General features: G+C 45.8%; 1 protein-coding gene across 1 annotated transcript; it reads right to left on the reverse strand.

Annotated features, from left to right (window-relative positions):
• Positions 1-33,105: 33,105 nt before the first annotated feature.
• Positions 33,106-34,335, reverse strand: LOC119385868 (protein GVQW3-like). Its single transcript, XM_037653240.2, has one exon. It carries the CDS (start codon positions 34,202-34,204, stop codon positions 33,392-33,394), a length of 813 nt encoding a protein of 270 aa, XP_037509168.2. The 5' UTR covers positions 34,205-34,335; the 3' UTR covers positions 33,106-33,391.
• Positions 34,336-72,089: the final 37,754 nt, after the last annotated feature.

Genomic DNA, 72,089 nt, shown 5'->3' on the forward strand with positions numbered 1-72,089 from the left:
CAGAAGCGCCGTCGAAGTCCATCTTTTGGTAGTGCTTTTCACAGTGCTCTGCAAGAGCGCTGCGTTGCATTTCCATCTTCCTGACGTCGTTCTTATGTTGGCGAATTCTTTCTGGGAAGCACTTGCTCTCGCCTATGTAGCTAGCTGGGCATTGTGAACACGGCACCCTGTAAACTACGCCCTGGTGTTGTTCCCTCGGGGGTCGATCCTCTCTCTCGTCGATCCTATCTCTCTCTCACGTCGGGCTCTGTTAAATTTGGCTGGAGCCATATTAACCTCATAAAGCGCTATAGTGTGAAAATGAAGCCTCAATATGGGTCAAAACGCTATTTTTCCTAACTTTGTCACGATATTGTGGCAACGTTTCTTCTTCTTTCGATCCAGGAGTATTTTTATCGCTTACTATAGGAACCTACAAAGCCCTGAATGTGAATGTATTACTCGAGGAAATATCGGTGCTTTTTCTAAGAAACGCTAAACAAGCAGCACCTTGCGACTTTTCGTCAAGGCCAAATATAATGAAAGTTGATACAAAAATGAATAAACTATCAAAATCATGAAGGAGCAGCGCCTTGAAATTAAGAAAAAAATGTTTCGTAGTAGTGGCTCAAACCAGTAATTTGATACTATAAAGGCGATTTATTGAGTGTGTAGCTGGTCGCTGGTCGCGCAATGCACCGAGAACAGTTCGCTAGCTCGAGCCTCTGCTGCACACTCGATGATGCTGCCTTTGCGCCGGAGTACTTCCTCTTCGTTACAATACAAATTGTTATGTGCGACACAGTTTCACTTCCGTGCCCGTAAAGTCACTAGAACGGGAAAAGTACCCTAGTCCTTTTCGCTTCACCGCAGCGCGCTGTCGGCGGCTTCGCCGCAAAAACGGTCCAACTCGCTCGCCGCGCTGGTGTCTCCCGGCCGCCGCTGCTCTTTTGGATGCAGCAACCGGCGGGAATCGGGCAAAGCTCTGCCAGTTTAAACCTATCTATCTATCTATCTATCTATCTATCTATCTATCTATCTATCTATCTATCTATCTATCTATCTATCTATCTATCTATCTATCTATCTATCTATCTATCTATCTATCTATCTATCTATCTATCTATCTATCTATCTATCTATCTATCTATCTATCTATCTATCTATCTATCTATCTATCTATCTATCTATCTATCTATCTAGCCGCCTACCACTGTGGGCTCTCCTACCAATTTCGTTAATGGCATGTATACCCAAATTGATATGGCATAAGATGACTGTATGCCGCATATAAATGACAGGTCGTAACATGAAAATCATAACATGAACGTCATGAATCGCATGATTTACACGCCACTGTCTTGGTGCTTTTGCGGCCACTTCGTTAACTTCATATATACTACAATTGGTATGGCGGGACAAGAGTGTACGACGAACATAAGTGACTGGTCTTAACCTGTAAATCATAACACGCCTGTCGTGTATAACATAATTTACGTGACATGGTCTGGGGCGCTCGCGGCCGTTTAATTGAATGGCTATATAACAAAATTTCTATGACGAGACATTTCTTGATATACACCAAAACTTGTATTGTGTCGCGTGACTGTATGCCGAACGTAAATGACACGTGGTAACATGGGAACCGGCCGCGAGTACACCATGAGCGTGATAAGCAAGTCATGCCATAAATGACATTTGAGTCATGATTTTCATATCACCACCTGTCATTTACGTTAATTTACGTTCTTCATAGAGCAATGATTTGTCATATCAATTTTGGTACATATATATTTAATTAAATGGCCGCGAGCGCCCCGAGACCATGTCATGTAAATTATGTTGTACATAACATGCGTGTCATGATTTACCGGTTAGGACCAGTCACTTATTTTCGTCGTACACTCTTGCCACGCCATGCCAATTCTAGTATATATGAAGTTAACGAAGCGGCCGCAAGAGCACCAAGACAGTGGCGTGTAAATCATGCGGTTAATGATATTCATGTTACGACCTGTCATTCATATTCTTCATACAGTCGTGTTATGCCATGTCACTTTTGGTATATATCCCATAACCAAACGGGCAGGAGAGCACACAGTCGTAGGCGGATAGATAGATAGATAGATAGATAGATAGATAGATAGATAGATAGATAGATAGATAGATAGATAGATAGATAGATAGATAGATAGATAGATAGATAGATAGATAGATAGATAGATAGATAGATAGATAATGTTCAGAGTCGTAGAAGTTCTCTTAGAAAGGCTTCGCATTTATTAAATGCCGACAGCCGTGCGCGTAAATGGCACGCAATTTGCATTTCTTTATCGCATTGGTACGCCCACGTGCACGTGTAGGCAAGTGAAAACTGCCGCTGTTTCTTTCCTAATAAATTAGAGGACATTGGTATGCTTCATTCGGGGCGGTGAAAGCGCAAGCAATGCGTACATGCGTTTCTCCGCGTAAAATCAACACTGCGCCACCGAAGCTTCAGCCGCGCTGGACCAAATATGGCGGCGGGCCGAACGGTCGCGGTATTTTTCCCCTTCCAGTGACTTTACGTGCCCCAAGTTCGAAGCCCCCTCTAGGAACACAAATTTTTACCCGAAATATAACGTCTCAACAACTCCTGCTGACATTGACACAAACCAGCTCAATTTTTTTCAGCATGATCGGGGATGGTCGAAAATTTACCTGGTACACTTGATATGGAATGACCCATATATATATGTGTGTGTGTGTGTGTGTGTGTGTGTGTTTGTGTGTGTGGACTGCTTAGCGGTTCTCTGAATTTGATATTCCAGCGGTTTATATACTGGTGGTGGGCTGGTCCGGTCATGGTAAAGCCTTGACGAAGACGTAGGCCGACCGGTAGAAACCGCTGGCAAATAAAGATAAAGAGTTGTCTGTCTTTTCTTCCCAAGTACATTTTGGCCCATTGTAAGGATCCCTTCATTAGATGCGCACCTTAGAGCGGGAAATGCGTGGGGTAGGCTTGAGAAGATAACGGCGCTTCAGACCCGCGGTGCCTTGTTACGAAAGAATTGCTGGAGGAGGAAGACAGGCTCTCAGACTGCTTTTCAGAAACATGCTACGAAAGAGTTCCATCTTCGCGCACGTGGCTTCAAACGTAGTCAGGATCAGGATAGCCTAACCGCTTTTTGTACGCGACATTTGCATGCAAAGGCCAGGTGCATATTCCCAGGGTGCAAAACCGTCCATCTGCAATGCGCTGTATCCTGCCTTTCCCCATCCATCTATATTTATTCATCGACTTTCCAAGTTTGTTAACTTTTGCGGTGATTCGAAGCAATCAGGCATTCGTTCAGATTTAAGTTGGGGTACCTACTTTCGCAAGAAATGCAAACTGTGTTGGCATTCATCTCATCTCCGGTTTTCCGCGGCGTTCTTATAGAAATCTAGATCAGTCGTCGTCTGTTTACCGTTTTATGCGCTTTCGCGTCTTGGATAGCAGGGCTGCCTCAATAGCGACAGCGCTTTGAGAATGGATTATGCGCACTGATTGCGAGCGTACTAGGCTCATGGATTTCATATTTTGCATTTATATAGCTTTCCTTTCGTCGGTGCAGAGAGTGTGTGTTTTTTGTATTTAGTAAGAAATTGCGTCGTTCAAACCATTGAAACGATACTTGTAGATCTTTATAAGCAAGTAATGCTGCTTCCTGAAGATAGGGGTGTTCTATAAGCAACGCACTGTCATCTGCATGTACTTACAGCTGCTTGCATGTTTCTCAAGGATAGAGGGTAGTCACTGATGAAGAGGGAGAGGAAAATCGGTCTAAGTACTGAAGATGTTTTTTTTTTTCTTTTTGTGGATGGTCCACCCGTCGTTTGTAAGGCCTGGTGTTGTCCCCACTGCGGGCTCTGCGTGACGCTTTTGTGTGTTCTCTCGTTCCCACGACAGCAGATTCTTCAGGGGCACACGTTGGGATTCTTCAGGAGCATATGGGGCACGCGTTGGCTTATACCTGAAATATCATAAAAACAACTTAAGCAAGCTATACCTTACTTATGCTATTAATTATTACGTAAGGCCATGCATCTTAATTATCAGAAGCCAAACACGACGCCCTAGAACAGCTCTGCAGGCCATTGACTACATTATAATTCTGCTTTTTTTGGATGATGAAGCGGTTCAATATTATTTGCCCTTTGATAGTCCAAGGGGGTCGTGCCCTTCTATAATTTTAGCACTATTGCCATTTTTGACGTTATATACAGCAGTATACTAAGAAAAGGGGCAAGCACTTTTATGACTTGCGCTATTTGCTGCGTAAACGCCCCCGCTAGAATACTGCGCCGACGTGCTATGCAGTGAAGGCAAGGAAAAAGAATACTTTGTATGGCCTTGTGGTTGTACAGTTAGAAAACGTTTTTTCTCGCTTAAAACAAAAACTACACTTTCAAACTTCCTGTACGTCATACCCACAAAGCATACTACACAACGATGCAAAAGCAATATTTTTACTTGGACCGCTACATTGTGAAAATGAAGCCGTAATGTGGGTCAAAACGCCATTTTTCCTAACTTTGTCACAGTATTGTGGCAACGTTTATTCTTCTTTCGATCCAGCAGTGTTTTTATCACTTACTATAGGAACCTACAAAGCCTTATGTGTGAATAGATTACTCGCGGAAAAATCGGTGCTCTTTCTAAGAAATGCTAAACGAGCAGCACCTTGCGACTTTTCGTCAAGGCCAAATATAATGTAAGTTGATACAAAAATGAATAAACTATCGCAATCATGAAATAAGAGCGCCTTGAAATTATGAAAATATTGCTTCGTAGTAGTGGTTCAAATCAGTAATTTTATATAAATTGTTATGTACGACATAATTTCACTTCTGTGTCCCAAGTTCGGAGCGCCCTCTAGGCAACACCAATTTTTTTCCCCGAAACATAACGCCTCAAAAACTCCTTCTGACACTGACACATGCCAGCTCAAATTTTTCAGCATGATCGGGGATGGTCGAAAATTTACCTGGTACACTTGATATGGAATGACCCATATATATATATATATATATATATATATATATATATATATATATATATATATAAATGGCCGGTCCGGTCTTCGTCAAGCCCTGACAATGGCGTAGGCCCACCGGTAGAATCCGCTGGCAAATAACATTAACAGGAGCGCTGAGTTCTCTCTTCTCTTCCCAAGTACGTTTGGCCCATTGTAAGGATCCCTTCATTAGATATGGATATGTATAGTGCGCACCTTGGAGCGTGAAATGCGTGGGGTAGGCTTGAGAAGATACCGGCGCTTCGTACCCGCGGTGCCTTGTACGAAAAGAGGTTCATCTGTGGGCACTTGGTTCTTGAATTTGAGCGCGAACTTAAAATGCGATACGCTTCAAGCGCACTTTCTTTTCTACGCTGCAATGAAATCCATACGATCACAAATTCAAAGAGATTTCTCGCTTCTTGCTCAAGATAATCTACGTTCACAAAGTGAAATGCATCACAGATCTCAGCAACCGGAAAAAGTGAACGCAAATAAGAGGAGCTTGGGGAAAGTGTCCCAGGTATTATTGAGGAATAAGTGAATGTTGCGAAAGAATGGCTGGAGGAGGAAGAATGGCTGTCAGACTGCTTTTCAGAACCATGCTACGAAAGAATTCCATCTTCGTGAACGTGGTTTCAAGCGTAGCCAGGATCAGGATAGTCTAACCGCTTTTTGTATGCGACATTTGCATGCAAAGACCAGGTGCACATTCACAGGGTGCAAGGCCGTCCATCTACAATGCGCTGTATCCTGCCTTTTCCCATCCGTCTATATTTATTCATCGACTTTCCAAGTTTGTTAACTTTTGCGCTGATTCGAAGCAATCAGGCATTCGTTCAGATTTAAGTTGGGGTACCTACTTGCGCAAGAAATGCAAACTGTGTTGGCATTCATCTCATCTCCGGTTATCCGCGGCGTTGTTATAGAAATCTAGATCAGTCGTCTGTTTATTGTTTTTTGCTCTTTCGCGTCTTGGATAGCAGGGCTGCCTCAATAGCGACAGCGCTTTGAGAATGGATTATGCGCACTGATTGCGAGCGTACTAGGCTCATGGATTTCATAGTTTGCATTTATATAGCTTTCCTTTCGTCGGTGCAAAGAGATACTGCTTTTATTTTGCTCGCGTGCAATTGAAAAACTCATTTTGTTCGTAACGATGAGGAAATCTAAAAGCATAGCATGTGGGGAAAATGAGTGCAGGTGGATGCAGTTGAGAGGAGTTATGAAGCTATTTATGCTTGATCGTCATAAAAGATAACGTGTCGATTCATTTTTTGATGAAGTTGCATGTTTAGCTGAAATGCGACCAAGAGGAGTAGACTGCTACAACTTAGAAGTAATCTATTCCAAGTTCGCCGTTTCTCCTCCTTCATTGCTAAATCTTTCAGGCCATGCGCATGTAACCTGTGTGACATACAACGAAATCATCGTATGTATTGTCCTAGATGAATAAAAAAAATTCGTTTCAGTGAAAGAAAAGAAAGAGTAGAGAAGGAAAGGCAGGGAGTTTAAGCAGTTTAGGAAGACCGGTTTGTTACCCTACACATGGGGACAGGCTGGGGGAGTTTTAAAGATGGAGAGGAAAGAGAGAGAGAATGATAGCACATGACACAGCACACACAGACTCAGTCGGTCCCTCTTGCGTGGTACGGGACATTTTTGTCACAGCCGCTTGTCCAAGTTCTTCTCTCTCAAAAACCTCAGCAGTGCCTTTGTCGCCTTCAGCTGCGATGTCTTCTGTTGACGACATGCAAGAATTGTTTCAACAGACATTTGTCTACTGTCAACGTGCGCTAGAACGGACGCCAGTGACTGTCTCTGAACATGATATACCGGACAGCCGCACAGGACGTGGTGTAGCGTCTCCTCGCAACGACAGGCATCGCGAAGAGCGTTGTCGGCCATTCCAATCCGAAAGGATCTCTGTATGCCAACTGGACTCCGCCGAAGAGAGGCCACACTGCTTTATCGCTTATGGCTAGGGGTGGCATTTAAGTTTCAGTGGAGCGTAGTATTCTGCAAAACGAACTTGAACGCAATGGTTTTAGAGGAATATCTTCAAAGTTTTTTTGACACAACGGACTCGGTATGTAGAAATCTTCGGTAACGAATCGCACAGGAAACTCGTGGAAACAGGAGTACCACAATGTCCCGTACTTAGACCGATTTTCTTCTCCCTCATCATCAGTGATTACCCTCTTTCCTTGACGAATATGCAAGCAGCTGTAAGTACATGCAGATGACACTGCGTTGCTTATAGAGCGCCACTATCTTCAGCAAGCAGCATTACTTGCTAATAAAGAACTACAAGCATAGTTTCAATCGTTTGACCGTAATAACTTCTTACAAAATAAAAAAGTCACAGTTTCACCGCAAGGGCGAAGCAACGAATGCAATAGCAACAAATTCGAGTGCTCCACGAAGTGAGGCTGAGAGCTAACTGTATTGTATCCGATTTCGCGTAACTACAAAACGCTGGTGTAAGAGAGTACGGCCACTCCAGGGAGCGATGCTCTCCGCATAGTCACTTTGCGTTGAGAGCGCAGCACGTAGAAGGGTATACGAGCCGTCCGCTGTGATGGCCTTCGAGATAGCGCGCGCGCCAGCGATCGCGACCGCGGCCTTAGATGTAACGTTCAAAGTTGCTCCTCGCGCGCCGCTACCCCCCCCCCCCCCCCCACGCGTCTTCGCATCTTTTAAGGCTCGGTAAAGACGGGCGGGGCGTTTCCTGTCTGCTTGACGGCAGGCCTCCCGAGCGGGGTGATGTTATCGCATGCAGCATCCGAGCGACGGAAATGGGCTGGCTCGTTTGAACTCTGCTTTGGCCGCGTTCGCCGGCTCCGCTCGCGCGCTTTCAACCGCGGTAGAGCATACGATGCGCGGGGGGATCTTATCAATTTGGACTTCATACCGGAAGGACATGACGGCGATGGCAACGGCGACGGCAAAAACTCGTCGAGGCTGTCCATATAATTGCTATCGTAATAAAAAAAAAGTATGTTGTGATCGCATCTAACCGATAACTGATGCGTGAAACACCTAGTCTGTACATTGGACAAACTCGCATTGGTAACGCGTATACCTACTTTGACGTGATTCTAGCCTCTTCATTCTTCTGGACTTGTCATAGTGACCATTCGTGCAGAAAACTAAGCTTTCGATGCTTCACGTTGTTTACGGCTCGAAAATATTTTAACTTACACAGACTCCGTATGTTATGTTGTAGTGTGTATTTCACACTCCCCCTAACATATTGCATCGAGTGGTGGAGCTATAAGTACGCTTCATATTGTTCGCTGGTTAGCATTTCGCGAAAAGCACCGAAGACTGCATCACCCGCTGAACTTTTCAGAAATCTCAACCCAAGGCCAGTTAATATCGTCAGGCGGTATAACAGTGAATTATTACTACTGCACAAAATAATTCATAAGAACGTACCCTTTCACTCATCAGTTTTATTAAAGACCAGATGTCACGCTGCATAGTTGAAGCACTTAAAGCTTTACCTGCCGAGAGTCCACAATGTTTACGGCCGTCGACCGAAATCCTTTGTTGGCGCAAAAATCTGAGACAGTGTCCCCACACTGTCTCAGATACCAAATATTGCACGAATATCTGCCAAATATCGCACCATTGCTCAAGAAACTCTTCCTTTCGGCGAGCTCGCCGGTCAACATAGTAATAACGTATTTGTCAAATACTACTAAGTGTGTATACATATCACATTCATTCTGTATTGTAGTATTCTTGTAGTAAGAACCTTGAGGGCGCCAATAATTGTATCGTTATATGCGATATGTCGCCAATAACTGTATGTTTACACGTGGTTTGTTTTTACATGACCATAATGAGAAAATTGAGAAAGCTGAAGAATTTGAACATTATAAGAGATGTATAGTTATACCAGGCCCGTAGCCAGGCATTTTTTTCGGGGGGGGGGGCACTTGCTGAAAACCTTGACTTTTTGACAAAAACACCTGTTTTCATTATTTATTTTTCGTAAAAACACCTACTTCACCAAAATTTCGGGGGGGGGGGGGCGGCCCCTAGGTTCCCCGCCCCCTGGCTACGGGCCTGAGTTATACCTAGTATTGTTATAAGTGGATTACTCTGTAGGCCTACTTGGCTACTTGAAGCTGCGGGCGAGAATGTATTCATTTGCCTGTAGTACATATGCTGAGTTGCGATACTTCGCGAGTCATTTCGTTAGGTATACGACATCGCTACGCAAACAGCATTTCGCTGAAGTCTCGTTTTATTTTACGCCTCGGTACAAGCTTCTGCGATCATCAACGAGCCAGCACAAGATAATCACGTACAGTCAAGCGTAATTTGAAGCGCCAGCTTCCACCGGCCCAGCGTACCAGGGTCCTATCGGCACATTTCGAAAGAGTGAAAATCGAGACTACGCAATCTCCTCTCCCTCGTTGGCTGTTCCATGATACAACAGCCACCCCTACGACACACTGTGCGCCCTTTCTCTCTATTTGAAGTTTTCCATTCGTTGCGATCAAGCGTACACATCGTTGTATCTAATCGCCGAGGAGGATAACGAAATTCATGAGAAAGATATGGGGAAGCTGGCGTTTGGCATTGCCTCATTTGAACGACTTGCTAATTTGCACAAAATATCTGGCATTGTGATAAAAAAAAATCAAAATGCGCCTTCTTCAGACATGAATGGTCGCAGCCTAAGAAACAGCAAAAATAGTGAGGGAGGCTTGCGTGATATCTCCCTCTCATCGAAAGAGGATTCTGCGCCGTCGCGCCGTTCTTGGTCGACGCTCACGCGATTACCTTCATATAGCGCTCGACTGTGCATGCACACTAATCCGGGACGCCAGTGCAACTAGACGCCCCCGCTGATCCGGTGTCGCTTCGCTAGCTCCGTTAAACTAAGAACCTCTGAACTTCTTTCGTTTGCATCTAGCGAACCATTTGTTTACTTTTGGGAGCGAGTGAGATAAACAAAACATGCAAGAGCAACGCAGTTCATTTTGAAACAAAATAAACAGTTCAGTAAAGAATGAACAGAGCTAGTTGGTGCATGTTCATGAGGAAAAACAACTAAACTAATGCCAGTTGCACACCTGTGACATCTGAAGAAACAGCGCAGCTTATCCGTCCTACGCTGGCGTTGAGCCTCCGAGTGATTCTTCCGCACTTGCGGGTTTGCTGCTCTCAACTGGCGTTGAGCCTGCACGCGTTTGATTCGTCAGCTGAGCAGGATTGCCTGTCTCCGCTTCCTTCTTTCGAAGCTCGGTGTTTGCTGCTCTTCGCTGGCGTACTACCTCTTGTTCTTCTGCAGCGCACAACGTACGATTATTAGCTCTGCGCCGGCGCTGACGTTCAAGAGCGCGCCCGCGCTGGTGTTCGAGTCGTTCTGCGGCGGATGTTTTGCGGAACGGACGTAGGCTGCGCGGCACCGGCGAGCGCATGCGCATCTCCTGTCGGAGCGCATTGCGTGGCGGGAAAGACCCTCTGTTGACCCAGCGGGGAACCTGCAGGGGTACCAGCTGTGCGCGTGACAACGGGACTCGTCCCATCCACAGACATGGCTACCCCTAAATAGCTCCACTGTTAAAAGTCGGTGGACGTGGCGCAAGCTACCAACTCATTTAAGACTGTTACAGAACACTTCTGTATAAATAGTCGTGTTGGAAGGAGAGAGGGGGCGGGGAGGTCTAACATATCACGAGGGCTGCGTTCCAATTTTTAACGGCATCTACCCATTCTGCGCTGAGAGCTCAGAAGACAGCCTCGAGCCCGAGTCCGTTGAGCAACTTCTTACTAGCTGGGGTTCTACGTACCGAAGCCTCCCATGACCAAGAGGCACGCTGTAGTGGAGGGCTCCGGAAATTTCGACAACCCTGGGTTTCTCAACGTATTCCTAAATCCTGCATCGTATTTGTCTCCGTTGCCGCCTTCGCGAAGCTGTCCATTTCTCCAGCTACGTGAGAACTGGAATGAGGCTTCGGATGACCGCTGTCCGCTTAACTCTCTATTCAGCCGTTTACAGCGAGTATTGAAACACAGCCAAGGCCATGTGATGGTGCTGTACGCTAGAAGAGCGGCGTTCACTTGCACCCATTTTCTTCGGTAAACTCGACCTCAGCTTCGATGAACGAGACCCGCGGAGTGCTTACACACTCCCCTTTCTTCTACGGTAATCGCTAGTGGTTCCTGTACTTCGTGCTCTCCTTTCAGCTTTGCTGTGCCGATGATATTGGTTCCATGTAGTTGTGGAGAACATTTAAACTGGTTGTAGTCTGCTGCCATGCTGCTAGCCGCTGTCTACACTCTAAGATTAAAGGGTGTGTGGTTCGTCCCTTTGGGGACTAGTGGGGCTGCCACAACCATTAATCTCTTTAAGGACTAACGGCACCAGGTCTAACAGTTAATCCCCTCAGATCACCTCAACCGACTAACATTTGGTCCTCAAATTTACACCTTACTGGCCAACCGTTAGTCCTCGCAGTTGCACCTCGCCGGACGAATGGTCGGTCCACTCAAATACTCCATTCGGATGAACTTTTTATCCCCAGGGACGATTTTCTACAGTTACTCTCCGCAAGGCTTAATACTTTTTTCAGGTGTTTCTTTCCGCGCTGAGCAACAAATGCGGCGGAAAAGAACACGCAAAAAAGTATTTAGCCATGCATGTGTCACTGCTTTTGCAGTTATTGCGACAACGCAAGACACTAGTGAGACAATGAAACGTTTTCGTTTTCTCTCTATATATGGAGTTTTTGTTTCCTTTCATTGAGTTCACTGCAAAATGCCCAATACAGGTCCAGCCACGTTGTCGTATCTCGTACAGTCTTTTTTGTGAAGCTGCTCTAACGGAAGCGATAGATGACAGGCATTGTACCGCCAGCGCACACAGCATTCTGCTCGTTGTGGACAACGGCTGCATCCTGCAAATCACAAAAATATTGCAAATAGTCAGCGACACGTCACAGAGAGGATGAAGACGCACGCACATGGCAAATACGTGCAAGGTGAAGTAAAAACACACGTATAAAATATGGCATGTAAATAATTTCACCTTGATGTCGTACATCATAAAAGACGCATTTGAAGCAAAATAGCGCAACAGTTCAAATGCGGCAGCCGCAGCCATCACGCCGAGGTGCCGACAACCACCGTGCCGCAAACGAACCGGCGAGTTTTCTTGAGCGGCGTCGTACAGCATGAGCAAGCCCGTCAGCCGCCGCAGCCGCCAGCGAATCTCGAGCAGAAGGGCAAGTGAAAGCGAAGCCGCCGCCACGAACGGCACCGAGCTGCTTGCGAGCAAGCGTAAGGAAGCAGACAGCAATGGCGACCAATTTGCACAAAGTTTCTCGAGCGAGCAGCACTACGGCGAACGAAAGCGGGGCCGCCGCCACGAACGGCGGCTAACAGCTTGCGAGCGAGCGTTGAGGAAGCCGACAGTAATGGCGACCAATTTACGCAAAGTTCCGAAGCGCAGCTAAAGTCGGCTAGCTAAAGCTCCCGCCAACCCATCCCGGTGCATTTCAAGCCCGCTGCGTACAATCGAGCTCGTTGCCAGCGACCGCACAGCGTTTTGGACGAGCCGCAAAACAGCAGCGAGGCCTCTGCCTAATATTGCGAGCGCGCAATTCATCACCACGTGGAATCATCGATGAGCGACCGTCAGGGCGGCGGGCGACAATAATGGCAGCCAATATCCAGGCCGTTGCAAAGCACAAGTGAGCTGAGGCCCAAGCCGGCCCTCGCGGTACATTTCGTGCGCGTGATATACAACACGATCGAGTCCGTTACCGCCAATCGCGATCAGTTTCGCACACGCTATAGGTACAGCAGAATAAAGAGCGATCACTTATTTGTTAAATAATCCAGCGCCGATTTGTGCCCAGAGTCACATTGGAATTATGGATCCGATAGGCTTACTTTCTTTTCGGCCGCCATTCCCAGCCGGTGGCGACGCAGCGCCGTGACTACGCCGGAGATGTACAGCGCGGCGTCGCGTCGTGTCGAGACCGGCTCCAGACATCATGGGCGCGGCGAAACGTAAAAGCAGTTCGACAGGCTCATACACTCATACTTGTATATCAAAGGCACGAAGGCGTAGTTCCTAGATCGGCGAACTCTCCGAGCGCGACGCAACCGCCAACACGACAGCCCGAACACATGTGGGAAGACTGACCCCAGAAATCCTTCTGCTGACCCTAGCGATGAGGACGGTTAGTTAGGTTAGTTCCCTTGACAACGGTTTGCACACGGAACGTATCTCTGCACACGGCCTGCATCTCCCGCGTGGTTCATCCCTTTGGAGACTAACTGGTTTGCACACGGCACGTGGGTGTGTCCAGATAAGATCGAACACGAGGTCCCGGTCACCATTCCCGATTGCGGTGAAATTTACTGTAGGTCTAGGCATCACACCCAGAACAATGGTCTCGCAGTTAGTATTGCGAAAAATTTTTGTTTGCCTGAAAAAAATATACAAATTTTGGCCGCAAAAAACGCTTTTCCGGCAATTTCGCGATTTTTGAATTTTGAGCGCACCTTGGGAAAAAACGGTGCACTTCTTCGTCACAATATGTATTTCCTTAAAGAACAAGTGAAATACAATTTTATGAGTCTATTATTTCGCTTGCTTGTCGAAGCACTTTTGAAGAAAAAAATCACAAACTTGGCAAATCGCACGAAATACCTGTATTTCAGGAATTTATTGCTGCAAGCAAGTTAAAGTGAGGATAATAAAAATCAGTACATATTAACTTTCATACTTTCGCTCTCTTTTAAAATAATTTGCGTGGTATTATCGCGCTCCGTTCCACTTGATAATTGGGCTGAAACGTAAGTGATTTACCAAAAACGCCGAACTTTGAAAATGATTTTCTCAAAAAAGCCATTTTTAATTTTTTTAAAAATCCCTCTGATTGAAGTCAAGTACGTCATCTACGATTGTGCAGAAAAAAACGTTGCATTAATTTGGTTGTTAACAAGTTATAGTGCGTCAAATGTCACTATGCCAGCCTAGCGGCCGCGTCGTTCCTTATGGGCTGAAACTCGGATATAAGTTGCTAAAAATACTTGTACGTGACATAATCACAAATCAGCAGCTCCACACCAACAAATGCGCAGCCCGGTGTCATGATTCAGCAAGCTTTGTCTTGGGATCAGCCGCTTGTCAAACCCGCAGCAGCGGCCGCTCGATGCTGCGGGCACTCACATTACATGAGTGCCGCTTCGACTGCGGATGAGCTTCTTGAGCGCCAAACTACGCTCAGGGTATGAACGAGAGAAGGAAAGCATCAGTGTGATTTATAAAGGCCGTTTTCGCGCTTTCTGCGCTTTCTCCTCAATGGTCTATCCGTAACACCAGAGCACGCCTGTCTTGCACCCATGCTACTGGCGAGCCGAGCGGATACTCTCGCACCAAGACGCCGGGCTGTCCGGGCTGGGAAAGCGCGCATGGGTTGCGCTAAGTAAATAGGGCAAGCTGCAGTTCTGAGGCCTTAAAGTGCGAAAAAGTACCCGTTCACGCCGCTTCCGCGTACAAGAGCTCGTCTTGGCACTACTGCGTCGTCTTTGGATGCCAAAGGAAGCAGCGCAGCAGGAGGATATTACTTAGCGCTATCTGCTACTATCACGACCCTCCGCGGGAAGAGAGCCGGTGCGATGTTTTCAGCTTCGCTGCGAGTGGATAATTGTAAATCAAGCCGAAAAACTAGCAGCCCAGTGAAAATGCGCGAGTAAGTAAACTAACTGCGTCCATTCTAGTGTGATGACCCCATATTTCATTTTACGAACTTAATTTACGTGCCACGCAGCTGAGTTGAAGGCAGACGCAAGCTTTGTGTGGGTGTGCACTTAATACGTTTCAGCGTTTCCTTTGACGAAAATGTAGTGCAAGGTTGTGGTTTCAAGCCGAAGCGAGCAGCGTGATTTGCCACTTTCAGCATAGTATTCAGCTTTAGTGCTTTTGATGACATGCATGCATTCGTGATTACAAGCTTTCGTCTTCAAAAGGCAGCATATGGAACGGTGTTCATTATCAGCTGGCCAGAACTTCGTGGCTTCATTCCAGTGCTTGATGTCCCCAAATTTACGTTGACACAAGGCATCCAGCTGCCCAGAATATATTGTATTGGCACCGAAATAAACATATTCGCGCTAATGTCCTTTACGTCGCAGGCGCTGGCGTAGCGCTAGCTTAACCACCGCAATTTTTAGCATATGGTTGCACAACACACAGTTAATAAGAGGCAGCAGCATTTCGCCCATTTCAATATCGGCTAACTAAGAGTAGCACAATTTCGCTTGTATAAGACATCCTCACAGGATTAGGATCACGCTGATAGCTTCCAAAAGGAATCGATGAACACCACTGCAGGTGATACTCTCTGGTAGCACGCTTTTGTGAGCAAGAACAAGTATTGTAAGAGCGCTCGTGTAACAAAAATTACGTTCCGCGAAACTACTTGAAAAACATACACTAATTATTGCGCGATGCACGTTGAAATGATCAGTTTTCCCAAAACTTTGTGCGCCACTTTCAATATGCGGCAACGAAACATGGTTTAAATCTTTCGCAAGCTGCATGCCAATTACGACTCACGCGTGCTACAACGAAGACTTTTCATACAAATGCAACAGCGACCGTACCTGACGACGTTGCTTCGCAGCCTGCACAGTACGTACTGTATACACTGTGGACTTGTATGAGCAAGGTGTTCTCGATGTTCCAATAAAACAGCGAAAATGTCTAGGCTAGAAAAAAAACGCGAAACACGCTCTCCGACAGATTGAGTTTAGGAACTTTCGCGTTTGCTTTATGTAGCGTCTGCTTTATGTAGCGCCCGGGCATGGCCTCCGAGATTGCGCGCCGGCGGGTTTCTCTCCGGCCGTTCCAATCGCCATGCTCCCCAGCAAAGAAATGTTCAGAGCCTCGCGCGCCCGAATACCGCGAGAGGGCGCGTATCGTGAGGTTTCCGGCGGCAGCGGAAACCGTGGCAGAAAGCAGAGCGCACGGCGTACCAGCGAGCACGTTGGCAGCTTTTCGCCTGCAAGGGAGGGTGAGCGGCCGGATGTTCTGAATGCACTGCATGTAAGTATTTTATTTTGTTACTCTATTTAGTTTGGCCCAATTAACGGACGAAGGCACGGGAACTGCTCAATTTTCCTGATATAGATCATTCTCAGGACGTATCAATTCGTCTCATGGTAGTATTACTTTTCTTTTATTACAGTCAGGTTCTTCTCGGCGCGAAACACTTCGATTTGAGAAATATAATGGTGTTCTAGCATCCTTCCTTTCTCGAGACGTGTGTGGGTGGAAACTGGGCGAATTTTCGTCGGTGAATTATATTGTCCTCCTATCGTGACACATCGTTTTACTATTTGATCGCGTACAGATATTTATTAGGTGGTCAACCCATGCATGGTTACGCTCTAGGGAGAAACCCTCAAGATAACTGACTGCCCTGGTCATGTCATTGAAGTGGGGTCATAAGTAATTTTGCCGGAATATTGTTGGCGGCTTTGATTAGCCTTTCTACATTCACTACACGTCGTTCACAGTGAAAGTGCCTGAGTTGTCATCCTCTCCTTTTTCGTCGTCTCTATTTTGCTTATGTTTTGGTGGCACAATGGTAACATCAATATTATCTACATTTACCGTACTCTCGACTGCGTCCAAAGGGTCGCACAAGCAACGCAACGGCGTCCTTCTGAAGGAAAACTAAGTATTCATCCAGGAGGACAACTGAAAAAAAAAAAAGCGCAAATTGTGACTGCTATGTAACGCCCAGTCTTTTATATCAGGTACACCAAACCTTGAACGCGTGTAGCATTCTGTCAGAAAAAGCTAAATATTTCTATGTTCGTTTTTACAACGCCCAACCTAGCTACTAATCACCGTAAGCCTAGCAATGCAAATGGGGGACCATAAATGAACAAAACGCGCCTGTAGCCTGTCGGGAGCCGTCACAGCACTGGTCACGTTCAGTCTAGACGTAAGGCGACCGCCTCCACCCCCCTCCCTGCCTCTTGCTTCTGCGGTGCGACAGGAGGCAGTTGGAAAGAGAAACTGGGGAAGCCTCGCGGGTGAGTGCGAAGCGTTGTGCGCTACGCGAACGCAGCTTTCGCGCCAGACCAGGCGTCGCCGGCGACATCGCGAGGAGAAAGCAGGCCAAGTGCTGATGCCCAGTGCCGAGTTTTGTCTGCTCGATTGGCGCTCCAGCGTGTGCTCGACCTTATTTCTTTGTAATGCGCTCATGCTGCGGCGTTCGCGCGGTTACCTTGCGTGGTTGCGTCGCAGGCATTGAGCGCACCTGTGCGCGCGTTTTCAGTTCGCTGCATCATAAGACAAAGAATGTTACACCGAAAGGGAAATGCACAAACGAAGCAAGCGCCGATACCTGCTTTTTGCGATACTGCTTCGAAACGGGCTGCTTTCGTTACCGGCCTTATGTTCAGCTTACAAAATGATGAACATATCTATTGTGGGCTCAGGGCCAGTGGTTGTCCGGAGCCCTCAGAAAGAACACGGAGGCGACAAGAAAACAGCTTTACTTTACGAAGGCCCGGCTGCAATTTATCTGTCTTCAGTGGCAGGGCGAGCGCGAGCGCCGAGCGTCATCGCGCCCAGCCCAATAATCGTTGACTTGTTTTTGTCTCCTTCGCCAGCACCCCCATACAATGCAGCCCGCAAACTTCGTAGTGCGTTTCCAGCACATGCGGATCTCTTGCAGAGGCATCGCACTTCTAAGAGCTCCAATATAGGAGGCGCATACCTACAGCGAAAAAAAGCGCATTTGAGAAACAATAGACCTCAGCATGCACTTTGCCTCTCGTACACATTGACTTGACGTTTCCAAATCAGTGGGAGGTTATATAAAAAAGTAAAACCATTTTTCCTCACCTCACGCAAGCCGCGCCAACAGCGCGGCAGCCTTTCCGACCCTCAATGGCGAAAGCCGCGGTGCGGATGAGGAGCGGGCCACGCCCACCTCTAAAAGAACACTCTTTCCGTGTCATTGGGACGGCCGGAGAGAAAACCGCCGGCGCGCAATCTCGGAGGCCATGGCCCGGGGATGTTGCTTCATCGCTTTTGCGATAGATGGCACGACGCACGATGCAAGTACGGCGCTACCCTTGGAATGCGCTGTGTTCTGGTGTATAGTGTATTTTTGTAGTTCTTAATGTACTGGTTGATAATTTGCATACGAATGTTTCAATTGCCGTCCCTCTTGTTCGTTCAAATACTAGCGTATTTACCATACCCCTCCTGCCTGCGCTCCTCATCGGCCTGCAGTATTTCGAAATAAATCAGTCAATACATGAATATCTTTCCGAATTTTTCACGCGATTAGTTTTCTGATCGTGAGTGCCGCAGACAGAAGTTTTCAGAAAACTCGACCGTGCCGTTAGTGCTTGCGTTGACCGCCGCGAAGCCAGTTTTTATTTGTATTGTTCACTGTACAGGTTGGCACATTCCCTTGCGCCGGGTACGTCTATCTCACGTGACAAAAGAACTCGAAGCACAATAAGAATTCACACGACTGCAAACTACAGCAGACAATCAAATAGTAGAAATATTCGCTCAGTTCGGAAGGAAATTGAAGGAAGGCACTCAAAAGCGCTCTGGGAACTTAGGGGATGCAGTTCAGTAAACAGCGCACAAAGAGCCTGTAAACACGCACACAACTTGTGCGTATATATTTGCATTTCCTACGAAGGCTTTAAAAGCCACAAATGCGCCTTTTTTGTTTTTTCTTTGTTTGCCATGGTTCAATGAGTTTTTTTGAAATTGCGATGAGTTCGCGATTTAAACAAGTAAATCAGCGTTTAGTTTTGGCCTCGCAGACTCGCATCGAGAGCCCTTAAGAGGGCGGCGTATTCCTTCCTTGTCCGCGTGATTACGGTGGCAGCGCAGCCTGGCAACTTAATGAATTCTATGTAAGGATGTAATGCGCTTATAGTCTGCCATGCTGGGATGGTGCCAAACAGTAACATAATTTATATTTTCATTCATTCTTGACTGGAATAGTCAAATTATTGTTGGGATCTGAGCACATTGATTTCCAATGAAACGAGGTGTTTACGCAAAGTCGATAGGATGTATTCCGCTCCAACTGGCGGACTCCACTGGTAAGAAGGGTGATTAACAGATGGTTAATATTCAGGCGCCCTTCTGCCAACACAGTCAGCTGCAATATATACAGCAGTAATGCCGTGTCCCTGTTTCCGCTTATACGAAAAAAAATCAATGCCGTATTTTAACGTTATCTTTCGTGGTGGAATTTAAGTGTTGGTTAAAATGGTTTCCAAATATTACTGTGCGTTCAAAGCATTTAGCTTTGCGTTCTTTAGTGACGTGAGTGCGGCTAGCAAATCCCTTGCTGTGTTGTCCCTTGCTGTCCCTTGCCCTTGCTGTGTGATTGTCCCTTGCTGTGTTATCACATCTGACGTCACGAAGCACATCGCAAGGATATATTAAACAGTTCAGAGGTGGTAATACCAGTGGCGTAACTAGGGGGGGGGGGAATACAAGTGCCCCGGGCGCCACTTGGGAGGGGGCGCCCAGCCGACTACGCCCGACATGCGCTTAGGTACTTCCCGAGGACACAAACGGGCGCTAGCGCCCTGCACCTCATGGAAAGGTCGTCCCTACAGGTTCGAAACCAGTGGGGGCATGCCCCCACACTGTTCCAACCACCCACCCCCTTCCTCGCCTTCTTCTCCCCTGGTACCACCCGTGAGGCTAGAGACTCCTTTGACTAGTTAAATGGTGCTCCTTTCCTTCAGCAAACGAAACACAATCTTCTGGAAGCCTGTGGCTTCCGATATTGAATTTGTTGGCGCCATGTCTGCGTAAGCAGCACTGCCTTTTTTCATCTGGTCCAGCGTATCTTCTGTCTTGAAATTGTTCTCTAGGAGGTGAAGGCTTGCTCTACATTCTGTAGCCCTTGCATGAGCACGTCTCTGCGCCACGACTTCGAAATGCCTCTCGTTCTCTCCTTTTTTTTGTGTGTGCTGATATCCAAGCCTATGAAAAGCAATAAGCTAAAAAGGTCGGTGTAAGCCCGTTTCCACATAAGCATGTTTTTAACCATGAACGTACCTATCCCGGGTCGTAGACAAAAACTTTTTCCGAGGTTCTGACTTCCCTCTATGTGTGATCTGGCATGTTTTTGTATGTATGCGCATGTACATACATATACAAAATGTAATATTATCGGGGCGGTGGGAGGCTGAACCTCCCAAACCTCCTTCTAGTTTCGCCACGGAACTTATCACTTGAAATGTTCGTTTTCTTCGGCCTAAACCACCTTGGTTCTTCCACACGTAATAACCGTAGTGAAAATTGGAAAAGGAAAGCGCTGCCCACGGTCTTGTTGCTTAAGGGTTGCGATCGAGCAGCTCTTTACCAACTCATCAGACATGTCAGTCTCCAAGCTTACAGCGAGCTTTCATGGGCAGACGTCGGGAAGAAATAACGAAATGAAAAAAAAAGGAGAACTGTGTATGGGCTTTCCTTCAAGGTTTCTTTCTTGTCGTTTTCAAATCAGAAAGTCGTTCACAGACTGTTTTCTGCCATGAAATCGCGTCACCCCTCCTCATATTTCTCTGTGTATCGGTACCTGCCCCGCGACATTTTTCTCTACCAGCGTGCGTAGGATGGGGTTTACTATGAGGAATGACGTCCCCGAAGTAATTTTATTGCGATAGCAATTATATGGCCCGTCTCGGCTGATTTTTGCCGTCCCCGTCGCCACCGTAATGCACTGTATATATATATATATATATATATATATATATATATATAATCCACAAAGAAAAATAATTCAGAAAAACGTCCCACGCGCTGAATCGAACGCCCGACCTCTCGCTTCGCAGCGCGCGGCGTTAGACGGTTAGGCCACGAACAGTGCCGTCTTCCAGCCTACTAACGGCAAGGTATTTATATACACCATTTACTTCAGCATGCTTCCTTAGTCACCACATATATGGCGCAATGTGCGCGCCTGGCGCGCTTTAAAGATCGTCGCCCCGCTCCTGCGAAGGCCGCTGCTCTTCGCCCTACAGGGAGTGGTCGCTTTCGTGCGCTTACCTCGAGGAAAGAAGGCGTGGCCGGTGGGGTGGAGCGGGGGGTACGAAGGTCACTTCGCTCGCTGCAGCGGCCGCGTTTGCGAAAGGAGCGCGCTGTTCAAACAGGAAAAAGTAACTGTGACAATTAGCTCGCGCTCGTCCTGTGTGTACCTGTTTTATGCGTCCTGCGTCCTGGTTTATGTTTGAGAAGTACGCTTCAAGTGTCGAGCTGTGACGCATTAGTTCGCGCTCGTCCTGTGTGAGTTCTTTTCGTGCGTCCTTTGGGCTCGAGCGACGCGCTGGCATTTTCGAGCTGCTTTGCGTTCTTCGCGTTATATTCCAATTTATTGTTATCGCATTCATTGCTACGCGGTTGCGGCGAAACTGTGACGTTTTGAGAAAATGAGAAGACTTCGTGGTGTGGGCGTCTTCACGTGAATAGGGAAGTGTCACGTGGGAACTCACTGTCACTCACCTAGTCTGCAGGCAAAGTCACCTTCTCGGAAGTGCTTGCTGCAAACACTACGCGGGACTACGGCTCATTGCTCCTTCTAAGCTCGCTTTATCAGCCATGCGTCGTGATGTTCGTTATCCTTGAAGTAAAACCGTAAATGTGAAATTACACCCTGCTCTTTTTGCATGCGCGGTGCACTAATTGTGTCACACAGCATCGCTGAAAACATTGGTCACGCTTTCCAAGCTCTTGTTGTTTCTAGACGCCAGTGCATATGACCTGGTTGTGAAACGAGGCTGATTGAAGGAGGAAACTCAAAGAAAAAAACGCGTTCCCGTCTTTAGAGCAAGGATCGTGAAGCAAGGTGACATCACGTGATCGTGCTGTCGTAGCATGTCAACTGCAGCGCCCGTGTCTCTAATGGTGGGCCTCGTGCGCAGTAGCACCAAAGAGATACAACAGGTAGAACTGCAATGGCAAATTATCCTATTACGATCACATTCATGCCACTATTACTGTGAACTGAGCTTTAACAAGCGAGAAAATTGCGAAAAACGGAAGGATATAACATGTACTAACGCCCCTACAGGTTTCTCGTAGTCATCACAAACGCAGGCATAAATACAAATGCCGAGAGCTATTCACCTTGATATCCTTTTCATTCGTTTCGTTTTGTTATTTTGCTTCTGCCGGTGAGTGCGGTGGCAATAACAGCAGCCAGGCGTAGTCTGACCCCAGTGTTGTTGACGTAGCTTGTGCGAACGAGCCTCGCAGCAATTCTGCGTCAGATTCCACACGTGTTCTGCCGCTGTCCCGCAGAGAACTATGGGACTTCGATAGTTTTGATCTCATGGTACATTTCTCCTCACTGGTATCCTTCCTCCTGCTCTTAGGATGCGTGCCGCATTCCACGGGCGGATTGAATGGCCTTCATGGCCCTGCTCTGCCTCAGCTCTCTTCACGGCATGGCGCCTGTGCTCGAGTTCTCCAAAAGGAAAACGCGATTAATAAAAACGAAAAATTAAATACGCGAGACCATAAGCAGTATATGGCAATTGGACGCCTCTCATGCCGTCGACGAAAACGACGCGTCGCTTTCCGTCGGTTCGTACGCAGAAAGAGCTGCCTCCGCCGCCGCGAGAGCACGGGGATCATTGCAGACTCACTGAAATGGAATCCTGCTTCCAAGTTGAGGTCTTCACTGCGAGGTTCAAAGTCTCAATCGCGGCAATCACGAAAGCCGCGCGTTCGCTGCACCGCGGCCAAGCAGCGGCCAATTGCACGCGTGGTGACCGTGACATGTGATGGAGCGTTCGTATTCGCTGAGAGCAATGGGATTCGTGACGACATCGCTTCAGCACTGAGTATGGGGCGAGATAAATTGGGTAAGATATATTCGGTCTTCGCTGATGGCATTATCTGCACTAATAACTTATCTTTTCACACCCAACCTGCACGCATTCATCAGTGCCCCTGCTCATTCCACCTCAACTTCATGTTTCTTGTTAGCGTACCTTATAGGTTCCTAACTGACTGTGCGTATCGGACGCCCAAGCAGGAAAGTTACACCAGAAAAGGCCTATACGTTCATGTTTTACCCACTGCCTCAGGGGAAAAGGCGCATCACGAAAGACTTCACTGTCGGCTTCAGTGAGGCGGTAAGCTACACTGACACTTCGTTTTCTGCTAATAGAGCTCAAGATATTGCGTTTGATGTTTCATGTAAACGGGTTACGGTGGCTACATGAGATGGTATCAGCGTCATCTGGTCGATATAGACTCTGGATGAGGCCCAAAACACACACAAAAAAGGCTAATGTTTCAAATGGATAACGTTGCCATTTGAAATAACTTTCTCCTATCTCATATACGGGTCACTTCTGAATGCCATTTGGCGCCGCTATTCCAACAACATATATCTACCTCCAAAATGACTAAGATCTAGACGATAATTCTGAAATATAGAGTTTTGTTTCAAGGTTCTGTATCAACACATGTAAATCGCAGGGGTTCTTTCAAGAAGAAAATGCTTTATACAAGTCATGCCTGTGTGGCTCATGACCGCACTTATTAAGAAAATAATAATAAAAAAAACATGCGATGAAGACAGTCACGTGCCGGGCGGTGTTCGCTAGCGAGAGGTCCACGGGCCGCGTGTTTGGGACCCCTGGTCTAGACTGCAGCTGACAGCGGAAATGTGTGACTGCACTGCAAACGCAAACTAGCCGAATTGGGCGTTTTAAGGGCTACAATCCTCCTTAATACTACCTTCATCTGGACAGTACTACCTTAGGGTGTAATGAGGTGCGTGTAATAAAGTTCTGCGTCCTCAATTTTACTTAAATTATGTGGAAGAAAGGAGGTAAATTCACTATCTGACGCCATTCGTCGAATGGAGTTAGAGGAACAAAAAACTCCCATCTCATTTCCTCTGGCGTGTTTTCTCTTTTTTTTTTCGAAGCTTTCCGTAATGCCTTCAGTGCTGGCGGGCATGCATGCAGCTGTGCGGGGGAAAGAAGTAAAAGAAAGAGGCGGCATGCTTCAGCGCACTAAAAATCCCTTGCACAGATAGCCCAGAGAAAGAGATATACGAGGCCCTCCGAACGGCTGGAGAGGAAGCGAGGAAGCCCTTTGGCCTCTGCAGCCTACTGCGGCCCGCCCCCGCCAGGTAAAAAGCAAGCCAGACGAGGCGCTATTGAAGTGAAATGGGACAAAGCTTCGCGCCGCATGCGCGCGCGAAGAAAAAAAAACATAAAAAAAGAAAGAAACGTGAGGAGGGAGTCGTTCCCGCGGCGGCGCGATCGTCGTAGCTAGGCCGGCTAGGCCTTGTGAACGCCACTTCTCAAGTGATCAGCTGTGTCGGTCGTGTGTGCGCGTTTTGTGCCTGCAGCCTCACTGTGTTCTCGCCGCTGGATGTGATATGCGTGGTTTGACGACAGTGCGACATGCTGCGCTGCGAGTGCGATAAATGCGACGGCCCATCGACTCAAGCGAGCGTGCCGCTGTGCATTACCAAGCAGATGATGGGCGCCCTGCGTGCTCGGCACAGTCAGGAACAAAAATGGTAAGTAATACTGATGTTCTCTCTCTTTGCGAGCCCTTATCGTCGCTTATGCACCTGTAGATGACCTTCTGCACATTGCGTCGCTTGAAAAGTGCTATGAAAAGCAAGGAAAAAAAGAAGAAAAGTAAATCGGCATGTCAAGCTTGCGAAATGCCCGCCAGCGCACCATGAGCGTGGCATGTAACCCATGCTGTACATTACACGCATGTCATTCATTGTTTCCATGTTACCAGCTGTCATTTATGTACGTTATACAGTCACGTCACGCTATACCAGTCTTGTTATGATATCAAGTTAGAGAACCGGACGCGAGTGCACCACGCTCCATGCCGTAAATGACATACATGTCGTTATTTTCATGTTACTATATGTCATTTATGTTCGTCGCACAATCACGTCACGCTATATCAATTTAGGTGTATGTCAAGCTAGCGAACCGGCCGCAAGCGCACCATGAGCGTGGCGTGTGTACATGACATGCATGTCATTATTTTCATGTTGCCAGCTGTCATTTATGTTGGACGTACAGTCACACTGCACAATACCAATTTTGGTGTATATGAAGCAGGCGAAACGGCCACTAGCGCCCCCGAGACCATGTTGTCAAAATAACGCCATACATGACAAGCATGTCATGATTTGCACGTTAAAAACTGTCGTTTATGTGCGTCATACACTCTTGTGACGCCATACCTATTTTGGTAAATATCAAGTTAACGAAACAGTCGCAAGAGAACCAAGAGAGTGACGTGTAGATCATGTCGTTATTGAAATGCATATCATGATTTTCAAGTTAAGACCCATCATTCATGTTCTTCATGCAGTCGTGTCATGCCACACGAATTTTGGCATACATCCCATTAACGAAACACTCACACGAGCTATGAGTCGTAGGCGGCTAGATAGATAGGTAGATAGATCCGTTCAAAGTCGTAGAAGTGTTTAACAAATGCTTCGCATTTAAGTCGTTAAACTCAGATAGCAATGATGTGTGATGCATGTTTTGGAACTTCTGTGAATATCACTCATGCTTCATACGACCAGTCAATCGACCCAGGAGTGCGCCCTGATAAAGTTGTTTGCACGATATAATTTTCTTGCCTGCGATAAAGCGCGAATGAGGCATGATGCTTTCAGGGAATATACATTAGAGCAAAAGGCCACGGTTATCACATTGTCACATGATGGAATGTGCATAAAGGACAACTTTCTTTTCGATTTATTCTTTTCTCCAACTTCATTTGTTTGTTTTAATCCTTCGTCGTCGTGTCGATTTGCGTACATTGACATGTGACAAGACCGTGCGCTCTCATTTTGCAGCATCTACCTTGGATGCAGTCAACTACCCTGGACATCTTTCTCCCGCCATGCAACTGTGAGAACCCACCGAAGCACAGATGAAAAGACTTTTCGGCAACAATTTTGCATTGCGCACTCTTCCCGTCTCCTGAAATAGCATATTAAGGTACATAAGCACTGTACCTTCATAATATATAATAATAATATCTGGGGTTTAACGTCCCAAAACCACGATATGATTATGAGAGACGCCGTAGTGGAGGGCTCCGGAAATTTCGACCACCTGGGGTTCTTTAACGTGCACCTAAATCTAAGTACACGGGCCTCAAACATTTTCGCCTCCATCGAAAATGCAGCCGCCGCGGCCGGGATTCAAACCCGCGACCTTCGGGTCAGCAACCGAGCACCATAACCACTAGACCACCGTGGCGGGGCGCACTGTACCTTCATACATATGCATCAAGGAACAGTGAAATAGCATATCAAGTACATTAACATCATTAGCTTGGATTCATTTAGCTGGAACGAATAAATCATGTTAAAGCTAAACAATGATGGCCATATCATGTGACAGACATCTGCTAAGTGCAGTGTGTATTGTGAAGCACGTGCGTTTTATGGTATTGAATGAATGGATAAATGTTTATTCCAGCAAAATACAGGAATAATAATAATAATATCTGGGGTTTAACGTCCCAAAACCAAGATATGATTATGAGAGACGCCGTAGTGGAGGGCTCCGGAAATTTCGACCACCTGGGGATCTTTAACGTGCACCTAAATCTAAGTACACGGGCCTCAAACATTTTCGCCTCCATCGAAAATGCAGCCGCCGTGGCTGGGATTCGATCCCGCGACCTGCGGGTCAGCAGTCGAGCGCCATAACCACTAGACCACCGTGGCGGGGCAGCAAAATACAGGAAATGGGCCTCAAGTGAAAAGCGACAATGGTAGCTTGAGAAGTGCACAAGGCCCAGTAGAGCAAAAAGAGATGCAGAGCAGCAGAAACGTGTGCACGTTCAAAGGCAAAACATATGCGCATACAAAAAGAAACAAGAAAGACAAAGCAGAAGAAACGTGCACATTCAAAGGCAAAACACCTATGCCATCTGCAAAGTGACAAAATCAAAAAGGGTGAACATTTACGCTAGTGAAAACAATGAAAATCAGAAAACAGTGAAAAGAGAAAAGAAGGAACGGCCATTCAATGGCATGGAAGGAATGCAACTTCATTGGTCACGTATCAACAGTGGAATTTGCCAAGGTTACATGTGCATATTCTTAGCCATTAGGAGATGTGCAAGGCTAATTTAATCGCATTGATATAAGTCAGCTGTTGAGTCTGTTGAACCAGATTGTTGAATCATCTTGTTGATTCCCTCTCATTAATTTGCTGTTTTGCATTATGTTGCCATAGTTTTCAAGGTCGATATATAGTATCACGTCTGTTGACACAATTTGACAAGGTGAAAGCGCTGTTATTGTACCCAGGCCTTAGTTTATCCTCACTAGAAGTGCGCTGTTTATTTTTGCCATGCTTCAGTGCCAAGGTGCCCAATCTTCACTCCTAAACAAAGTAGGTGCGGTTAATCAAGACCTTGCTAACATTCACAACCCTTTTAAAGTGTACTTATAATGATAACTTTACTGACATCAAAAACTACCCACATAATGGTAAACATGGCAAGAGTACACTTCTGGTGGTGTTTCGCATTCTTTTACATCCGTTTGTTTTTCGCCCTGTGCACACGAAGTGAAACGCTCACAAGGAAATACTTAGCAGCATCTCAATTTTGTATTTATTTAGTGTTTTGACAAAATGTCTGCAATAAGGATAGTCAAGTGCGAATCTTCGGTAAGACATTCATTTTTATGTATACAGAAATCTTAGTGGACTTCGTTTTTGTGTAATTTTCAGGAATACACTTCTGGCAAAGCAGCAAGTGTTGCTTGCCCACCAGTCTGTGTTCAAGTCAAGTGTATTGTGGCCATGAGTGTCGGCAGGATTTTGTCTTGGGGGTGCAAGGCGGTGTAACGTGTCGGCCTGGTGAGCAGGAGAGCATTGGTGTAGCTTGGGTGGGGTCAAGTGCTGGTGTGTCTTGATGGCGGCAGGTACCCTTTGTGCAAACCCCTGCCGACACCCATGATTGTGGGAACACCCTGATGTGCCTCACTTTACACTATGTCGAACAGCTCGTACATCTTACCACATTTAGGCCAACACTGGTACTGATGCAGAGTGTTATGCGCAATACTGCGTGCAACCTTTCTGATATCGTGTGCATTTGAAAATTTCGCATTGTTTAAAAAGACGCTGAGTGGGCCCAGTGTTATTCAGCAAACAGGGGCAGTTGGACGAGTTGGTGTATATTCATAGTTAAAGAGGGTGCAAAAAAATCACAGCACAGAGAATTGAAGGGGACAGGATGACGCGCTACTAGCAACTGAAGTTTAATCGAAACCACAGAAAGATGCAAACATACAGTACGAAAAAATTACAAGACTAAACAATCACACATCCACAAAGGAATGAAGGGGGCAGACAGGACAATGCGCTACTAGTAACTGAAGTGTAATCAAAACCACAGAAAGATATAAACACACATGACTAAAAAAGCCGCACATGTTCAGCTTCAGTTGTTAGTAGTGCGTCGTTCCGTCCCCTTTGTTGCGATGTGTTCCGACTTCGTTTTCACGTTTTCCATACCTATGAAATGAACTCCTGACTGTTTCACAGTCTCTATATATGTGTGGTCAATTTTTATTCCTCATGGCATATCAAGTCCTAGGATCTAATGTGCAAAGCGACCAGTCACTATTTACAGGAATTTTTTTATTTAGTGCCTGTGATTGCCCAATTGCAAGTTGACATTGCAGCCATGGTGCTTGCATTATTTTCAATGTGGTAATTATGCGTAAGCCATCAAGTGAGGAATTAAGCATGAACTTTTGAGTTACAGATGGCACTAGCTGGCATAAAAACATTGAAGCATGGCTGTACTTGTTATGCATATTAGAAGTATTGGTACACCGAAGTCATGTGATTATGCCGACAAGTTCCCAAGCACACTTCCAGAAATTTACGATGGCTTCCAGGTATCTGTGAGTAAATATGTACAACAACATATGAAGGCAACCTTGTAATTTTGTGGGCATTGCTGAATGCTTTTATGCACCTTGGTAAGTGGACCTACAGTCAACACCACAGGTCTATTTTGGGCTTTTTTGTAGGAAACTCAACTCCAAAATCATGGGCGACATGTTTTGATGCCATAGGGCAAACTAATGCAATAAAAAACCGTACAACTGCATGTCTACACGGTTTCATATTTCCCAAAAGTGATGCTAGCCTTATTGTACTAATTAGTTGCCTTTGTGCGCAGGCTGACACCAAGTTCCTTGGGTAGCTTATTTTTTTGGATTATACTTACATACTGGCAGGGTGAAGTGCACACGTTAGTGCGCATCATGATGAGATTTTACACCCTACTTTCGTATTGCTTACTGCTGTGAATTATGTATAGTGCTTAGGCTGTACTGTATATGTTGTTCCACGTGTTCAGTTTTGGGAGTAGGTTCTGTGCACGACGATGGAAATATACACCTATATCCTTACATTGACACGAGAACTGCTGCTGTTTTGATTCCAATAAAATGTTGCAACCACTGGTTCTTGTATCAATTGAAGTATGACTACTTGTCGTGCATGCAAATTGAAGAAATGAATTTGTGCTTGCAAAACAAATTGCTGAAACACTGCCTGCTCAATGTAAGTGCTTGTGTTTTATTACCAAACACATTGAACAGATGATTCACAGATTATGACACATTGTAGAAGATAGGCAACAGAAAGACAGAAAGTCATCACTGTGTTCTAACGTAGATTGGGTGATCTTTTATCAATAGTAGCATAATTGAAGGTTGCAGTTGTATAAATAAAGTTTAACGTAGTGTGCAGGTGGACGAGGGAGTGCACATATGATAGTTTTTCCAGTTTTCTGCATATTTGCTACAGTCCTCGTGTTTCTGTGTTACAATTGTGAAATTCTGAATTGCAAACAAGCCAACCTCTCTGCTGCTGTGGTGAAGTAATTCAACAGAACCACATTTTCTCAAGAACAGCTGTTCCATTGAGGAAGAGGGTAATGCTTTTTTTTTAATGGGTTCTGCATCATCTGTCTGAGGGGAGGGCCAAGTACACATGGACGTTCACAAGAGAGAAGTGCAAGTACATTAACTTTTTTTGTTTTGTGGGAGACCTGTCACTGGTAAACTGGGGAGGTTGTCCTTGACCTTGGTGCACGCGTTAGGCATTCGCTTTAACGCGGTGGCGTGATGCTTACCAATAAAAGCTAATTAGTAAGAAATGTAGGTAGTATCCGAGTATGAAAGCAAATAAATACTGAATATGCGTTATAGAGAATCAATGAATGCCGTGCTAAAGCGTGCATTGCGAATAAGCGCTAATTGCGGAAATAGATAAGCGTTCAGCTGCTAAGAAGGCGCTGCTCACGGCTGTACGCGCGCATTCAACGCACTTTATGTAGGCGCGTTACAATGTCCTTGTAACTCTGGAATTTTCTGCGTGTGTAATTTTCATATGCGAACGCAGGCGGTCCGCGCTAAAGGGTGCATTGCGAATAAGCGCTAATTGCGGAAACAGATTTTTGTTCAGCTGCTCAGAGCGCGCTGCTGCCCCTGCGTGCAGCTCGCGGCAGTACGCGCGCATTAAATGCACTTAATGTAGGCGCGTTACAATGTTCTTCTAAGTCGGGCCTCTGCGTGTGTAACTTTCATATGAGAACGCAGGCGGTCTTCGAACCGCTCATAACACGCTGCCGCATCTGGACTCGCGCAGTTCGCGGCTGCAGAAATAACGAAAATTGCTCCACAGCATACGCTCATGGAATGCACATACGTTCGCTCATCTGAAGATACCTTTGTCACGCTGGTATTCACGAATTTAGCGCGAGCGAAGAGGGCACACGTTTATAATTTTTCTAGCGGCACGACACGGTGAACCGGAGAATTCGGAGCCGAGGGCGTTTACGCCGATCGGCTCGGCCTGCATGACGCCCCACAAATTATATATTGACCTTCCGCAAGAGCAAACACACGCCGATGGTACAAGAACAGAAGTTCGAAGTTGTGCCGACGGGTTACCAGCCACTTTGTGCATACATTGGTACATATATAAGCCCACGAAAAAAGCAAGCTTGCAAGTGGTGGTGCTGTGGTGTAATGGTTATAGTGCTTGCTTTGAGTGCGTGTGGTCGCGAGTTCGATTCCTGTGCCGTGCGTACTTGTATGCAAATGTCATGATTGTGCATAAATACTTTGATGTCCATTTTCCATTTATTTTTTTTTCATTTCGCGACCGCACTAGGGCCTCGTATAAAAGGAGGCTTTAACAGCTCTCAAAAGAAGCAGAAAAACTCTCAATGCGCTCTGTTCAAGCCCCCAAAATGGCTTACATAAAAACAACAACCTTACCTCCAAAAGGAGGCTTTAAAAGCTCTCGAAAGAACCAGAAAAACTTCAAATGCTCTCCGTTCAAGCCCTCAAAATGAGTTCAATAAAAACCCAAATTTACCTCCTTAGTTCCGTCTAATCACTCCCTTAAAGGGTGTAAATAAAACCTCCTTTTTTGCGTAGTACTTTTTTGCGTAGGGGGTTTTGCGTAGTACCTTTTGGATGCACATTATGCGTCGAGCCCGAAACTCCCTAAAAGGCTCAAACCCGTTTGCAGTGTGGTGAGCGACAGCTCCTTAATGCGCGTGCGCCATGTCAAATATAAAGAATGCGTTTTTCTTCGCAACCATTGTTCACAATCAAAATGAGCGCTGGCGCCGCAAAAGCCGATGATATATGCGACAACAGGGTTTGCCGGAACGAATTTTTGAATGCATCTTTAGCATTGACAAAAAAAAATGTTAAGCAGATTTGATGTACGCAATAAATAATTTCGAATAATACACTTCACGGTGATGTAGCCAAAAACGATACGAACCGTTTACATGCCTACTTCGTCGATCTCTTTTGTTTGGTTGTATGTAATTTACGAACTTTTCGTGCAAAGCGAAGACGACAATAGGACAGCGGCAATGTCCGTTTCTTCTTTCAAATTTTTGCTAGCCTTGTGAACTTCTGGTGTGTCATACGATGCGTAGATGTGCAAGACGGCTTTAGTCCACTGTAGTCAACAATCAATCAAGAAACCGCTCATTCGCTAGCCCATAACAGCCATATGGCTTTTTCTTGCACATAAATAATAATAATAATAATAATACTAATAATAATAATAATAGTAATAATAATAATAATAATAATAATAACATATTAATAATCACTATCATCACCATCATGAAGTGAGTGAGTGAGTCAGTGAAATATCTTTATTTAAGATCCGGCGAATAGAAGGCCCGGGCCTGGGGCCATGAAGGGCGCAGAAATATATTTGCCTTGGACGCCGTCCTATGTAGTTACGCCACTGGTAGTATTCACTCTACAAGCTTTAACTCTTTCGTTACCGCTCTGGTAGAACATGAGTCACCGGTGACCCGAACGCGCCGAGCGAGAATTGAAAAAAAAATACGGGCGCTCCTATCAACTAGTTGCGCTATCTAACACATTATGTAAGCCATAATGTTTCGTTTCCTGCGTAGTTTTTTTTCCCGAGCAGCGGTGATTTTTAACAGCGACACAAAGATAACGGTTCGCTTGGTTCGTTCGAGTGAATGGCCGATGACCCGGTAGCGAGACCCTCTCGGAAATGTTGTTCCTTGAACGATTCTGTTCCGCCCGCAAGGGATTTTTCTGCTGTTTCTAGCAGAAGTGACTCTATGGATGATATGCGAAAGCATGGAAATATAGTTCGGATGATAAAAAACCGCAGAATGAGCCCGGATAGTAGTCAGGTGTTGATGAGTACGTTACGATTTCTGGCACATCGATTTTTACTCCGATTGAAATGTCGTGAAGATGTTAGCACTATTATATCTTTTATTTGCAGTGCCTGAACAATATATGGCAAAAAAGTGGTGATGTAATCTTCTACCACTAGAGAGTAATGTTCAGCTCAAGAAGGCTATCCGGCCGTGCCCTCAGAGTACTGCGCAGTGAAGCGATTCGTCTCACAAGGAAAATTGGCGTTTTCGGCATCTTTTTATTTGCGGAAGTAATACGAGGTCTGTTAGAAAAGTATCCGACCTTTGGTGGAAGAAAAAAAAAACTGGCATAATTGGAGCGTTGGAAACCTAATCCCCCTCAAAGTAGTCCCCTTGGGCCTCCACACACTTCTCCCAGCGGTGCTGCCATTGTTGGTAGCATTCTGAGAAGGCCTCTTTCGGAATGGAGTTTAGCTCAGCTGTCGTTGCAGCCATAATGTCCTCCCTTGTCTGAAATCGCTCTCCTTTCAATGTCCTCTTGAGTTTGGGAAAAGCCAGAAAAAGCAGGGGGCCATATCAGGAGAGTAAGGAGCCTGTTGAACTACAGGAGTCTGACTTTTCGCCAGAAAAGTCTGAACCAAGAGTGAGGAATGTGCAGGAGCATTGTCGTGATGGATGCGCCAGTTTCCTGTTGACCACAACTCAGGTCTCTTGCGCCGCACAGCATCACGTAGGCGACGGACGACATCCCTTTGGTGATTGTTTGACCCTGTGGTGCGTACTCGTGGTGTACCACACCGCGGGAGTCAAAGAAAGCACTCAGCATCACTTTGACGTTGCTGCGCACTTGGCGAACCTTCTTTGGTCTTGGTGACGTGGAATGCTTCCACTGTGACGGCTGGGATTTGGTTTCCGGGTCGTACCCGTACACCCAAGACTCGTCACCAGTGATAATGGTGTTCATGAAGTTAGGGTCACTGCTTGTGAAATCCAGCATGTCCTTTGAGACTTCAACACGAAGTTGCTTTTGCTCCACCGTGAGCAGTTTCGGCACGAATTTCGCCGCAACTCTCTTCATGGCCAAATCTTCGGTCATAATGGAATGTGCAGAGAAAGTGCTGATGCCCACCTCTTCCGCAATTTCCCGGATAGTCACACGACGGTCCCGTATCACCACAGCGTTCACTTCGGCAATGACCTGGTCATTTCGGCATGTTGATGGCCGACCGGAGCGTGGCTCGCTCTCCACCGATGTGCGGCCGTCTTTAAACCGGTTGTACCACTCCTTAATCTGTGTGCGGCTCATAGCGTCGTCACCGAAAGCCGTCTTGATCTTCCCAATGGTTTCCACTTGGCTGTCGCCCAGTTTCTGGCAAAATTTAATGCAGTAGCCCTGCTCCAGTCGCTCCATCATTTTCCTTGCAATGAAAAACCGACGAGAGCACTGCGCGCGACCTCACTCAAACGCTGCGTCCCAGCGACTGACGCTATTGGCAGGCGGGAAAACATTCACGCATGCGCACGAAGGTTCAAGGTCCGCTAATGCAAGCGCGCTTGTTTCAAATCCATCAGGTGCTCGCAAAAAAATAAATAAGGTCGGATACTTTTCTAACAGACCTCGTAAACAGGTTTGTGTTAACAAAATGAGTGTGCGTGGTTGCACGTTCTGTAGAAGCAGTCCTATGCCAAAGATGATGGTTCTTGGGAATGGTCACGGCCGCAGAGATGATGAATTTCATTTGCCTGCTCTGATATGGGTATCGTCAAACTTCCACGACTACACGTCCCCAAAAGAAGTACATTCAGAGCAAGTCCTACCGATTGGCAAAGCGGAGAATATACAAAAACTGCTAAGAGGACACGAAACTTCACGACTGGACAAATGCCGCATGTAAAGCCTGTTCTGCCTAGTAGCACACCAACCTTAGAAAAAAAATGCTTTCTCATCTCAGATCTTTCAGACATGGTTGCACCTATTTCGATAAGGTCAGAGACTGAAATGGGAAGACTTTTTTGAAGCTTGCAAGTTTATAATATTTGTATTGTGTGCGGTGAGGCCATGCATTAGAATTTTTTGGTGCCGTGTACAGTGCTGCTGTTTGGTATCAGAATGTTTCCTGTGCTGCGGTTGAGCATAATTTCTTGCGTCTGAGCATGTCTTTCTTGCGTCAGGCCCCAATTCTAGTTAGCGTGTTTTCATCACTCAGTGAGGGACACTCATCTGCACTTTGTAAATATATAATCTTGTTAATCATGTTAATGATGCTAAATACCTAGAAAAAAAATCACTTTTTCTTTAGGTACTTCTTCAATGGGCACTCTTTCTGTTATATTAAAATACCGTGCGGGTCTCCAGAAGTTGCAGCTATTCGTACAGCTGCAAAAATGGGAAGATAAGCCTCACTGATAAGAAGAGAACCGAAGGGTGCCAGCCGAATACTTATGCATTTTCCTATCGTCTTTTATATATCTCTATCGTGGGCATGCTCGCCTTTCCAGTATTAGACGCGAACTCTGGCGATATTTTGAGGTTCATAGGTCTCAATACAATTGGCTAGGCGCGTTTCTTTGCACATTTGCTGTCAATAATGCCAGATTACAGACTGAAGAATAATGAAGATTATTTACAAATGAATTTTATGGATTTCGTCAAATTGCCCACTTGGCTTCCCGCAATAATTGGCAACATTGTGTGGATGACGTCATTTATGGCAAGCGACGGAATTCAAGGAACCGTGGTGCCACTACCGCGTCTGCTGTCCACAAGGCATCGATCATGTGTGCTTGGAAAGCGCTTCGATGGTTTGGAGCGCGAATTTCAGTTCCCTGTGCGTGGGCGTGCCATGGGTGGCAAGGGTGTTGCGCTGTGGACTGCACACGGTTCCCCTTATGATTACCATAACAGTCACTGAACACCCGCAGCTAGCGGTTATCCTTCGTCTCGATATTAGAATGTTTTAGCTATCAGTGTCGGATTACCGCACGGAAAGTACTATAACACAGTACCGACTGAAGAGTGCACATGCGCGAACTTCACCGTACGGAAACACTTTCCGTAACGTACTACATCGGGTCCACCGTGACCGGGCCTCTCCGTATACGTCAAGCTGCACATTGAGCCAAAGGTGGCTTGTACTTGGCTTATATTAAATTTCATCGATCTTACATATTCTGTCCCTTCTCGTGGGTTCCAACGACGACTGAAATCGTTCGAACGACCACAGTACTATTCGTAATGACAGGCATTACACGTCCTACGTTCAATTATTCCGGATGAGTCTCGTTCATTCGGGTGAGGCTAAGTAATTCGAATAGCGTCATTCTGTCTACCAGTTCGTGCTTTCTGGCATATGCGCAAAGCCTTCTGGGCCACCAGCTGTCTTTTTGCGTTTCAACGTAATCACACTGTTTCGCAAATGTAAGGCAAGCTGACAGTCAAGTTGAGCAAGTTTTGACGAAAATCATGGCGCAACATTCAGATCAGTGAGGGCTAAAGAATGAAAAAAAAAATAGTGAAAGTCACCGTCACTTCAGGTCTGATTGTGAGCTTCAAAAATTTGTCAGCTGTGAATAATTCTGGTCGGCTTCGAGCTACACAAACTAGAGCATCAAAATAGGCGCTAAGCAGATTAACTTGGCGATTTAATCAGCGAGCAAGTGACGGTTAGAGGGCTTTATGCGAAAGACGCAAACGTTGATGAATAGTTACGCAAGCGTTTCGTACCTAAATTATGCACGCACTAGTTCACGGGGATGAACTGATGGAACAGATTTTGTACACTTTTGTGAAGTCGAGAAGCGCCCACAGCATCATTATTCGTCATTCTGGGGAGAAGCGAACTACCACCTTTAAGGCATTATGTGCACTTTGTTGATGCGTTGGTTGATGACGATGAAGAATTAAATTATGACATAGCCCTTTGTAATTGGTTATGAACATTCAACAACCCACTCGTTGCGCATTTCGCATTGTGTGACGCCTGGTAGCAGAATTCCCGTTGTGTGACGAATATTTTAACACGAAAGTGTTTTATGCCGGGGTCCACCAAGACTTCATTGACGTATTTCCGTCACGGAAATGACGTCGAAAAAAATGTACACGATCAGACGGCAAAGAAAAAAAAGTTCCGTCAACGGGCATCGAACCCACGACCGCTCGGTCCGCAACAACAGAAGCCGGGCGCGCTATCCACTGCGCCACGATCGCAGACTCCAGGGGCTTTACAAACGCGTCTTTTTTATCTACCACTCTCCCGATCGGCGGGGTGATGTTGCCCTCTGGGAGCGGTAAAGTAATTCGTAATTACTGTGGCCTCCGCGATAAGCACCTGCAACGCGTTACACGTCCGTCCCATTCGGCGCGTTTTCAATTGGCCGCGAGATCGAGCGGAGTCGCCGCCTGGCGGCTACTGGCTGAAGCGCGCCTAGTGTGGATTGCTCCATGCGTCGCCTGCTAGCCGCGTTGTGTTTGCATGTGCGCGTACGTCATGCAGGGCCTCAAAAGGCGGTTTTTTCCGTTGCGTTAATGCAACTTTAACCGCTCGTACGTATGCCTAACACGATGTAAAGAAGCATTTGGCCTTGATCGGCTGTATATGTACTGTAATAAGATCAGTGAGTACACTTGTCGAGAGTGCTGTGTGTGGTCGTCGTACCGTCCGTTCACGAGAGTCATACCAGTGTAGGTGCCGCTCTGTGGTTCAAGCGCATTGCAAAGTGCACTTGGCGTTGTTCTAAAGATGAGAAGTATTAAATCTCATGTGAATATAGCCTCTTAGCGGCTCGGTGGTTAAAAAAAAGGCTCTCATGCACTTTCGCGTTGTGGTTAGGTGTATAACTTCGGGACTGTCGTTTATAGGTTACGCGACGAGGTTTAGTTGTGTATGGTCCTGGTCACACTGCAGAGAAATATTTCTGTCAATTCACGTCTGACACTTCGGTACTTAAATTGTCCCCTAAACAGAACAAAAAATGGAATGACACGGAAATCGTAAAACTGAGTTGCCTTGTGCAATTATAACTTGTGGCGAAATGTATGCAAAGACACCTGTATACTTGCGAGGTAGCTTATGCCTGTCAAATTTGCGCTTTGGCAAGTTCAGTGTCGAAAGTGCGTCAGGCCTCAATCTCTTCCGCGAAAACCTTGAAAAAAAAAGAGAGCGAGCGAGAAAAATATATACATCAAGATCAGCAGTGACGATAAACACGCTCGCGCATTTTCATCGCTTACATGGCGAATTAGGGCTCATAAAACGATACCCTTTACTATGCACCAGATCATGCATACACACTTGCCGCGTTTCGGTGCACGTACTTGCCCTGCGGAACACTGAGAGCTGTCCTCGCGGCCGTGTAAACACAATGGAACAGGCGCGAACTACAAAAGGGCTCGGGGACTCTCGCTTAACAGACTCATAGCCGAGCGCGAACAAACTTTCCATTCACAGCGCAGACGGTACATGAATGACAAAGAATAAATTCCATGAATTGATTTTCTTCTTTCTGGATTGACTCTCGCTTAATTTTCCCGCGGAAGTGTAGGAAAATCAAAGCACAGGGAAGCTTCCTTGAGGGTTCGCTTACTGCGACCGTCTTCACGCTCGTAGTGCACAGCAGCAAGAAGCATATAAATGCATACATTAGCGAAGTTATCGCTGACTACTCACCATTCTTTCTCGTCTGCGAATGCGAATGCACCGTCGTCGAAGTACTTGCTGCACACCATCGCCTACATGGATGGCTTCCTGCCGTTACGAAGCCTAACGAGCCACAGTCGGCGACGTTCCGCGTCGGTGGGATAAAAACTGAAGCTTATCACTGGCTCTGCGCAGTATGTGCGGCATTGTGGCACCGAACAAAACCTCACTATCGATAACGAAGAGTTTTCTGCGGGTACGGAACACAAAATCACGATGTGAAAACAGAAGCCCCGTGCACTTCTACACACACCACACGAAACCAGTATCCACACTAGCGGGGTGACGGTGCTGCCACCTATAGTTCGATCTCGCCGCGAATAGAAGTTCAATTTTGTCAATGCCTTCACACACCGCGAGGTGGCGACCTTAGCGCAAGCGTCGTAAAAGCGTCGGCCTCGCTCATAGCATCACATTAATCCAAACCAAAAATGGCTCTGCGACGCGCGCCTGCCTCACGTGGCTGTAACTCCCCGCTCACGCGCTCTCCCCGAGAAAAATCGCGGCCGGGCTACCGGGGCGGCAGGACGCGCTTTGCGTTTTCCTGTAGTCCAGCGGTGGTGTACAATCACATTTTACCATGTTGCGGGATGGCGACCAAGTTATGCGTCCAATATGCGACGCTCTTCTGGCTATCACACCTCGTTCTCTGATTACGCTTTCACCGTTAACTGCTACAGCTACCACAAGGGTTTGTTTAAACATTTAGCATGGACGTTTGTCGTCGGGATGGAGATGTACCACCAATCATCAAAGTGGGTACATCCACGTTAAACGGTGCCATAGTTACCAGACATCAATAGAGAGTTTGAGAATTGGGGGCCCAAGACGCTGGGTCCCCAAGCTGCGTTAGGCAGCCTGCTCTTGCGTTCGGATGATCAGCAGAGTTTGAGAATTGGGCCAACGCAGGCTGTATTGGGTCAAGCGCACGGAGCGCCACGCGTGACGAAATTTAAAATCATGCGAGACGCAGGCCATACTGCGCTGTGGCCCGCGCTGCGTCTTCTCGCTGGTGACCCAAGACGCCTTAGGGGCCCCACGCTTGTTTTCGATTTTTCAGTCTCGAGTCAACGCGAGCGCAAGAGCCCAAGAGTGGCTTGGGTTCTGCGCATGCGCCCTGGCTGCTCGCAATCTTCTTGGGTTCCCAAGCTCCTTGGGGCCCCAATTCTCAAACTCTCTAGCATACATTGTGCAACTTCTCTTATATCAATGTACAGTAAACATTCAGTTACTTCTGTAAGTTTTTTTTTAGAACTGTGCTTTGCAAGTTTTAGAACTGTGCTTACTTCTGTAAGGGCACGCTTTACTTTCGTGTTATTCCGATTCCTATGACGGAGGGATCAACCATGTTTTTTTTTATTTTACTCTGCTACCACGCTACATTACATATGTTAGCGTGGATCCTTCCTGACGTTAAGCCTGTATAGGGCCTTTTTTGCAAGACTGTTTCAAGCACCGGCATGGCTCTGATGTACAATACTGGGCTCCAGCGCAGAGGGGCCAGATTCGAACCCCGTTCCTTCCTGGATTTTTTTTTTTCTTATTTCGTGCGATAGCGGTTACGGACACCAGCGGCGGCAGCGCTACGGTGCCAAAAACGGCCCGGCCCTTGTTGTGATCTCATAACAGCTTCCGCTGTAGAAACTTGATTAGCGCCGCCTTGATTCCGTCCTCTACAGCATCGGATCTTTTACGAGAAGTTGGAAGCGGCTGCTGGCACGTGTTTCTGTGTTCACTTAGAAGCGCTCAATGTAACCGGGCAGGTCATGGTTGCAGAAGGCACATAACATCGAAGTGGAGTATAATAGTAACAGTATCATGACGTGAATAAAGTGCTTGGCATACGCATTTATATTCCTTAAATATATATATATATATATGCAGTCGGATGAAGTATTCTCGCTGAACCCGAAAAAATATGCGCAAATCGGGAACATGAATCGATCGGGAATATATATATATATATATATATATATATATATATATATATATATATATATATATATATATAAAGGCAAAATAAACAACCCCCGGTTTCTTGCACGAAGCCACATGGATATTCATACAGATTTCTCGGAAAGAAAACTGCTTAGTCGCTATGAAATTCGTCCTGGTCTGGGATTAGAACCCGGTGCCAACGCCTTTCCGGGGCGGTCGATATATATATATATATATATATATATATATATATATATATATATAGGAACTTTGTCTTCGTCAGCCTAGCCGACGTCTTTCATCATCATCGTTAGTGTTACTCACGAGCTGCCGTCTCTTGTCCAACAAGACTGCCTGTTAGCCGGCGGTCCACCACGATATATATATATATATATATATATATATATATATATATATATATATATATATATATATATATAGGCGACGAAGTGCATTGGCGATTCGCTCGTGGGGGTCATCCCGCATACCACTGCAGGTACATAATAAACTATTGGGCTGTGTGGTTTGTCCTCGCTCACGGGAGCGCTGAAGCGGCGTGGAACAAACATGGGCTCTATAGGAAAGGCGCGTAGGAGCCTTCCTGTCCAGGCTCTCTTTTTCTCCGCGCCGCTTTTGTGCTCCCGTTCAAAGCGCTGCAAATGAGTTCAGTAAATTGTATTATCAACCCCTTAGAGGAGACGAATTCCGGCTAGTCTGAGTCGCTGGCGTAGAGGGAACGGAGAACTCGCAGGGGCGGGCAGAGTGCACCGGAGACGAAAGTTTACAGCCGCTGACAACGTTCAAGCGCTCTTACAAACATTCCCACAAATCCAAAAGCATTCATGCGAGCACCACTAAGTTATGCTGCGAATGGCAATGAGGTGCTCGGGTTCCTCCGGAAGTGCTGGCTAAGCCGACGCTTCCGTGACTGCCTTCGTTTAGGATAGTAGTGGCACGCGGTTGACGCAATTTCGGGTGCTTTCGCTTGTTTCAATATGACAGAATGTCACATCTCATTAACATCCCCGCGCGGATGCTGCGCCAAATACGCCGCGTTAATAGGAAGCTTTCGCTTCACAAATGAGCTTAGCGCACCTCTTCAGATCGCTGTATGATGAATTTTCTGAGCTTACAAGACCGTTCATATAAATGTTACTTTGCGCAAGGCGAAATTTTCTGTGTGGGTGCGGCTGTTCTCGTGGCTCAGCTGAAGCTTCCTATAGGCGGTTGCCATAGCGCGGCTGCTAATTCCCTGCTGCAAAAACTCCAGATAATGACACAGCGTTAAAGCTTTACCAGAAATAAAACAACAAAACATATCCACAAAGAACCCCGTTTGAGAGTCGTCTAAAGAATGGGGGAGTGTAGTGTCTTACCCAAGGTTGCGTCCTTTAATGCGTCCTTTAATTTCTGGCGTCATCGTGTCTTTCATCTTTGAAGCGAAGCCGTTATGTGTTGCAAATTTCGGTGGCCGCGGGGGAGTTTGCGATAAAAGCTTGGCCGGCGAGTATACACTAATGAAGGCGTACACCCTCATTGTGTACCCTCATCGGAGCCTGCCTGAGGATCTTTCCGCGTGTACGTGAAAAGAAGCAGTTTTCACTGGAGAAGAGACAAAATGTTTTCTTTGTGTATGAACACGGGAATTTGACAGGAATATTAAGATGCAAATCAGCTTATTTTCGCAACATTCCAGTAAGTATATCATCATCCAGCTTCAATGATCATAAGAATATAATGCGGTGGAGCACGTTTGACAAGAAAAGAAAACATCAAATTTCGCTGCAAGGGCGAAACATTGAATGCGACAGCAGCAAATTAGAATGATATGCGAAGTAAGGCTAGCGGCTAACCCTTTTGGATGTGAACTCGTGTAACGTTAGCTAACTCTAGTGTAATGCAATACGGCCGCTCCAGGGAGCGAAGCGGTTCCTTGCTGTCTGTCCTGTCAAAGCGAAATAAGCGCTGAGAACACAGCACGTACAAGGGTGTACGAGCCGTCTACTGATGCATGCCGAGATAGCGCGTGCCAGAGATCGCAACCGCGCCGTTATAATCAAAGTTCGCTGTTGCTGCTCGTAGGGTGCCTCGATGTATGTGTGCGGTGCCTCTGCTACAGGGTGGAGACACTGCTTTTGTGCGCGCCATATTGGTTCAAACTTTGCCGTTCGCTGGTACTGCCTGGCATGCAGCGATGGAGTGCTTTTTGTAAAATGAGCGGAAATTTTGCTCAGTTTATCTGTTCTGACGGCAGGGCTGGTTCATAGATTGTTGCCTACCTTAGGCAATCTCAGCTTACTCAAAATTCACTTGTCCAGAATATTATTATTAAGAATGAGCTTAATCCGGCTTAATCGGGTACAACCTAATGTGGCCATACTCAGTCATCGAACTGACTACGCGATCTCAGCTTACTCAAAATAAATTGTTCAAGATTATCTTAATCCGGGGTAATCCGCATTGGCCTTATCTGGCCATACTCGGTCAACAACTGGCTGGGCAATCTCAACATACTGAACATTGACATGTTCAGGATTACATTATTCTGGATTAGCTTAATCCGGCCTAATCCGGATTGGCGTAATGCGGCCATACTCAGTCATCCAAATGGCTAGGAAATCTCAACTAACTGAAAATTAATTTGCTTAAGACTGCCTTAATCCGAATTAGCTTAATCCGGCTTCTTCTAGTATGGTCATACTGATCCATCCAACTGGCTAGGCATTCTTCACTTACTCAAAATTGGCCCGGAAGGATTAGCTCATTCCGGATTACATTAATCCTGCTTAATCCACATTAACTCATTCCAGTCGGGTGTAATCTACCTCATAGCTGGGCCATCTCATCTGGGCCCGGATTAGCGAAATTAATTGAATTAAACACCACTTTATTCGGTCCTGCGTAAGCGGTCCTGCGATTAGCGTAATCCGCCATTATTCGCACTATTCCGGCAATATATGGCTTAAGTGGTATCGCTCAGTATTGATTGGCATCAGCTAGTGTTGATCCAATCTTAAAAGGATACTAAAGAGGAACAATGAATCGGTTTATATTGACAAATTGTGCTCTGAGAACTAACGTCGTTAATCTTGAAGCGGTCTGTGCCTCAAGCATCAACGCGGAGGCATCGGGGAGAAGAAGAAGAAGAAGAGAATGTGCCCGAGATGCCACAACCGCTACCCTCGTCGAGTTGGTGCTGCAAAGAAAAGTGCCTTCTTCCAAGAAAAGGTAGTGCTCCTCGGAAGAGTCTTCGACGGGTCCACGAAGAGCACAAAACATGAATCCGTTGAGAGAATCTCAAAATTGGTAAAGCCCTATAACATACATTGATTGCATGCTTTTCTAGGTCTGGCCGGATACTTTCGGTCCTTCATTAAAGACTGTGCTGTTAAAACGAGATGTCTCACACACATGACCCAGAAAAGTATACCGCTCCAATGGAATGGCGAATGTGAAAGGGCTTACGCTGACCTTGTGAAAATATCGAGGGACCCTATCCTACGGATGCCAGACTTCTCCTTGTCATTTGTGCTGAATACAGATGCATCACATTATGCGACCGGAGCAGTCCTGTAACAGAAGCTACCAGACTTGAATAACCAAAAATATTATGTAGTAGGGTATTACAGCTATACACTGAAGCCGGCTGAAGTGAACTACTCGACCACAGAAAAGGTAGCGCTGGCCGTATTGAAAGCTGTGCAGTATTTTCGAACGTACCTAGAGGGTGCAAAACTTACCCTCTTTACAGACCACCAAGCATTGACTCACCTACTCAGTATGACACAACCAAAAGGCCGCATCGCTACGTGGGTGAATTATCTGCAACAGTTTGACTACGTCGTGTCACATCGTCCAGGTCTTCTACTCACTGATGCGGATGCACTGTCCAGGCTTCTGATACCAACCGCAGTTGAAAATCCTCTACGAATTAACACCACAAAGCTCTGGGAAGGTACCGAAGAAATGAAATTCATTAATGGGAAATGTCATGTGCCACCAACAATGATTACCAAGATTCTGCATCTTTACCACGACACCCCCGAATCAGGCAGACATGACGGTTTTTGGCGCACTCACGGCAAACTACTGAAAATATTTAAGTGGCCAGGTATAAAAAATGGCATCAGGACCTATATCCGTACATGCCACGAGTGCCAAACGAACAAAGTCAAATACAAGCAGCCAACGGACGTTATGATACCAACAGATCATTCCACTGTCCCATTCGATGTTGTTCACTTGGACTTTGCGGAGCTCAAAAAGAAAGGGAAAGGGGTCAGGAAGACGCAGGCTTTGCTGATCGCTATCGATGAGTGCACGAGAATGGTTATGGCTAGGGCAGGAAAGGAAGACGCAAACAGCATCATGGCTCTACTGAAGGCAGAATGTTTTCGGAATACGGAGGCATTAGTTTGCGACAATGGCCCGGCTTTCCGTAGCACAAAGCTTGCAAAATGGGCGAACGACCACGGATTGACAATCAAGTTTTGCGCATCATACCACACAGCGGCTAATGGCATCGGTGAGCCTGCAATACGAGACGTCAAGCAGTACATGAAGATGTACGCGAACTTTTCTGGTGGTCAGAAATGCCGCCTCGAAGCCGCTGTGAGACATCACAACCGTTCTTGCACTAGTGGTCTTGGATGCAGTTCTCTTTTTGCTGTTTCAGGGACTGTAGCGGTGCTTCCAGCTGACCGCGAACTGGGCCTTCTTGAAGACCTGGTGCTTTTTGAGAAAAAAAAAAGGCAGGAACAGAAAGAGGCGTACAAAAAGAAAATGAAGAAAAACTTCGACAGCAGACGGAGCAGTGACATACCGGACATACAACATGGAGACTTCGTCCTGGTGCGGAAAGGAATAAGGAGTTCCACTGATAAGTTTTCTGGGCCCTTTCAAGTCAGCAAGACGGCTTCGCAACGGGGTGTCTTGAATACCATCTGGTACCTGGGAGTCTCTGGGCGCACAGAATCCGCCTCCATCAGCAATATTTTTAAATATTACTCCAGGAGGTGTGAACAATGAAGTCCGTGAGAGTGAAGCGGTCTGTGCCTGAAGCATCAACGCGGAGGCATCGGGGAGAAGAAGAAGAAGAGAATGGTTTAGAACAGGGATAATAAATGACCGAAGACATCCGTCTCTATCTAGCTCAATGTCTGAGTAAATTACCTTAAAGGAACGCTACAAATCTAACCATAATAAGTTTATTATTATAGCAGAAAATCAAGTTCAAAGTTGGATTAATAAATTTCGCGCCGAAATCTCCCCTCGCGACGTCACGGATTTCAAACTGCACTTATCGTATTTTGGAGCCATTGGCCTAACAAAATTTTCCCAAACTTGGTATGTTAAGTCTATGGCCCCCTCAGAGGACAATGCACTTCATTTTTACCGATTAGGAACTACGTAGGCTCTAGTAGGCGCCGTCTAAATATGTGATGTCACGGCGATTGGTGCAGAAACTTTAAGGTGGCGTGGCCACCCACATTTTCTTTTTTCGCACTTTCTCGCTTTGTAAGCGTCTTCTCGCAGCAAGCGTGGTGTTTTTGGTATCGTGAAAGAGTAGTTTACTAATATGAGAAAAGTCGTTTTGCTCTTTAGTGTCCCTTTAGTTGGGCCGGGATATAATGGCCTAACTATGCTTTTTAAGCTTAATTTGACTTAATCCGGCAGCTTTATTGATGTCGATTAGTATCGATCAGTATTGATTGGCGTCCATTAGTGTTGATTGGCTTTACTAAGCCTAATTAGCTCCTCTGTAATAGCAGCTTCACACAATGATTATGCCGTGCAGCTATAGCGAGTCAAGTATTGAATTCGCGCATGAATTTTTCCGAAAGCATGTTCACAGCGAGAGATCAAAATGCACGATCATAGGCTGCGGCAAGTCAACAACTAATCACGGATATCTTGGTACTATCTGTCGGACGCCAGCGGTCGCGTTTCACTTGCGTTTCTCTTTTTTTCTTTCGCAGTTACGAGGGAAGCGAAACATCCGTTGGTCTTTCGCATGTGAAATAGTACACAGTGACACACAGGAGCGTGTCATAGCGGTCAAAGGACTGATCTAATAACTTAAACACAGCGTTTCCAGCACCGCCCCCGCACAAGCCACTGCACTCCGCCCTATACTTTAGAACCACTATGTGTCCACCCTGGAAGCGTATGCGCTGACATCCAGGCACACTAGCTACTCGAGCCACGCAGTGCCCCCTCCACCCCTCTCTCCCGGCGCCCCTTCATGCTTCTTTGCTTGACGAAACACGGACAGTGCGTCTTCTCTCGGCTTGAGGATTCACCGGCGGCAGACCTCGCATGGGGGGCGATGTTATCGCGTGCGCCCTCCGTGCGACGGGCATGGCAGGCTCGTTTCATCTCTGTTCAGCCGCATTCGTCGGCAGCGCTCGTGCGCAGAACATACGATGCGGGTAGGTGATCTAATCGATTTGGAGTTTATATGGCATATAACAGCAACGGCAAGCCAATTGGTACGGCGACCAATTGGCTTTAGACGTGAAACTTGAACTATCTCAGATGCACGGTAACGACGGTCCGAAGAAACTTCGACGAGGGTGAGAAGGCAGTTCACCGGGGTTGTTTGTTTGCGGACAACGTAAGGTCCAAGAAAGTGCGACTGAAACTTCTCATACAATCCAGAAGTACGAACCGGCGTTCAAAGCAGCACTTCATCTCCAGGATGGAACGTGACGTCGCGATGAAATCTGTCATAACGCTGCTTGCGGTCTTGTTGACTGGCCTCTGTGTTGAGGCGAGCACGTTGTCGACATTCATCAAGCCTAACGGCGAGATGTTCTGCTGTAGTTGTAGATGTTTTCATCGTTACATTGAAGAAAGCGGCGTCGATGGTGAATGTCGCCGCACGACCGTAGACGAGGTAGAAAAGTGAATATCCGGTAGTTCGTTGTACAGCGGTGTTGTGCGCAAACGTCACGAAGGGTAAAATTGTGTCCCAGTTGTCGTGCCTTGGTGCGATGTACATTGATATCATGTCGGTTGCAGTCCGATGGAATCGCTCTGTTAAGCTATTTGTTTGAGGGTGGTAGGCTGATGTCGTCTTATCAACTGTGCCAAAAGTTTTAGCACTTTTTCAGGAATTGTGGACAAAAAAGTTCTTGCAGCGACCACTCAACAGCACGCCACGTGCACCATGACGCAGCACAGTGGCTTCCAAAAAGATTGCGGCAACGTCTCACGCAGAACTAGTGCGTAGAAGAGTGTTGTCTGCGTACCATGAGAGATGATCGACAGCACTCGCGATCCACCGATGACCTACTGGCGTTACGGGAAGTGGCCCGATCAGGTCTATCCCGATAATGGCAAATGATGTTTCAGGACATAGGATGGGTTGTAATTTGTCGTTTCCGGCGTTGACAAAGTGTGCAAGAAGCGACATATTTGGCCACAAAAGTAGAAAGGCAAGGCCAGAAATAATGGATCCTAACGCGGTTGTATGTCTTGTGAAACCCCAAGTGGCTAGCAGACGGGTCGTCGTGCAGTGCTTCGAGAACTTGTGTACGCAGCGAACTGGGATGTACTGGAATCCACCGCTGCCCATCGGTATTGTAAGTACAGCGATGCAGCACGTTGTTTCCCAGCTTGAACTGCCTTAGCTGACGAAGTAGTATGGCGTTAGGTGGAGAAGACGTGCCACTTAGGTATCCGATGATGTGGTTAAAATAGGAGTCGTCACGTTCACACGAGGCAACCTGCGCGAAGCGGTTGGAAGACAAGGACTCAGCAACTGCCGGTGGCGATAACGTGAGTGAAGATGGAGCCTCATGATCACCTGAGGGACAATGAGGGTGCATGGTCGGAGAGGAAAGTCACAGAGGGCAGCGAGAGAGAGCGTTGCTGATGCTGTTTACCAGAATTTGGCGCTCAGACAAATTTTTCAGTGAGGACAACCAGCATAAAGCGTGATGGTCGGTAATCACAGTGAAGTGACGACCATGAAGATACAGTCGAAATTTTTGTATGACCCAAACAACAGCGAGACATTCCTGCTCTGTTATCCAGTAGTTCTCCGCAGGTGTTAGTGCGCGACTGGCATATGCGACAACTCGCCATCGTGAAGTGTCGTCGCGCTGTAGGGGGACAGTACCGATTCCATGTCTGATATTAACGCACGTCTAAGGGCTTGGAAAGCACACTCGACGTCATCTGTCCAAGCGAAGGCCATTCCCGACTTCAGAAGCGTGTGTAATGGCCCAGCAATGGCAGCAAAGGGACTGATGAAGCGGCAGAAGACGCCAGGCCAAGGAAGCTTCGCAAATATTTTTTTTTAATTTTCTGGGCGATGGAAACGAATCACAGCAGCAGTCTTTTCCAGGTCTGGCGAACGCCACCTTTTATGACAAATTGTCCCGGCACTTTGACGCTTTTGCTGGCGCAGTGGCATTTCTTTGTATTGATATATTTAACTGAAGTCCAGCGTTCGAATGGATATTAAAACTTCGTCCAAACGCTCAAGGTGTTGAGGAAAAGTGGAAGAAAAAGTAACGATGTAGTCTTGATAACATAAACAGGTTTTCCACTTCAGGACACGTAAAACACTGTCGATCGTGCGCTCGAACGTTGCAGAAGCGTTGCATGATCCGAAGGTCATTTAGTTGAACTCATGAAGCCCATCCGGCTTTGCCAAGGCTGTTTTGCCTTTGTACGCTTCGTGAATTGGTATTTGCCAATACTCGGACCGGAGGATGGGACTGGAGAAATACTCTGCGCCTTGAAGGGAGTGTGCCAGGGGAGCGCCGAAGCGGCCTGGAACAAACAGGGGTTCTACAGGAAAGGCACTCGGCATCCTTCCTGTCCAGTCTTTCCAGTTTACAGCGAAGGTGTTTAACTGAGCCCTAATTTGTGCGGCCTATCAGAAAACTGTTATCATCATGAACGGGTATGTGGCACAGAAGTTGGACAAATCCTCCCTACTCACCACTGGCTCACTAAGAGAGAGAGAAAGCTATAGGGAGAGAGAGAGAAAAAATTGAGAGAAATAATAGGAATGAAGACATAAAAAGATAGAAAGACAGAGAGCTGTATACTTAGAAAGAGAGAGAAAACGAAACACAGAAAGAGATAGAAAAAAAAGAAAGAACTAGAGAGAAATAAAGAGAGATAAAAGCAGAGATAAAGAAAGGGAAGATATACAAATGAAGATAAAAAGAGCGAGAAAGAGAAAGAAGTAGAAATGACGAAAGAGAAATAAACAGATACAAACTAGAGATACAAGAAACAAGGAGAAAGAGAAAAATAGAAGAAAGAAAAAAAAAACTCAGAGGTGTGCATTTACCTAAAACGACTCGAAGGCGAAAGCCATCTTCTTTTCCTTGTCAGTCGACGTATTGATCCTGCTCTGCCACCCTCTGAAAGCTTTGTGCACCTAGAGTGGTTTTGCACTGCTTCCAGCATCGGAGATACCTCACCTGGTTTTGCTCTGCCTCCATGATCGGCCCACCTTTGACCAAGCGACGATGGCATGCGATGACGGCATCATGCGAGGTTACATCACGCGACGTCAAGCCAGAACTTGTGAAGTCATGATGACATCACACATTGTTCGATCTGTGACGTTCTGATGACGTCATATGGTGAGTACGTCACGTGATGGCTATTTTTTCCATCACTGACGCGGACGCCAACGGTCAATTTTCGCGTTTGATGAGGCATCTAAGGCTTTCGCCTTAATAATCATAACCAAAGAAGGCCATTCAGCTGCGCACTCCCTTCAGGCTTGGCACAACTAGTGCGAAGCTGCCATACAAGGGAACCGGAAAGGCAACGGCGGCTGAGACAAGAGAACGAAGCAATGAAAGCCCTACGCCAACGACGACGTGCCCGTAGATCCATGGGAGGTGCTAACGCTTGGTTCTGGAGTTTCGACATCCTTGTCGTCACTAACTTAGCTAAAGCCTAGCAACAACATTGAAGCAACCAGATTAGCCTTCAGAATTGTCTAGTTTCGCTGTTTCAAGCCTTGCGCGACTTAATGCAAGCTTCACCAATTTTAACACCAAAATGTTTTATGCCGGGATCCACCACGGCTCCACTGGCGTATTTCCGTGACGGATATGACCCTGTAAAATATGTATACGTATGGCAAATAAAACTAGGAGGAAAAGTTCCGTCACTGGGAGTCGAAATTACGACCCCTCAATCTCCAGCGCTCAGCGCGAAACGACTCGGCCAGAGACGGCACGTTCTTCGTTATACTAACGGCGTGCTATTTATACATACCATTTGCCGGTGGCGGTACTCGGAGATCGGTGGTACATCAGCGTGCTTTCGTTATCACTAGCGAGATGGCGTGAAGGGCTCGAAGGGCGCGCTTTAAAGGTCGTCGCCCCACGCGTTGAGATGATCGTGCGCCTCTACACACTGCAAACGGGTTTGAGCCCTTTAGGGAGTTTCGGGCTCGACGCATAACGTGCATCTAAAAGGTACTACGCAAAACCCCCTTCAAAAGGAGGTTCAAAAGGAGGTTTTATTTACATCCTTTAAGGGAGTGATTACACGGAACTAAGGAGGTAAATTTGTGTTTTTATTGAACTCATTTTGAGGGATTGAACGGAGCGCATTGGAAGTTTTTCTGGTTCTTTTGAGAGCTTTTAAAGCCTCCTTTTGGAGGTAAAGTTGGTGTTTTTATGTAAGCCATTTTGGGGGCTTGAACAGAGCGCATTGAGAGTTTTTCTGCTTCTTTTGAGAGCTGTTAAAGCCTCCTTTTATACGAGGCCCTAGAGCGGTCGCGAAATGAAAAAAAAAAGTATATTTTAGGCAGTATATTACGTTTACCGGCCAATTTCCGCTACTATTTATCACTAGGACATAATAGAAAATGGACATCAAAGTATTTATGCACAATCATGACATTTGAATACAAGTACGCACGACACAGGAATCGAACTCGCGACCACACGCACTCAAAGCAAGCACTATAACCATTACACCACAGCGCCACCACTTGCAAGCATGTTTTTTTTCGTGGGCTTATATATGTACCAATGTATGTACGTACAAAGCGGCTGGTACCCCGTCGGCACAACTTCGAACTTCTGTTCTTGTACCATCGGCGTGTGTTTGCTCTTGCGGAAGGTCAATACATAATTTGCGGGGCGTCATGCAGGCGTAGCCGATCGACGTAAACACCCTCGGCTCCGAATTCTCCGGTTCACCGTGTCGTGCCGCTAGAAAAATTATAAACGTGTGCCCTCTTCGCTCGCGCTAAATTCGTGAATACCAGCGTGACAAAGGTATCTTCAGATGAGCGAACGTATGTGCATTACATGAGCGTATGCTGTGGAGCAATTTTCGTTATTTCTGCAGCCGCGAACTGCGCGCGTCCAGATGCGGCAGCGTGTTATGAGCGGTTCGAAGACCGCCTGCGTTCTCATATGAAAGTTACACACGCAGAGGCCCGACTTAGAAGAACATTGTAACGCGCCTACATTAAGTGCATTTGATGCGCGCGTACTGCCGCGAGCTGCACGCAGGGGCAGCAGCGCGCTCTGAGCAGCTGAACGAAAAGCTGTTTCCGCAATTGGCGCTTATTCGCAATGCACCCTTTAGCGCGGACCGCCTGCGTTCGCATATGAAAATTACACACGCAGAAAATTCCAGAGTTACAAGGACATTGTAACGCGCCTACATAAAGTGCGTTGAATGCACGCGTACAGCCGCGAGCAGCGCCTTCTGAGCAGCTGAACGCTTATTTCCGCAATTAGCGCTTATTCGCAATGCACGCTTTAGCACGGCATTCAGTGATTCTCTATAGCACATATTCAGTATTTGTTTGCTTTCATACTCGGATACTACCTACATTCCTTACTAATTAGCTTTTATTGGTAAGCATCACGCCACCGCGTTAAAGCGAATGCCTAACGCGTGCCCCAAGGTCAAGGTCAACCTCCCCAGTTTATAAGTGACAGGTCTCCCACAAAACAAAAAAGTTAATGTACTTGCACTTCTCTCTTGTGAACGTCCATGTGTACTTGGCCCTCCCCTCAGACAGATGATGCAGTACCCATTAAAAAAAAAGCATTACCCTCTTCCTCAATGGAACAGCTGTTCTTGAGAAAATATGGTTCTGTTGAATGACTTCACCACAGCAGCAGAGAGGTTGGCTTGTTTGCAATTCAGAATTTCACAATCGTAACACAGAAACACGAGGACTGTAGCAAATATGCAGAAAACTGGAAAAACTATCATATGTGCACTCCCTCGTCCACCTGCACACTACGTTAAACTTTATTTATACAACAGCAACCTTCAATTATGCTACTATTGATAAAAGATCACCCAATCTACGTTAGAACACAGTGATGACTTTGTCTTTCTGTTGCCTATCTTCTACAATGTGTCATAATCTGTGAATCATCTGCTCAATGTGTTTGGTAATAAAACACAAGCAGTTACATTGAGCAGGCAGTGTTTCAGCAATTTGTTTTGCAAGCACAAATTCATTTCTTCAATTTGCATGCACGACAAGTAGTCATACTTCAATTGATACAAGAACCAGTGGTTGCAACATTTTATTGGAATCAAAACAGCAGCAGTTCTCGTGTCAATGTAAGGATATAGGTGTATATTTCCATCGTCGTGCACAGAACCTACTTCCAAAACTGAACACGTGGAACAACATATACAGTACAGCCTAAGCACTATACATAATTCACAGCAGTAAAGAAATACGAAAGTAGGGTGTAAAATCTCATCATGATGCGCACTAACGTGTGCACTTCACCGTGCCAGTATGTAAGTATAAAAAAAAAATAAGCTACCCAAGGAACTTGGTGTCAGCCTACACACGAAGGCAACTAATTAGTACAATAAGGCTAGCATCACTTTTGGGAAATATGAAACCGTGTAGACAGGCAGTTGTACAGTTTTTTATTGCATTAGTTTGCCCTATGGCATCAAAACATGTCGCAGATGATTTTGGAGTTGAGCTTCCTACAAAAAAGCCCAAAATAGACCTGTGGTGTTGACTGTAGGTCCATTTACCAAGGTGCATAAAAGCATTCAGCAATGCCCACAAAATTACAAGGTTGCCTTCATATGTTGCTGTACATAATTACTCACAGATACCTGGAAGCCACATGACTGCAATCTACCAATACTTCTAATATGCATAACAAGTACAGCCATGCTTCTATGTTTTTATGCCAGCTAGTGCCATCTGTAACTCAAAAGTTCATCCTTAATTCCTCACTTGATGGCTTACGCATAATTACCACATTGAAAATAATCCAAGCACCATGGCTGCAACGTCAACTTGCAATTAGGCAATCACAGGCACTAAATACAAAAATTCCTGTAAATAGTGACTGGTCGCTTTGCACACTGGATCCTAGGACTTGATATGCCATGAGGATGAATAAAAATTGACTACACATATATAGAGACTGTGAAACAGTCAGGAGTTCAGTTCATAGGTAAGGAAAACATGAAAACAAAATCAGAACACATAGCAACGAAGGGGACGGAACGACACACTACTAACAACTGAAGTTGAACATGTGCTTCGCTTTTTTAGTCATGCGTGTTTATATCTTTCTGTGGTTTTGATTACACTTCAGTTACTAGTAGCGTACTGTCCTGTCTGCCCCCTTCATTCCTCTATGGATGTTTGATTGTTTAGTTTTGTAATTTTTTCGTACTGTGTGTTTACATCTTTCTGTGGTTTCGATTAAACTTCAGTTGCTAGTAGCGCGTCATCCTGTCCCCTTCATTTCTCTGTGCTGTGATTTTTTTTGCACCCCCCTCTTTAACTATGAATATACACCAACTCGCCCAACTGCCCCTGTTAAGACTTATGTTTGCTGAATAACACTGGGTCCACTCAGCGTCTTTTTAAACAATGCGAAATTTTCAAATGCACACGATATCAGAAAGGTTGCACGCAGTATTACGCATAACACTCTGCATCAATACCAGTGTTGGCCTAAATGTGGTAAGATGTACGAGCTGTTCGACATAGTGTAAAGTGAGGCACATCAGGGTGTTCCCACAATCATGGGTGTCGGCAGGGGTTTGCACAAAGGGCACCTGCTGCCATCAAGACACACGAGCACTTGACCCCACCCAAGCTACACCAATGCTCTCCTGCTCACCAGGCCGACACGTTACGCCGCCTTGCACCCCCAAGACAAAATCCTGCCGACACTCATGGCCACAATACACTTGACTTGAACACAGACTGGTGGGCAAGCAACACTTGCTGCTTTGCCAGAAGTGTATTCCTGAAAATTACACAAAAAAGAAGTCCACTAAGATTTCTGTATACATAAAAATGAATGTCTTACCGAAGATTCGCACTTGACTATCCTTATTGCAGACATTTTGTCAAAACACGAAATGAATACAAAATTGAGATGCTGCTAAGTACTTCCTTGTGAGCGTTTCACTTCGTGTGCACAGGGCGAAAAACAAACGGATGTAAAAAAAATGCGAAACACCACCAGAAGTGTACTCTTGCCATGTTTACCATTATGTGGGTAGTTTTTGATGTCAGTAAAGTTATCACTATAAGTACACTTTAAAAGGGTTGTGAATGTTAGCAAGGTCTTGATTAACCGCACCTACTCTGTTTAGGAGTGAAGATTGGGCAACTTGGCACTGAACCATGGCAAAAATAAACAGCGCACTCCTAGTGAGGATAAACTAAGGCCTGGGCACAATAACAGCGCTTTCACCTTGTCAAATTGTGTCAACAGTCATGATACTATGTAGTGACCTTGAAAACTATGGCAACATAATGCAAAACAGCAAATCAACGAGATGGAATAGACAAGATGATTCAACAATCTGGTTCAACAGACTCAACAGCTGACTTATATCAATGCGATTAAATTAGCCTTGCACATCTCATAATGGCTAAGAATATGCACATGTAACCTTGGCAAATTCCACTGTTGATACGTGACCAATGAAGTTGCATTCCTTCCATGCCGTTGAATGGCCGTTCCTTCTTTTCTGTTTTCACTGTTTTCTGATTTTGTCACTTTGCAGATGGCGTAGGTGTTTGCCTTTGAATGTGCACGTTTCTTCTGCTTTGTCTTTCCTGTTTCTTTTTGTATGCGTATATGTTTTGCCTTTGAACGTGCACACGTTTCTGCTGCTCTGTCTCTCTTTTTGCTCTACTGGGCCTTGTGCACTTCTCAAGCTACCATTGTCGCTTTTCACTTGAGGCCCATTTCCTGTATTTTGCTGGAATAAACATTTATCCATTCATTCAATACCATAAAACGCATGTGCTTCACAATACACACCGCAATTAGCAGATGTCTGTCACATGATATGGCCGTCATTGTATAGCTTTAACATGATTTGTTCGTTCTAGCTAAATGAATCCAAGCTAATGATGTTAATGTACCTTGATATGCTATTTCACTGTTCCTTGATGCATATGTATGAAGGTACAGTGCTTATGTACCTTAATATGCTATTTCAGGAGACGGGCAGAGTGCGCAATGCAAAATTGTTGCCGAAAAGTCTTTTCACTTCCTGACAATCTGTGCTTCGGTGGGTTCTCACAGTTGCATGGCGGGAGAAAGATGTCCAGGGTAGTTGACTGCATCCAAGGTAGATGCTGCAAAATGAGAGCGCACGGTCTTGTCACATGTCAATGTGCGCAAATTGACACGATGATGAAGGATTAAGACAAACAAATGAAGTTGGAGAAAAGAATAAATCGAAAACAGAGTTGTCCTTTATGCACATTCCATCATGTGACAATGTGATAACCGTGGCCTTTTGCTCTAATGTATATTCCCTGAAAGCATCATGCCTCATTCATGCTTTATCGCAGGCAAGAAAATTATATCGTGCAAACAACTTTATCTGGGCGCACTCCTGGGTCGATTGACTGGTCGTATGAAGCATGAGTGATATTCACAGAAGTTCCAAAACATGCATCACACATCATTGCTATCTGAGTTTAACGACTTAAATGCGAAGCATTTGTTAAACACTTCTACGACTTTGAACGGATCTATCTACCTATCTATCTAGCCGCCTATGACTCATAGCTCGTGTGGGTGTTTCATTAATGGGATGTATGCCAAAATTCGTGTGGCATGACGCGACTGCATGAAGAACATGAATGATGGGTCTTAACTTGAAAATCATCATATGCATTTCATTAACGACATGATTTACACGTCACTCTCTTGGTTCTCTTGCGACTGTTTCGTTAACTTGATATTTACCAAAATAGGTATGGCGTCACAAGAGTGTATGACGCACATAAACGGCAGTTTCTAACTTGCAAATCATGACACGCTTGTCATGTATGGCGTTATTTTGACAACATGGTCTCGGGGGCGCTAGTGGCCGTTTCGCATGTTCCATATACACCAAAATTGGTATTGTGCTGTGTGACTGCACGTCCAACATAAATTACAGCTGGCAACATGAAAATAATGACATGCATGTCATGTAGTACACACGCCACGCTCATGGTGCGCTCGCGGCCGGTTCGCTAGGTTGACATACACCTAAATTGATATAGCGTGACGTGATTGTGCGACGAACATAAATGACATATAGTAACATGAAAATAACGACATGTATGTCATTTACGGCATGGAGACTGGTGCACTCGCGTCCGGTTCTCTAACTTGATATCATACCAAGATTGGTATAGCGTGACGTGACTGTATGACGTACATAAATGACAGCTGGTAACATGGAAACAATGAATGACATGCGTGTAATGTACGGCATGGGTTACATGCCACGCTCATGGTGCGGGCATTTCGCAAGCTTGACATGCCGATTTTCTTTTCTTTCTTTTTTTTGCCTTTCATTGCACTTTTCAAGCGACGCAATGTGCAGAAGGTCATCTATAGGTGCATAAGCGACGATAAGGGCTCGCAAAGAGAGAGAACATCAGCATTACTTACTATTTTTGTTCCTGAATGTGCCGAGCACGCAGGGTGCCCATCATCTGCTTGGTAATGCACAGCGGCACGCTCGCTTGAGTCGACAGGCCGTCGCGATTATCCCACTCGCAGCACAGCATGTCGCACTGTCGTCAAACCACGCATATCACATCCAGCGGCGAGAACACAGTGAGGCTGCAGGCACAAAACGCGCACACACGACCGACACAGCTGATCACTTGAGAAGTGGTGTTGACAAGGCCTAGCCGGCCTTGCCTAGCTACGACGATCGCGCCGCCGCGGGAACGACTCCCTCCTCACGTTTCTTTCTTTTTTTCTGTTTTTTTTTTTCTTCGCGCGCGCATGCGGCGCGAAGCTTTGTCCCATTTCACTTCGGTAGCGCCTCGTCTGGCTTGCTTTTGACCTGGCGGGGGCGGGCCGAGTAGGCTGCAGCCGCCAAGGCCAAAGGGCTTGCTCGCTTCCTCTCCAGCCGTTCGGAGGGTCTCGTATATCTCTTTCTCTGGGCTATCTGTGCAAGGGATTTTTAGTGTGCTGAAGCATGCCGCCTCTTTCTTTCACTTCTTTCCCCCGCACAGCTGCATGCATGCCCGCCAGCACTGAAGGCATTATGGAAAGCTTCGGAAAAAAAAAAAGAAAACATGCCAGAGGAAATGAGATGGGAGTTTTTTGTTCCTCTAACTCCATTCGACGAATGGCGTCAGATAGTGAATTTACCTCCTTTCTTCCACATATTTTCTTAACGAAGTAAAATTGAGGACGCAGAACTTTATTGCACCCACCTCATTACACCCTAAGGTAGTACTGTCCAGATGGAGGTAGTATTAAGGGGGATTGCAGCCCTTAAAACGCCCAATTCGGCTAGTTTGCGTTTGCAGTGCAGGGCGTGGCGCTCATGCGCGCGCCCTTATGTCGTGATGGCGGAGGTTTGTACGTCTTGCGCTCTGACCGCAAGTTTGTGTTGAAGTTACAAAGAGGACGAAGGTCACTTCGCTCACTGCAGCGGCCGCTTTTGCGAAAGGAGCACGCTGCTCACAAAGAAATAAGTTACAACTGTGACAGTTCGCGCTCATCCTGTGTATATTTGTGCGTTCCTTTCATGCGTCCTACTTTGTATTTGACCAGCGTGCTTTAACTGTCGAGCTGTGACAGTTGTTATTTCGCGCTCATCCTGTGTATGTTCGTTCCGTGCTTCATTTCTGCTTGAGCAGCGCGTTGCATGTTTCGAGCTGCCTGCCGTTCTTCGCGTGACATTAAAATTTGTTGCTATAGCATTCATTCCTTCGCCCTTGGGGCGAAACAATGCACAACAAACGCTCAACTACGTCTGTGAAGACACGTTTTACCTTCGTGTTATACCGATTCCTATGACAGAGGGATCAGCCATGTTTTTTTTTTCTCCGTCCCGCGTTTGCGCTCCCCGGCAACACGCTGCAAATGAGTTCACTAAATTGCGTTATGCACCCCTTAAAAGAGGCGAATTCCGGCTCTTCTGAGTTGCTCGCGCAATGGGGACGGAGAACTCGCAGGAGCGCGCAAAGTGAACCGGAGACAAAAGTTTACAGCCGCTGCCAGCGTTCAAGCGCTCTTACAAAGATTCCCACAAACACAAAACATTCATGCGAGCACCCTTGGTTTGAATTATGCGGCGAACAGGAATGAGATGGTCGGGTTCCTCCCGAACTGTTGGCCAAGTCGACACCTCCGTGGCTGCCTTCGTTTAGCATAGCAGTGGCATGTAGTTGACGCAATCTCGGCTGCTTCCATTTGTTTCATTGTTAGAGAATGTCACACTTCATTAACATGCTCGCGCGCGTACTGGGCCAAATACGCCAGGTTAATGGGGAGCTTTCGCTTCAGAAATTTGCTTAGCGCCATTTTACCTCTTCAGCTCGCTGTATGAGGAACTTTCCGTGCTTACAAGACCGTTCATATAAATGCTGCTCTGCGAAAGGCGAACATTTCCGTGTAGGTGCGACTGTTCTCGCGGCTCAGCTGAAGCTTCGTGTAGGCGGTTGCTATAGCGCGGCTGCTAATTCCCTCCTACCAAAGCTTCGGCGAAGGACAAAGCGCTAAAACTCTGCCAGAAAAAAAAAACAACAACATCCATGACGAACTTTGTTTCAGAGTCGTCTATGTGATGCGTGAACGTGGTCTTTTTCTCCAGGTTGCGCCATCTCTGGAGCGTTCTTTTCGGCGGCATCGTCTCTTTCCTTTTGTGCAAAGCTTTTACGAGTTACAGATTTCGGTGGTTTCTGATAAGACAATCCGATCTGATAAGACAAGCCGTTTCTGATAAGACAATCCGATCTTTTATCGAGCAATGTAGCGATTTGGTGGAGTTGGCAGAGCTTCATCATCAAACAGCGTACGCACATGAATGGGTCGCTTTTATCGAGGTCACTTGTCAGTTCACATTGACGTATTTCATTGTTGCCTTTCGTTGTTGCATTTAATTATTTCACGCATTACCGTCGTTGTTGCCCGTAGAAAGAGAAGTGTTGCGCTGCTAAGCACGTGGGTCAAGGTCCCATTCCCGGCACGGAGGAAGGAAAAAGTTAGGAGGTAGCATCGCGCAATGCGACCGAAAGGAAAAAAGAAAAATAGCAGGTCAGGCGCCCGCACGCCAACCTTCCCTTGCCACCATTTTTGCGATATGGGAAGGTCTCCTAATTTTGATAGCGTTCATCCGCGTCTGAAATGACCACGTGGAAGGTACATCCCGCGAGCACCGAGACGCGTGTGTGGCATGAAATTTTCAGGAATTATAAATTTTCCTGATGCATAAAATCCTCCATGCCATCTATACATCTATTATTAGAGAGCTGTTAGCTGCCGCGGTGGTGAAGTGGTTACGGTGTTCGGCTGCTGACCCGAATGTCCCGGTGCTGATCCCGGCGTCGGCGCCCGCATTTCGATGGTGGCGAAGCCTTGAGGCCCGTGTATCTAGATTTAACTGCACGTTGCAGGACCCCAGGTGGCCTACATTTCTGCAACCCTCCACTACGGTGTGCTTCAAAATCATATCGTCGTTTTGACGCGACCCCAGATATTATCACATTATAAGATGGCTATTATTCAAACACCACAAAATTCACCGAAACCTTCGCAGAAAGTGTTCTCCATTCGCATTGCTTTTGCACGGCGGCTAGAACGAATTCATATAGTTTGCATTACTCTAAACCTGCAAGTGTGCATGTGTGCAAACCTGCAAGTGTGCAACGAAGAAAGCGCCTCGTTCTGTGAATCCGACTTTCAAGGTCAGCCAAGGTCTACGCGGCCTAATGCGCCGACGGCGCCGAGCAGCGTCTGTGTGTTGCGTTGTGGTGCAACACGGTGGCTCCCTTGTCGTGGTGTGCTGTCGAATCGTGTAGACTTCTCGCGGTCAGTGCATAAACCAAGACATACAGTAAAATTATATATCTGCAAACCAATACTCTCGTCCTTTCGCAAAGCAAGCAAAACCGCGATATCGCTCGACAAACACGGTTTAACCGCTCTGCGGCACGGCAAATTTTATTGTTGGCTTTTGGAGACAGAATTAGGCGATTACTGTTGTGAGAAGTTGTAAATTTCTCATTCATTTTAATTGTATAATTTGAGGTACAAGGGTTATTTGAAATAGCAATTTCGTATTAAGGTAAATTTAAGTGCAGTGGCCAGCAGTGCGTGCACATTTAAATTGATTTTCTGCGCGTGAATTCGTGCCTGAGTGCGTCCGTGTGTGCGCGGGGGGGTGTGCATTTGTGTACCTGTGTCTGTGCGCGTCTTCGCCGCAAGAAGCGGTGAGGCAATTTTAGCTGTGCTTATTCACGGACCACTGATGTAGCTGTTTGCATAAATTCACAGAGTAATGCATAAACTGAAACGTGTGGAACCGATGAGCGCTACTTCTATTGAAACCACAATTACATCTAGTCTAAAAAAAAAACTTTAGACGATCAGAAGCGCAGCCTTCCGGGTCTCATGCGTCTGTTTCATTACATAGCGAGCGTCAGCTCGATCAGGTTTGGCACTCTGAGGTAGCATTTAGGAGTTCATCGCTTACAATTTTTTAAATAGTTGTATAAAGTTTGTAGACATCTCTCGATAAAATCAGTTGGCGTTCTGTAGCCGTGTTGTTTAGACTGGCCTATAGACCGTCTATCGATTTACGGCCGCGCTCATTTTTATAGACTAGTCTACAAAACGTTTAGGTCGACAGATTGCTTATAGAAGGTCTGCAGATTAATAAAAATTTATTATTTTAGACCATTGTCTACAGAATGTCTATAGACAAAAGTGTATAGGTTGATATAAATTTAATTTAGTGCACTTTTGTCTATCAAATATCTAAAGACAAATCTCTATAGACTATCCATATAATCTTCTTACGACCCATTATATAGATTGTCTACGGACTTATAGCCTCGCACTTTTTGTAGATTGTGGTCTACAGATTGCCTAGAGACAGTTTCTGTAGACTAGTCCATAGCTAATGCACAGACTTTATCCCAAGAAACACTGGGAAAGAACAAGCCAAAGCGCACAGAAAATAATGTAAGCCCAAGCGCTGCGCTGACTTCCAACTGAGCTTTAATCCGAAAAAGATGCAAAAATATACAAACAAACTTGCGACAAAGCATGCGCGAGCAATAAATGTCGACCCATTTTTGCACACAATACAATGGTGCTGCTTAGCTGTTAAACGAACTTTTACTAGACAGACGATGTATGGTTCATGAAACAAAGAAAATATGGAGTGGCAGGACCAATATTTACCCCAATTTTTCTCACACAAATGCAGGAACAAGGAGAGCATGCACTCGCTTAACAAGTTTAATTGAACTGAGACTCGTATCCACGAACGATAATTTACATATGCGTGGCGTGCTACTTCAAATGAATTAAGTTTGCGGTTGTTGTATGTGTGTACTTACTCTTACTACCAGTACATAACGCGTTTCCCACAAATTAATTGCATTCCAGTCAGCCTCCTGTACAAACCTAATGAACGATAGATGGAGAATTTTTTCGAGGGCCTCTTTTTTTCTCAGACGCAACGAAATGAATTGAACAGACAGGCCAGGGAAAGCATAGCGGACATTATTGTTGTCTTTAACTGTAGTGTAATAATGATGACGGAAGTTGAAATTGATTAAAGTGGAACGAAAATTCAGCCTTTCCGTCAGTGGAATCTGAATACACAAACTTCGAATTACGCGTCTGATGCTCTACTAATTGAGCTACCAGGCAAGGCGTTTCCCCGCGCACTTCATTGGATATTCGTGTATGTATAATCCCTAGAAGTCTTAGCCAGCGCCGCACGTAGCCTAGGCGGCGAGTGTGGAACAATCATTTTTGCCAGAGGGCATCACGTTGTACGTGATCTTTCCTCCAGGCGGCAGCTGACCAATAAACCGTCGCCTGCTAACTTGAGGTGTTAAGTGTGCCGGCGCGATGCCGTCGCTGAATCTGCGAAAGAAGGGGATCTTTTTGATTCGTTTTGTTGTGTCTAACAAAGAAACGAGGCCCTCGAAAATTGCTCTTATTTCGTTCATTCATGGCGAGGGCCTCGCCCCGGCAGCCTTAATGCATCAAGTTCGCATGCGACGGTTTATTGGTCAGCTGCCGCCTTGTGCCAAGATCACGTGCCACGTGATGCTCTCTAGCAAAAAGAGTTCCACACTCACCAGTGGCGCTGTAGTAACACTCCCAGGGATTACACATACATAAATACCCAAAGAAGTGCTCGGGGAAGTGCTTTCCGTCGTAGCTTAATCGGTAGAGAATCGGACGTTCAGATCTCAGCGACGGAAAGGATGATTTTGTCGTTCAGTTTAATCCATTTCAATTTAGGTTATTATTTCTACGCTGAAGTTAAAGACAACAATTAATATCTGCAATGTTCCCTCTTGACTAATCGAATAATTTGGCTGTGTCTGTACACATTTCAGTGCTACGAGCGGCGAGCTTGCGCAGCCAGACTAAAATCCTCACTATAGAAGAATTACGTTAAGTCCTTGCCAAAGCTAGTGCAGCACTGTAGACAGCGGCGCGACCAGAGTCACATACGCCTCTGAGCAGCATGCCGTGTGCATGACAGCGTTATGCTCGTACATGTGCTTTTCTATGAGTATACGCCCATATACTTCTATAAAGTTGATTTGCAAGTTAGTTCATTATGACTATATATGCTTACTGAACGATTACTTCTGCTGCTTTTCCACCATATAAGGGGTACGGGGCGACCGTATATTTAAAAGTAAACCCATTATTTTGGTGATAGGGCATGTACAAGTCCCTTCAAGCAACGATTTTGCACTGCATACAACCAAGGAAGAACGGCGCAATAACACAAGGCTTGCATAACACAAGCACCGTATTGCTTAATGAAACGCGCATTATTCAGGCTGTTTTCAGCTGCAATCAACGCACACGGCATCCGCTCGGTACAAGTGTATAACGAACAGCACAAAAAGCAGAGATACTAGCACTACGCATACTTTCGTATCAAACACTTCCTCTTGTACACCACCTGTGCTGTGGCAACTCGCCGCCGAGGCAATCTTACTTGCATAAAGTCGCCATGCACAGTCACGCGATTTGGCGACGTTCTTGAACGCATTGAAGTGTGATATTCGGCCCCGCCACGGTGGTCTAGTGGTTATGGCGCTCGACTGCTGACCCGAAGGTCGCGGGATCGAATCCCGGCTGCGGCGGCTGCATTTTCGATGGAGGCGAAAATGTTTGAGGCCCGTGTGCTTAGATTTAGGTGCACGTTAAAGAAACCCAGGTGGTCAAAATTTCCGGAGCCCTCCACTACGGCGTCTCTCATAATCATATCGTGGTTTTGGGACGTTAAACCCCAGATATTATATTATTAAGTGTGATATTCGCTGCGGCGATAGTATCGTCAAAAGCCGCGCGTTTGTGATCTTGTGCAAAGTTTCGCGCCCGTTGGGGCTACAACAACGTATGGCCGCCGCCGATTCCACGCCAAACAACAATCCGACCATCCTGAGACGCGGCGTAAGTACGTGCCCATTCAACAAGTGCCGACGATGATAACCCCGCGCAATAGAGACAAACGCGGTAAACATACGTGCGCGGAACAAAGTTATTACTACATTATATACGTATACGCCCACTCTGTTTACATCCAGAGCTTTATTTTCAACGAAAATGTCATTGCGCCTGCGTGCCCTCTGATTTGAACTGATTGGCGCTCGCTCCGTGGGCGATTTGAACTAAAGATCGACTGCGCCCTCTTCCGTCTGTTTGCCGCACCGGTTCTTGTTCTCACATGGTTTCTTGTGTGCGCTCGGGTGATTTCACGATACAGTGGCAGTGCCTGAACGAAAAAGCAACTCCAGGAGTGGTCCGTTTTACTACTATCTGCAACAGCTGCTGTCCATACGGGTGCCGGTGCGTATGATCACGAACACATGGAAAACCTGAGCCTTTGAGAACAAGTGTTCGCGGTGCGAATTGAGCTATCAATTCGTACCGGGATGGCAGTGGGAAGCATCTGCCTCTTCATTGTAGCATCTCTTCTGATATCTCTTCTGATATCTCGTGATGGAGCTGTAACTTCTTTCTTATTGATGTTCTTTGTTAACTTAAATGTATTGTGAGCGGGACAGGCAAGTAAGAGCGTATACACTGTACCAATTCGAGGTCGCCTTTTGCAACACGATTTAAAATTTCATTGCACGTCGTCGTAAGAAAAAGAGGAAAAAGTGCATATTTGTTGAAGAACATCTTAATTAAGATATTACGTTTTGAAAAGATTGTGAAAATGCACAAATATTAATGGGTTAGCGAAGGGCGACAGCGAATCCATAAAATATAGTTTTATCAGAATTCGCTTGTGGCCAAGTTGGTTCGTATAGCAAAGGAATGACAAGTACTGTATACTGAATAGTAACAAAAATAGAAGTACTGCAGTGGGTTCTGCCATGTATGCATTGAAAAGAACTGTTCTGCGTTTACTGTGTGCCCATTCTCGCGCTTCGGAGCTGCGCTTTCCAGTACTCCAAGGAAATGCATTGCCCTTTGCATTGTAGCAGCGAAGGCGGGAAAAACCTACCCAGTCCTTGCAGTGATTTTAGTTTCTTTTATGAATTTCTGTGTTCGTGAAGAGTCCCCCCTTTAAGAGTTAATAGTCCCACGTTAAGAGTCCCGCAAACATAACTTAAGAGGTTCTGACGCGTTTTTATAGCATCGTCACTCCCAGGAGAGTCAGAAGTTAGGAACCCGCGCCCATAGGCGTGATGAGGGTTCAAAAGACAACATGCTTCAGAATGGATGGAAAAATCAAAATGAAGTGATGACGTTCTCTCACATTGGCCTGCCTTTGGTCCCTTGCTCTGCGGGAGTAAAAAGGGCAAGGTGTACGACTGAGTGAAAATATGGGGCAGACTTTCCACCCCCACTTAAGTGATCAAAGAAGTTGTCCGCTCCCTCCCTCCCTCCCTCCCTCCCTCATGCGCAGGACTCAGCCCGCGCCTAAATATACAAACACAAATCATGCTCTCCGAAGTTTAAAAACGAGTTCAGTGGCTTATGAAGACGGGACAGAACGACGCGCACTCCATACAGACTTCTCGCGATGTTTCAAACCGCACCTTCCCGCCCAACCTCAGGTATGGTGATTCAGTCAATTAAATTAGCCGCCTTTGTTTGATATTTAGCGTACAGGGGCCCATGGGCCATTGAGTAAGGGGTGCTTAGTAGAAGTTAAACAAAAAGGTAGCAAATTGTGTAAGATACACACGTCTCGTAAAATTTCAATGAAAAACCCTATCACAAGAAATTGAAATAAATCCACCTTAACTTCTGTCTTCGACAGTCTACAGATTAGGTATTAAAACAATGCAAACAAGTAATCAGATACTTTTATATACAGGCTGGTGTTAGACAAACATAATTAACAAAAACTAATTGTCTTTTGCCTATAGATCTTATAGTGGCTAAGCTTAGACAAATAAAATTATACATATTTTTGACTTTTATTTATAGAGAGTTTATAGTGTGGGACTAAACAAAAAATTACACCAAATTGTCTTTTATGTATAGATTGTGTATAGACTGAAAAATAAAAAAAAAACATACGCTTTCTTACTTTTATTTATAGACAATCTATAGAAAACAATTAGACAAAAGCTAACATGCAATTTGTCGACTTTCATCTACAGGTTGCCTTCATGTAGACTTAGTATTTTGTGCAAACAAAATCTATTGACAAACTTGTCGAAAAGAAGTCTAGAGACACTGTATAGACTCTCAGTCAATTTCTGTATGGGATTGACCAGCTGCTTTCCGCGGAACTTTCCGCACTACGTGACGACTGCGGCAGAAATGACATTCTACCTCGCCTCTGCGACAATGGGTGGTAGCGCTCGCTAATACGCCCGGAGTTACGCGTAGTACAGAGAAATAATGAAAACTGGAAGCCGAAACAGCGGCAAGGCAGGTTGACTGGTAAGAGCGTCTCATGTGTGATGCAAGAGGTCGGTTCGGATGCCATCTACCGCAATGTGTTTTTCTGTCCACTGTCACTTCCCTTTATATCGTTATTTTGTATGGCAAATAAATAAAACACGTAATTTGCCATGTGTTTTCCTTGGTTTCAATGCATCGAATGCACAAGAGTAGTGGATGACAAAAATAAACCCTAGTGGCGTATTGTCGCCATGGCCGCGAAAACCTCTCCGATAGAAAGCTGAGATCATTTAATGTGCAATAACGGTTTGAGGTAATGGAAAATCGCCGTGGGCCTAGCTTTTCGCAGATATTCATTTACCGGGAAATAAATTCGGACTGTTACAGATCCTGTTTCAACGGATAGTCTGAATTCGAAAGTATTCAACTTCGGGGTTCTTTCAAGATGTCGTACCGTTGAAGCAATATGTGAAATCCAATTCTGCACAGCTCCGACAGCTTGCGACAGGCCGTCGGTAGTTTGTGCTGCTCGTTCAAATATATTCGAAGAAGCAGTGAAAATAAGAAAAAAAGACATTTCCGATTCTGATCCTGATATTAGGCGCTCGCCTCTCCTGCCCTTACATTGTTCGTGTAAGAAAGCAGCAAATAGCAAAATCAAGAAAAGTTTACTTGACGAGAAAAATTCTGCATTATCTTCAGGGCTAAGAGCTGCTCTAGGTAGTTTGACTTGGTCCCTGAAGACCTTTGCATTGGCACCATACGACGTTCACAGTTGTCACAATTTAGAGGTACAGTGAAAATATGAGAAACGAAGAGGAAGACGTCAAGCATGGCATCAAGGCTAGAGGATAAAAACGACGTGGAAGATATAAAAGAGTAGGTGACGTGGACATAGATAGGGTGTTCGAACGTGAGCGCATGAGGCGGGTACGAGCGTCGCCGGCTTTTGTTCCGGGCGCTCCGGCTGCCTTTGTTCTACGCAGGCCCGTAGCCCCCCCCCCCCCCCCCCCCCCGAAATTTTAAAGAAATTTTTAAGATACACGGTGTTTTAGCGAAAATAAACAATGAGAATAGGCGTTTTTCTCAAATACTCAAGCCTTTCAGCAAGTGGGCCATACCCCGAAAAAAATTCCTGGCTACCGGGCTGGTTCTACGGCATCGCGAAGTAGTCGCCGGCCGTTCAAGGACACGTCATAGGAACTGGATAACAGTAACAAACACCCGCAGCGGCAAGGGAACGTCATCGGCTTGTATCCAAGCGCACCGTCCTACGGCACCGCTCCGTAGCCCTCGCCTGAGCCAGGTCCTGCTCCCGGGAAACGATGGCCAGCTCTAGTACCTATGACGCACAGGCCACTCCCAGCCTACTAGCTTCAACCACAACGCCAGCTCGTGTTCCACAATATAGAAAGACGGCGTCTCTGACTCGGACGCGGAAATTCAGTGCCCAACGCAACGCCTCGACTCATCTCGCATCGGCACAGAACGCTGTGACTTGATTAAGCGACGAACGCTTCGTACGTTTTATCCACTTGTCTCTCTTGTTTGTTGTCCGTATGATAGCCTTGTTTAGTGCCTGTATTTTTGATGTTTGCAGTGGTTTTGGGTAATAATGTGTGTTTTTATTTTGTGTGTAGTGGAAATCGGTGTGTCTAACGTTCTTCGCCTCGTCCGTTTTTTCTGGCCGACTGTTGTCCGGAGATCTGTGACAACAGCACAAGTCGGCATATTAGATAATAATTATAACATACGCGGTGATACTGTAAGAGTTTCAGTAGAAATTACTACAAATAATAAGCATAGTATACGGAGAGTGAGTTACAGTAATCTGCACATTAAACATTTAGCAGAGCATGATAAAGTTCATACTAAGGACGTGTAATTGCAAAAAGAAAGGAAAAACAAAAACAGCATTCTGTAAACCAGAAAGGCATCGAGTAAGGATGAAAAAAACACAAATAAAATGCATCATAACAAGATGGGTTAAACTTCGCACATCCAAAACGTATGTACGCCATTCCAAGAATTTTAACTGGAAAGCTACAACGCAGACACAAAAAATTTGCATAATTGCCGGTGTGTAGCAGTAGTGCATTCGGCAAATTCATTTATGGATGGCAAATTATTGTGGATTGTTTGTAAGTTGTATAGGTGGTTCGGTAACAAGGAACAGACCACGTTAAAGTATGTCGCGTAACGCAAGTAGTGTCATTAAGATTTAAGTTTGATATAGTTGCCAGGAATTCTTTACAAGTGTCGGAAAAGTAGAACAGTTGTAAAACCCGAAATTTGTGTAAGTGCTGAACCCGCACGACATTGTATTCTTGAAAGACCGTTCCAGTTGAGCCCACGTATGGAATCTTTGCAATATGTCGACGAATCTTTTTTTTCCTGCAGAAGCAAGATTTCACTTAGGTTATTCTGTTTAGTTGTAGTCCAAACCAGACTGCAATAACTAAGATGGGATACCAATAGTGCATAATATATGTTGAAGTTTTACGTTCGAGGAGAAGAGCTTTGACAGTAGTCTTCGAGGAGAGCAAGTTTTGATGGTAAGCTCCAGTAGTTGATGACAGTCTCGCACACAGCTCTTTTACGTGCTAGTTCCAACTATAGTGAGAGGAAAATGTCTCTCTGAGTATCTTGTGTTAGCTTACCACAGAATTGTTATGACCTTCATATTAAATAGGGTCCAACGGCTGAACTGCTTCACTTCTTGCATGAAATGTAATAATTTCAGTTTATATACTATCAAGTGCGCAAACGGACGAGGATTGAGAATAAGGAGACTCATCAACCCGGCTACTCATCATCAAATACTTTATTTCACACACAGACACGCACACATAGCTTGTTGACGTACCCAAGCCATAGCCAGATGCGATGCGCAGCGGTTTACAAATTTTTCTACGCACTAATACGTACACACGAAGCCAGTAAAGCTATCGACTAACACGCTATAACGTATATAAGTGCTAAATAATGGTCTGAGAAAAAGAGGAATGGCGTGCGTGCACGCTAGATTTGCATTCACGGCTTCTATCAGAATTCAGCGAAAACAATAAGGCTAAGTATTATCATCAAAGGATGTGGTGTGTGGCTGGAATTGAAATATGTGCTCAAAGCGGCATTTTTTTTTACATAACGCGTTTTTATCAACACACAAAGAGGAACTAACCAGCTTATGAATAGAAGACGCAACCATTGTAATATCGAGACGGACTTCATAAGGATTATGTCACTCTCTGTGCCAGAGAAAGAATAGTCACTTTTGGCGTGTTACAGCGTGGGAGGTGATAGTTGCGTGGGTTTTGTGTGATTGTATTGAACGCAGAGAGGACCATATTCCTGCGCATGGGATATTGTCGCGGTATGGAGGCGTCGTCACTCGATCACTGCGTGGCTCGGAGAGAAATAAACCATTCGAAGAGAGTTAGCTCTCGCATTTTCTCTTCCACCTTTGTACCCTTCGAATTAGAATGCTTTACATTGGTTACGACGCCTTCAGTTGGCATATTTCTCCACTTGCGAATCATGTAATAAATAAACAAAAACTTTTATGGTGTGTATAGCGTGACACCGAGTCTATATACCTGGGTGGTAGGAGTAAGGGGCATACTACTCGTGGACACATTTGCAAACACTACCAAAGTGGGCTTATGTACGACTTTCTCATGCTTCTGCTGAAGGACAGCGCACATTACTCAGCAAAGTTCGCCGTCATTCGTAGCACTTGGATAAAGCTGGTCAGGGCAGGTGCCATGTGTCTGCAGTGGCGAGAATGTGGGCGAGTAATTTGTAAGGTCGCAAGTCGGTACAGAATATCGGTCTGACGGACTGTTCGTGACCCTCCCCTCTCCCTCCCATCACCTCAACATCCCCATTTGCAAAAAAATCAATCTGGGTGGATTTTGGTAATACAGCAATACTGCATCGACCGCGGCGTAGTCAAAGCAGACGTCTTACTTCAAGTCAGGTTGGGCGGATTCCGGCGATAGTGAAATAACTGGTCGATCCGTGGAGGAGGCAGAGCAGGCTTTGCGTAGTGCCATGCCGGGCCGACCTGCGGCCCCGTATTGACCCCGTTTCCAATACAGGGGCAAAATGCGCCGTCGAAGCTCCTTGTGTGCGCGCTTCGCTTTGGCTGGCAGTGGTGACGCTGTAGTGACGTGTAATTACGCGCCATAGTTTAGCACCCATGCACCATTACATCAAACCCGCTGTCAAACAAAAAGCACTATATTCTGCATGCAACCACCAATTTGCACTACAGCTTAGCAGGGTTAAGGCTTGGGCAAGTTGGTTCATTGTGCACAGAAGCGAAAACAGCGCTGAATTTTTGGACGAACACAAGTTTGCCTGCAGCAGGTAAAGTAAACTGCCAAAAAGCTGTTTAAAAAACTAAATCTGGAGAGCTTGTTAAAGTCTACAGATAAAAGCAACCGTGTGAGCCTGCATATGTTCTTCAGTGCGAAAACCCATAATGAGACATCCGCTAAGGGCAATAGTATCGGAAAACGATACGTGGCATAAATGCGTGTCCTCGTTCCTGCAAGAAAAACTAATGAAATTGGACATAAATGTTTCCTTCCTTGTAAGAAAGTCTGACGATGTGATTGTGTTTTAGAAACTTGTAACGACAAAAGCTATATGGCTTGCCCCTTTGATATAAAGGACCTATACTATTCCTTGCCACATCGAGAACTGTTGCTGTGTATTGAAGAATGTATAGACAAGTACGGTTCTGTCGCTTTTCAAAATGACACAGGTTTATCGGTGCAAAGTTTTTTAAAGCTTTTAACTATGCACCTAAATTCGACGTTCGCAACATGGGAGAACAAGGTGTATATTCAGACTAACGGGGTTTGCATTGGTTCCAGCATAGCACCAGTTTTGAGTGATCTCTTTTTAGCATATCTAGGTAGGCGACTGCAAGACCAACTAAAATGTTCAAGATTGACGAAGGTTTTCCGTTACGAAGATGACTTTTTAGTAGTTCTAGACACAGACGAAGCGGGCCTAGAAGCATTGGTGTTTGAAGTGTTAAATCAGTTTCGAGAGTATTTTAAGTCAGTTGTTTTTACGTACGAGTTACCAACGGGATGGACCATTACAGTTCTTGATCTTAAGCTTAGTTTTTCCGCAGCTCATATTTTGCTGGGCGTATGAGCCACGCGCCAGCAAGCCACTGCTCCCATTTGGTTCTTGTCATGCAAAGCTAGTGAAAAGGTGCATTGCCACAATATGCTTCATTAATGCTCTAATGAAGCCATGTCCGCACTTAATTTTAGAGAGCTTTAGTAAACAGCTCGAACGT

Source organism: Rhipicephalus sanguineus, chromosome 1 (genome assembly GCF_013339695.2).
Source record: "Rhipicephalus sanguineus isolate Rsan-2018 chromosome 1, BIME_Rsan_1.4, whole genome shotgun sequence".
NCBI lineage: Eukaryota > Metazoa > Arthropoda > Arachnida > Ixodida > Ixodidae > Rhipicephalus > Rhipicephalus sanguineus.

What these genes read in the sequence shown, in the direction of transcription:
- LOC119385868 (XM_037653240.2), bottom strand. Translation starts at nt 34,204, where the DNA reads ATGATGGAGCGACTGGAGCAGGGCTACTGCATTAAATTTTGCCAGAAA.